This window comes from Mytilus edulis, chromosome 2 (assembly GCF_963676685.1).
Source record: "Mytilus edulis chromosome 2, xbMytEdul2.2, whole genome shotgun sequence".
Lineage (NCBI taxonomy): Eukaryota > Metazoa > Mollusca > Bivalvia > Mytilida > Mytilidae > Mytilus > Mytilus edulis.
Genome location: NC_092345.1, coordinates 13,062,145 through 13,134,233, shown reverse-complemented (window position 1 = coordinate 13,134,233; position 72,089 = coordinate 13,062,145). Strand labels below are relative to the sequence as shown.

At 32.0% G+C, this 72,089-nt stretch overlaps 4 protein-coding genes and 1 long non-coding RNA gene across 7 annotated transcripts; 4 read left to right on the top strand and 1 right to left on the bottom strand.

The window, feature by feature from the left end:
- Window positions 1-627: 627 nt before the first annotated feature.
- Window positions 628-3,676, top strand: LOC139511525 (uncharacterized). The gene is made up of 3 exons (XR_011662039.1): window positions 628-776; window positions 2,059-2,094; window positions 3,437-3,676. It is a non-coding gene; the product is annotated as an uncharacterized lncRNA (long non-coding RNA).
- A 2,555-nt stretch (window positions 3,677-6,231) lies between these two features.
- On the top strand, window positions 6,232-25,923 carry LOC139511502 (E3 ubiquitin-protein ligase RLIM-like). Of its 3 annotated transcripts, none has more exons than XM_071298291.1 (8): window positions 6,232-6,355; window positions 14,499-14,641; window positions 16,028-16,195; window positions 18,536-18,998; window positions 19,449-19,567; window positions 19,848-19,934; window positions 20,490-20,714; window positions 21,540-25,923. In XM_071298291.1, the coding sequence occupies exons 2-8, from the start codon at window positions 14,513-14,515 to the stop codon at window positions 21,591-21,593; spliced, it is 1,245 nt and encodes a 414-aa protein (XP_071154392.1). In that variant the 5' UTR covers window positions 6,232-6,355; window positions 14,499-14,512; the 3' UTR covers window positions 21,594-25,923. The 3 variants fall into 3 exon arrangements, with proteins under 3 accessions (XP_071154392.1, XP_071154391.1, XP_071154394.1); XM_071298290.1 differs by having other exon boundaries at window positions 6,232-6,362; XM_071298293.1 differs by lacking the exon at window positions 6,232-6,355 and adding an exon at window positions 9,692-9,712.
- LOC139511503 (uncharacterized) lies at window positions 6,706-9,666 on the top strand. Its single transcript, XM_071298294.1, has 2 exons — window positions 6,706-7,158; window positions 8,090-9,666. Exons 1-2 carry the CDS (start codon window positions 7,053-7,055, stop codon window positions 8,491-8,493), a joined length of 510 nt encoding a protein of 169 aa, XP_071154395.1. The 5' UTR covers window positions 6,706-7,052; the 3' UTR covers window positions 8,494-9,666.
- Window positions 25,924-37,849: 11,926 nt separating the features above from the next.
- Window positions 37,850-41,272, top strand: LOC139511501 (uncharacterized). The gene is made up of 3 exons (XM_071298289.1): window positions 37,850-37,984; window positions 39,209-39,298; window positions 39,715-41,272. Exons 1-3 carry the CDS (start codon window positions 37,958-37,960, stop codon window positions 40,978-40,980), a joined length of 1,383 nt encoding a protein of 460 aa, XP_071154390.1. The 5' UTR covers window positions 37,850-37,957; the 3' UTR covers window positions 40,981-41,272.
- A 5,736-nt stretch (window positions 41,273-47,008) lies between these two features.
- On the bottom strand, window positions 47,009-70,944 carry LOC139511522 (sulfhydryl oxidase 1-like). The gene is made up of 10 exons (XM_071298316.1): window positions 70,570-70,944; window positions 66,182-66,282; window positions 63,707-63,855; window positions 62,120-62,210; window positions 61,460-61,596; window positions 57,834-57,980; window positions 56,959-57,088; window positions 56,103-56,219; window positions 54,961-55,099; window positions 47,009-54,246 (listed from the first exon to the last, which is right to left on the bottom strand). Exons 1-10 carry the CDS (start codon window positions 70,793-70,795, stop codon window positions 53,537-53,539), a joined length of 1,947 nt encoding a protein of 648 aa, XP_071154417.1. The 5' UTR covers window positions 70,796-70,944; the 3' UTR covers window positions 47,009-53,536.
- Window positions 70,945-72,089: the final 1,145 nt, after the last annotated feature.

Below are 72,089 nucleotides of genomic sequence, written 5' to 3'. Positions count from 1 at the left end.
ACAATCATCATAAGAATATCAAGTTTTAAAAAATATGTCTCATGACCCTGCCTGTCAACCATGGCTGAGATGGCTTAAAATAGAACATAGGGGTAAAATGCATTTTTTGTCTTAAATCTCTGAAACTAAAGCAAAAGTATAATGGTTGCATTATTACATACATCGATTGTAAACAAAAATATCAGGTGAGCGACAAAGGCTCTTTAGAGCCTCTAGTTAATTATTTTCACTGATGGAAATCTCTCGATTTTGTTTTTACTTCGTCGCAATGTGTTTTGTTTTTTATTATTATTTCTGATAACGCAATTCATCATAATTTGTTTTCATACGAAGAACAGATCAAAGGTAAAGTAATAAGTTATGTTTTCTTCTGACAATTAAAATGTGTTTGTCCAAAAACATTAATTAAGGTGACTTAGTGACTTTACTTTGACCTCCAATTAATGGACCAATCTAAATGTGGGTCTAGCACTTACTGCTCAAACGTATATTGCCAGATTCCGTTATTAATCAAACAAGGTTATATCAATCAAAAATGTCAGACTGTGATGTTTTGTTACTGGTTGTATCTTAAATTCGACATTTAATAGATTTGTCCAAACCATGAGGTATTTATATAAAAGGAAACCATTTTGGTGGTAAACAGAATCGTCTTAACGTGACTGTAGCAGTACAAGCAGATTCGTCTTACAAGAAGCCCGACAGGCAGCGCAAGATGAACAAACAATTATTGCTTGGAGTATTGGTTGTTGCTGTACTGTTGCAGTGTGCACAAGGTAAGATACTGATAGTTATATAAGAAAAAAACATTTAGATATAAAAAAAAAAAAAAAAAAAAAAAAAAACCATAACAACCACTAAAATAAAAAATAAAAAAGCAAATCTCACAAACAACTGTGTTACAACATATATAGGCAGAATCACCTTGCTTCGTGGTCGAGATAATCTTAAGCGTATTCTAAATTCTCATCATCTATATATCCCGATATTTGAAATGTTTTTTTTTTTGTCAAAAAAAAATAAACATGTTTGACCTAAAAGGGTAATTTTACAATTTATTGTATGTACGAAACGCGCGTCTGGCGTACTTAACTATAATCCTGGTACCTTTGACAACTATTATTACCTTTTTATCTAATAGATATTTCATGCACTTTTTAATATCTTAGAAAAATAAAATATTCATGTACCAACATTTCTTTAAGTGAAAGACTTTGGCTCATTACAAACCAACAATCACTAAAATTGGTGCTATTTTATTGATGTTATATTTGTTATTCTCATAGGATTTTATCTAATGCTTAGTCCGTTTCTGTGTGTGTTACATTTTAATGTTGTGTCGTTGTTCTCCTCTTATATTTAATGCGTTTCCCTCAGTTTTAATTTGTTACCCCGATTTTGTTTTTTGTCCATGGATTTATGAGTTTTGAACAGCGGTATATTACTGTTGTTTTTATTTAGCAGTTTACGAGTGGGAAGCATGGTTCCCGTAATAATCTATTTATCACATATTTCTAGCTGGTAAAAAGGGAAGCATAAATATCAAATTATTTTTAATAATTTCAACAAAATAAAAAAAAAACATTTGAGGAAAACTTTTAAAAATATATCACAGTGAGTTAATGGTGGTGTTATTGATTGAAAGGTTACCGGGAGTGAAAGTCGGGGGCACGATATGTATTTTCGAGGGCTCATATGGATTTTCCAGGCCTGATATAGATATATTGGCACCGAAGGACAAATAACTTATCTTAACTTACGGTTATTATTGGCCATGCAAAAATGTACATAGCATAATACTACGCTATAGCCAAAAATTAATTTGTAACACCGTGTTTAAGAAATGATTATATTACTTGATTTATGTCTTATAAATATGTGAAGGTGAATTTCTTAATTTTCAATTCTTTTTTATTTTGAATTCATTGGATTAAAATAGTAGCATTACTATTCTTATTCTCATCTATCCAAAGATTGCTTTAACATTTTTTGATAGACTTGAACGTTATATATCACCCGTAACTTATTGTGTAATATAAATATGTCTCTCTTTTGTAGGCGTTCCACATGGAGAAAGACCGTTAATTGAAATTAGTAAGTTTTACTTTTTCGTTTGATAATCACAACAGCACAACATTAATATAATAAACTTTATGAATCGTTTGCCGAGACATGTTACGTTTTTTGTGTGTGTAATTTTAATTTCCAATACTTGCAAACATTCAAAAGAATCATAAAGCATTGATGTGCTAATGATAAGATTGGTTGACATGCGGCTTTCAGTAGAGTACTCGAATCTAAATGTAGAAGAATTTATCATTGCATTCTTATGTACTTCCGTATATAGTATTTTCGTCATACAACGTTAACCACCAACTTATTATATCTGCTTTGACAATTACGAACACAAACCGCTTTTCGAGTACTCGTCGAAGTTTGTTAGGCGTTTGTTTATTACTCTGGACAAAATAGGCGTATTATGTACCATTTCATTTTTATCTAAATGTCATATTCGAACATCGAACACAGGGATGACACTGTTTTAATATATATAGGAAGATGTGGTATAAGTGCCAATGAAACAGCTCTCCATCCAATTCATAATTTATAAACTTTATAAATAAGTAAACCATTATAGATAAACTCATCATAGATACCAGGACTAAATTTAGTATATACGCCAGACGCGCGTTTCGTCTACAAAAGACTCATCAGTGACGCTCGAATCCAAAAAAGTTAAAAAGGCCAAATAAAGTACGAAGTTGAAGAGCATTGAGGACCAAAATTCCTAAAAGTTTTGCCAAATACAGCTAAGGTAATCTATGCCTGAGGTAGCACGGTATTCAACACGGAGCCTTGGCTCACACAGAACAGCAAACTATATAAAGGGCCCAAAAAGTACTAGTGTAAACCCCTTCAAAGGGAAAACCAACGGTCTAATCCATATAAAAAACAAGAAACGAGAAACACTTATGACCCACATCAACAAACGACAAATACTGAACATCAGATCCAGACTTAAGACACTCAGGTGCATTGAATATACTAGATACGTTAATAAAAGGAATACCGCTGTTAATGTATCTAATTTTCAGAAAATTCCATTTATGGTCCTCAGCTTTACCGTTACAAGGGTACACAATATGGTGACGAAAGGTCAGGATGCAATTATTTAAACGCGTACATTGATAGAATTTGCATATTATATCATATACTCGGTACCTCATATGTGCATCTTCGACTTCTCTGAACAAGTGAAAGGAGTCCAACGCCCTCAGTTCTTAAATATCTTTGCTTTATATTATAATAGAATTGATGTTCATGCACCAAAGTAATTCATTACTTAGGAACCAAAACTAATGTCTTTTAAAGGAGTACGTTTAACAACATGCAAATCTAAATATATTTGTAAATGACCAGTGTTTTTCCATTGTAGATGGCAGACTCTTTGGATGTGCCGACACCTTAGGGAGAGGTGATGGCTATGGTAGTAGCAGCGACGACTCGAGTGATGACTTCAGTGATAGCTGGAGCAATGAATGTCTAGACGACTAACTATTTTTTTTATTCGTTCAGTGATAACTAGGGTAGTGAATGTCTAGACTAGCTGTTATTGTTATTCAAAGTGCATTATTCAAATAAAGGTCTAATACGTGAGTTAATCTCATGGAAAATATTCGCTGATTGTTTCTGACATTCGGAGATTTGGTATGATTTCCAATGAGACAATGATAGTTCAGTTAACCGAGTGGCAAGGTTAGGTTTCTTAAGTATCAGTAATTGGAATCTATGTTGCTTAATTGTCAGTATATAGCACAGTAACCATACACCAATAAAAATATAAGGCATTGCAAAGTTGAAAGAAAAATTCAGAGTATCAGAAGTTGGAAATATTTCAACTCAGATCAACAATTGTGTCTGTTGTTAATGTTCCTCATCTGATCAGATTGTTTATGTAGTTTTATAGAAAACCTTGTCCATGTGATTTCCATCATAGGGTTCCAATCAATTTATAAATTTAGTATTCTTTATAGAGGGTCTGTCATTATCATTTGATTGATTGATTGCATGATGTTTGCCTAACGTCAAGCTGCAATTTGACATGCTATGAAATGGTTTTTTTTTTAATATAGTATAGCTTCATAGAAAAAAATTTACCAGTTTGCCTAATGGCCATGTTTTGTCTTATTGGAACACAATTAATTTAATAACATGTTTAAAAGGCTTTATTATTCTTATCGCTTAGTCCTTACTTTTCATGTGTACCTAAAGTGGGACTTATGTGATACCATTGTCATTCTGTACAGAATAAGTTGCTCAGTCTTGTCTGTCCTTTTATTGTTCTTGTGTGTCTCTCTTCGACCTATGAAGTTTGGTTTGTCCCTGTAGTGTCTTTCCCATGTGTTCGATCGCCAGTGGAATAAGCAAAGTGTTTTTGTTGAGTATGACAAAGATCTATAAGGGAATAGTGCGGATTCTACGAAATTTAAGTTAAAGTCTATTAGTCAAATTAGATATTTGAAATTAGTAGTTTATTTTCATGAATATTCATGATAATTAGTTGTTACATCTATAGTGAGAGCGACAGACGAAATTCGATACAATTGCAACATAATATCATTATATACGTTATTTTATTTAAGAAATTAATCATAATAAAGCTGAACACAACTGAGTTATAGTGTTCTCAGATATAATAAGAAGTGGACCCATCTCTGAGAATAGAATGGAAAAATTTATTTTAAGTCTGATGTACATGGAACATGACAAACATATATAAGCTCTGTTGAGTTTTACGAAACATTTATAACAAAAATAATACATTTAGATTTACATGCAACTTTAAAACTTACACTGTTGCAACATAGAGATAGCATTATGTTAAATTTGTAATTAACAGACAATCTGTGCATACAATTTAAATAGTTAACTGACTAGGACATTATACATTGATGATAGTCTAGGTTTCATAAACACTGAATATTTCTATACTTAATAACACAACAAGAACAAATAAAAACTTCATATATGACGAGAGAGATACGAATTAAACCATGCACACGAAACGACGAAAGGACAGAAAACAATGGTACCCGTGACCAAAGTTCACATGTTCTCTATGAACGCACATAGACGGTCAGAAACAAACCGGATTAGATCCATTAATGTGGTATGGGTGTCTTCCTCCATCTTGGATTGTAAAAAACAGAGAATCAAAGGTCCAGATTTTCCATCAAGTTAGCAAAATTTGATGCAGGAATGCAGATGTTTAATGTACAATTTCATTTAAAAGTACCAATTTATAAGAATATAACTTCTAAATATTGATATTTTTGCAAATGTTAATCATTTTTGGTTGTTTTTATTTTTTTTTTAAATTGGCATTTTAAGGGAGTCAACTCTAAAAAAAGTGCATTTTCTGAAGGATTCTGTATGGAATTTTCCTATTTTGTATTTTAGCCGGAAAAAAACGTACGGTGACCCTATCTTTTCTTTTGATATTCTCAAAACAGTGTCTGAAAGCTATCTTTTCCTGAAGTATTTAACAATTCTATCATTTTGTTTAGTTTCTAATCACAAAATGGTGTTTTTTCCTGTATAATCCATACAAAATGTGTCATTTTGTCCCGTCCTAGCTGTAGCTTGAGAAAATGCGCGGTTACCTAGTTTTTATTGTATTTTTTAACATGTATCAATAGATACAACGTTTTGGCAAAGTATGAACCAATTCTATCATTTTTATTTTAGACTCCCATACCACCTTAAAAGCCTTTTGTACATATTTTTTTTATAGTCTTCCAATAAGACAAAACATGGGCATTATAGGCAAAATGGTCAGATTTCTCCGAAGCTATATATAGGCTATACATTTTTTCAAATTTCACAGTTAACCAAAAATATCGGATCATCCAATGAATAAATCAAAGTAAAAATTAAGACAGACCCACTATGAAGACATTTATTTGGACCAGGGTATTTCTATCATTGACTGAGGTCTACTCAGACTAGTTATTAAAATAGCCGGACTGTCTCTGTTTAAAACCACATGAACATTGTTTTCTATAAAACTACGTAATCGGCTGTAATTCACTGACTATTTGTATAAATATTTTTTTCTATAGTTCATAAATTTCTCAAAAAGTTAATTTGTTATTCTATCGATTTGGTACTTCTTCTTAAACTTAATATATTATCGCGGGAAAAGTTGTTATCTCCCTTGGAATAATCCGTTCGAGTTACTGTTCTTATTGAATGGCGGATGTCCAAAAAATGTTTACATTGACGACCTTGAAAGAAAGTGCTATGATATTTATTTGACTAATTGTTGGATATGTTGCATTCAGACCAAAACATTGTATAAAGTATATATTTTACAAAATACAATCATTCATTCATAACACCATTGTGTGTCGCCAATCAATATGGTTCACTTAATATTTTGCGCACCTGAATATATACAAAGGGTACACGACAACTCGTACTTTCGGCAAGTCGTACTCAACCAACTCGTACCTTATTTTTACCAACTCGTAACCATGTTTTATTTGATATTATTTATCAAGTTTATATGCATAGTTATTGTAACTTTCTTTCGTATATCATTATATAGCAAAATACAAATAAAAAAAAAAACATTCATTGTTAATAAAATTCAATCATAATTGTTTTAAATAAGGTTATAAAATGCTAATCGTTATAATCATTAGTATTCCTTAGAATTGATTGTTTGAAATTGTTTGCACGGCAATTTATTTGATATGCACATTAAAATAATTATGAGTACACAATGTGCTAATCAGTGGTCATTAGTGGATAACATACCTACAAAAATAGAATGGATTTGTTAAAAGTAGAATAAACAGAGAGAAGTAAATGAAAACAAAAAATCGGTATAAGTGCGGCACTATGAACATCAAAGGCCGTTGAGTTATACTTAAACAATCACCATCCTCACCGAAAAGAAAATGCATGGCTTAAACGTTGTAAAAACCAAGCTTAGAGAAAAAATATATAAACTATGGTGAAATGTATGATCATCTTCAATTGCAATCATGGTTCGTCCACGTTGTAATGTATGCAAGAAGACTGTTACGATTCGACAAGATGCTCTTCAATGTGACACATGCGACAACTGGCAGCATCGTCTATGTGAAACTGGTAAGTTGATTTATGTTTTACTTGTTTGTAGAAATTAAGCCCACTACCTTAAACATTCTTTAACCATCGTAATTGTGCTGTGTATTTGCAAATAAACAAGGGCCCTTTCCTAAATGTTATCATATCTTTTATCTTTTTAAAATGAAGTATAATTGTGATTTTATATATATCCTTTTATGTAGTCAAATTATATAACAGAAAAAAGTATTATGTTGTATTCCACATGTTCCATGCAGACTTTCGATATATAAAATTGTGTATCTCAATAATATTTCCCCCTAATCCTGTTATTTGGTCCATGTTTGGGGCCAATAAGAGTTTATATTTCAAAAAGCTGTATTTGTAGGACCCTTATTACTATTATTAATAGCAACAAAGCCTTGTAAAAATGTCTTACAATGTGTGTGTAAATATTAGTGATACTAGTGTTTTTTTAAATACGCCTCTCGTAATTCTTCTAAATATTGGCTTAATTTTTATTTTAACTTTTATAATAATTGAGGTCAATACGTATATAAATAATAGTAGTATTGTGATGAAATATACATTTTAAAATATAGTGCAAACGTACATGCAGAAAGATTAGATCAGGTGTGAAGTTGTTTTGATAACGGTTAATTAATGTCACGCTTCATGTGTGAATAAGGGCCGATTAACTGGTAATCGACATGCTTCAGGTGTGAAACAATGATCAATGATCAATTAATCACCGGCATGCGAACTGCAATAAATAATTTGTGTATTAAGGTTTATGTTTAAAGGCTGTGGATTTTCTATAAAAATCTTGATTTATTTGCCACAAAGTCCTCTTTTTCTATTCAATTCAATGGCACAGTAAGTAAGCATAGAATTGTTAGTAAAATTGAATTATGAAATAAAATTATGAAATAAAATTATAAAAAATTAAACCAATACATTTTATTTCTTACAGGCATTTCTAAAGAGTTGTATAATCAGCTAGTACAACAGGAAGAAGAGATAGACTTCTATTGCAAAGAATGTGGTTTGCCAGCAGAAGAATCCAGCATCCCTCAGCTACCAGACTTTAAAAGTACACGCTATTCTACTGATGGTGTCCATGAGGCCAGTTTTTCTCTAGAACAGTCTACTGTTAGCACCCATGAGGAAAGTCATTCTCCAAACCAGTCAACTTTGGATGTCCACCTACCCGACACGTCCGAGGTATATGACCAGTCAACTATCGTCCAACTCAACAACTCATCGTTCACCGTATCCGACGAAGAAGACACAACTATTCATCTCAACATCCTTGACCAGTCGTTCGACATCACACAACGTACCTTTGCTGAACCAGATATTATTACAGAAACGTAAGTATTCATAAATATTTTAACAATCAGAAGGCTTGGGTTTCATTAAAATCAGCTGAAGATGGTTTCAGAGTGTAAGTTGACACGTCAACAGCGATCTACTTCCAAGTTTCTACAAGCCAAGTATTTCCAGTTGTGGGACCAGTATAGAGACGGGGATTTAACCGCAAGTCAACTTGTCCGAATGTGTGGTTTGTTGAACAGACGTCTGCGGATTAAAAGACATTTCGTTTTCTGAATGAAAACCGCTCAGTGGTTAATTATGTGATTGAACAGTATTGAACATTTATTGAACATGTAAACTTTTTGAGATGAACAGTTATATGAAATGAATTTGATTCAGATAAATCAAATTATTTAATGTATTGTTATTCTTATCTGTTATTGATTATAGTATCTAATAAAAAATATATAAATCTTTTGCAATTTGCTTTATACATGCATGTGCTTTATGGTTTCAAAACTATTAGAAATGCATTCATTATATACATAAAATATACGAAATAAGACATATAAAAAAGAAGATCTCGTATGATTGCTTATGAGACAACTCTTCACTAGAGACCAAAATGACACAGAAATAAACAACTATAGGTAATCGTACAGCCTTCAACCATGAGCAAAACCCACCCATACCTCATAGTCAGCTATAATGACCAGTAAAACAATTCAAACAGAAAACGAACTGACTGCCATACTTATATAAAAAAAAAGAACAAAAAACAAAGTGTTATCACATCAACAAACAACGTGTTTATCGCAATATTCAGTAAAAAATCTCTTCAAATATTCTAAGGATCGAGCACACCTTGACACTTGAGGATTTTTTTTCAGATACAAATCCTATCAGTAGATAAATCAGTAGGTAAATAATAAAATATGAAGCATTATAATGTTAAAAATATTTTCTACTAACACGAAAAAACTAAGACATGTTCAACGCAATGTTCAGTAAAAAATATCCTTTTCATATTCTATGGATCTACCTCAGGGTGCACTGGGATACTTCAAGGAGTTAAAATATCCATATCTACGGATATAAACATAGAAAACTTATATTATAATGCTAAAAAAATATTGGGTACGACTTAGTAGAAGTACGAGTTGGTAGAAGTACGAGTTGCCGAAAGTACGAGTTGGCTGAGTACGAGTTGCCGAAAGTACGAGTTGACATGTATCCTATACAAATGTACAATGTATAGACGTATAGTATAAATCAGATGGTACGTTATCAGGAAACTGATCCGACCATAAGTCGATCACGCCAAAAGTCTGACTAATCGATCTAATAAAATAACAAATAGCTACAGTGCAGTCCAGAGCAGTATAACAGCCCACTAACAAGAAGGGGGAGGCATGACTTTTTTTGGGATGTTGGGATTGGGTACTTTTAAGCTTAGGATTTCGAACTTAATCCTTTCATGATCCAGGAAATCCTTTTTTCAAATTTTGGAATGTCGGGATTTAAATTTCTTGGGATTTCATGTTTTTTAGGCCGGGATTTCAGGATCAGGATCCCTCCCAACACCCCTCATTCAAGACTAACATGTACATGTATCTTTTAACTTTATTCTAATATGACGTGCTTCTTTCGCTTTATGAACAAACACATGCTCTAAATCCAATAAAGATTTGTTTGCACATGCGTATATTGACTTCTTCAGAATAATGAATTTTATCAAATTATCGTGCACTTAATATATTTCCTTGCCTTTAAAACACTTTCAAACTCTTAAATGGCGCACATTATGTTACTAATTCATTTATTATGACTGTTATATGTTGTATTCCTAAATTGACATATTTGACCTAGATACGACAACTGTTCATGCTTGCTGTTCAAACTCCACCCTCTGAAAAATCACAGTACCAGCCGCTTGCTTCTTTACAAACAAAAAAGGGAGGTTCATAGGAGAGCCTACACAAACGCTATTACACTTATACTTATCGGACATAGAAATTACCTTAATTATCCTATTCAGAATCGAATTAATTGATGCAAGCTATACTTTATTGTAGTTTTAACATGGGTAGGCATTATATTCGTGTTATTTTAGCTCTAACTATCGCTGGGGCAAAAAATAATCACGAATATAATGCCTACCCATGTTAAAGCTACAATAAAGTATAGCTTGCATCAGTTATTTCTTAATTAAACAATGAAAGAGGGGCGAAAGATACCAGAGCAACAGTCAAACTCCAAAATTGAAATAAACTGACAAAGCCATGGCTAAAAATGAAAGAGACAAACAGATGAAACTAATAAAACCAATATAAATAGATGAATTTAACAGGCTTCTCAATAAAAAATACAAAAAAAAAAGTTACTTAATTTTATTATACCAATTTATGGCACAATATATAAACAAGACAAACAAATATATTTCACAGCACTGGAATACTTCTTATCGCTATTTGTCCACCATTACTGAACATCACACATTCCCATAAAATTTTGACGTCAAAATATGAAATATCTGATGCCACTATGACAATAGAAAGGTGATTGTACAATGTATGACATCAATATTCAAGCAGAACAGATTCTTGAGTCAGCCAGGAATAGCGATAACTTGTATGAGGATTAAGAATCTACTGTACTGCAAAATGACAATCACACAGTCGCCTTAAAATTGTCAATAAGCAAATTAGCAACAAGCTGTTAATAATAATTAAATACAATAAGCTAAACAGATAGAACATACATTTGAGCTAGCCACATTTAGATAAAAATATAAAAATAACTAACACAGTTGTATGGGGCTGGTTGGAAGGAAGTCCTAATAATTATGACATCTGGCAAGGCTATTTTAATTTTTTTCTGCCTAATCCTACAAATTTTAAATGTGCTGCGAAACCGGAAACAAAGAAATATATATGAGCTTCCTATACCCAAGTAATAAGTTAGCCAATCAATATTAAGAACACTGGGAACAATTTCATTCAAGTACATGTAAGCCCCATGTGAGCTTATGCCATCACTTAGCGTCTGTCGTCGTCTGTCGTCTTAAAGTTTAAAAAATCTTCTCCTCTGAAACTATGGGGCCAAATACCTTCAAACATTAACCTAATGTTCCTGAGGGTATTTTGTTTATAAGTGGTATTGAAGTTTTGATCTATCAACAAACAAGGCCACAATGGCTAAAAATAGAACATATAGGGGTCAAATGCAGTTTTTGGCTAATATCTCAAAAACTAAAGCTTTTAGAGCAAATCTGACATTGGGTAAAGTTGTTTAAATGGTCAGGATCTATTAACCCAGAAATTTCAGTCTCAGAATCAAACAACCCATTGTTGGATTGCTGCCAATAAATTGGTTATTTTAAAGAAATTTTGCAGTTTTTTTGTTATTATCATGGGTAGATATAAACTGTAAACAGCAATAATATTCAGCAAAGTAAGATCTACAAAAAAGTTGATGAGACCAAAATTGTCAATTGACCCCTTAAGGAGCGATTGACCTTTAAAGACAATTTTACACCATTTGTTCATCAAGTTTGCTAACATTTAAAAATCTTCTCGTCTCAAACTATATATCTTTAAATTTATGTTCCTTAAGGAAATGTGAAATGTATCCGAAGTTTTGATCCATCAACAAACATGGCTGCCATGGCTAAAAATATAACATAGGGGTCAAATGCAGTTTTTGGCTTGTATCTGAATCTGAAAATCTGACAAAAATTCCTAAACATAGCAAGCGAACATCCTTAAATGACCTTTTTAAGCCACTCATTAATATATATTGAAAATCGAAAGTAATCATTGATGAAAGATTTAAGCAAAAAAATAACAGGTCAGCGATTCAGGCTCTTGAGAGCCTCTTGTTTCTATACGACTGCAAAAATTGAAAATTTTTTGGTCATGCATATATTGGTATCGCGTTGGCGTGGTCATCATCGTCCTCGTCGTCCGAAGACATTTCGCACTCTAACCTTTAGTAAAAGTTTTGGTCCCAATAGTTTAGGAATTAGGGGCCAAAAAGGGCCCAAATAAGCATTTTTCTTAGTTTTCGCACAATAACTTTAGTATAAGTTAATAGAAATTTATGAAATTTTAACACAAGGTTTATCACCACAAAAGGAAGGTTTGGGATTGATTTTAGGAGTTTTGGTCCCAACTAATTAGGGGCCAAAAGGGTCCAAAATTAAACTTTGTTTGATTTCATCAAAAAATGAATTATTGGGGTTCTTTGATATGCCAAAATCTAACCGTGTATTCAGATTCTTAATATTTGGTCCTGTTTTCAAATTGGTCGACATTAAGGTCCAAAGGGTCCAAAATTAAACTTATCTTGATTTTAACAAAAATTGAATTCTTGGGGTTCTTTGAAATGCTGAATCTAATCATGTACTTAGATTTTTGATTATGGGCCCAGTTTTCAAGTTGATCCAAATCGGGGGTCCAAAATTATTATATTAAGTATTGTGCAATAGAAAGAAAGTTTCAATTTCACAGTATTGCACAATAGCAAGAAATCTTCAATTGCACAGTCATGACAGTATTGTACAATAGCAAGAAATTTTCAATTGCACAGTATTGCGCAATAGCAAGAAATCTTCTATTGCAAAGTATTGTGCAATAGCCAGAAATCTTCAATTGCACAGTATTGCGCAATAGCAAGAAATATATAATTGCACAATATTGCGCAATAGCAAGGAATTTTCAATTGCACAGTTTTGTGCAATAGCAAGAAATTTTAATTGCACAGTATTGTCCTATTTTCAAATTGGTCTACATTAAGGTCCAAAGGGTCAAAAATTAAACTTTGTTTGATTTCAACAAAAATTAAACATATGGGGTTCTCCAATATGCTGAATCTAACCATGTATTGAGTTTTTTAATATTTGGACACACTTATTGAATTGGTCCACATTGAGGTTTAAAGGGTCTAAAATTGAACATTATTTGATTTCATCAAAAATTGAATTCTTGGGGTTCTATGATATGCTGAATCTAACCATGTGTTTACATTTTGGATATTGGACCATAATAGGTTAATGTCCAATTTTAGATTTTTAAGTTTTTAAGTTTAAATTCTTAGACCACATTAATTCTGTGTCAGAAACCTATGTTGTGTCAACTATTTAATCACAATCCAAATTCAGAGCTGTATCAAGCTTAAATGTTGTGTCCATACTTGCCTAAACTGTTCAGGGTTCAACCTCTGCGGTCGTATAAAGCTGCGCCCTGCAGAGCATCTGGTTAATGTTCTTCAAATGTCAGTTGATTTCGCATTCCTTGCATACCTTATTAAAGTAGCTGATTTTGTGAAAAGAAAAGATTAAGTACTTTAATCAGGATAATCAGAATTTGTGAAAAGTATCGATGGTAAATGATCATGACAGTTCAGGTATTAGAAAAAAAATACTTAATACTCTAATTAATGCCAAAGGCCATCTTTTTTACATTTATATATTATAAAATTCATAAACATTTATGAATGATACTGAATACCTTTATATCTTTATTTTTATTCCTTATAAACATTTTTATATTGGGGACAGAAAGACTTTAAACAAGGGCCTGATCAACTTAGGATGGATCGACTTCTGGCTTGATTGACGTGAAAACCAAGGTACACAGGGATCGTTAAGTGGATCAGACCAGGTTTTACTTGCAATTACTTGTTGCATTTGTGGATACATTTTAATTTTAGCACATGCTGAGACTTAAAGATAGATCTGAGCATAAATCTATATAGAAAACATGGAAATCATCAACCCAGAAATGGGGTGGTTCATTTTTGTCATAGAATAGTTTTATATCCATTTACAATACAGTGCTTAAGCTAGAAATTGAAAGGACAAGATGCCAGTGGAGGATAATTTTTTTGATTCCTCATTCATTAAATTCACTATATACATGTATAAGTTATATATGTTATATATGTACATACATGTACTCAATCATTTGTGGTGATTACATACATGTACATGGTGATTTTATTCCATAATGTTGTTTATGGTTAGATTGCTGTCTCAGTAATGTTTATCCTTATTCTACTTGAAGCTTCTTTTTAACCAATGGCAAGTGGAGGCTCTAACAACCGACCCTATAGTTTATCAAAAGATGAGGCTCTAGCTCGCATGTTACAAGAGGAAGAATATAATGCAGCAAACCATGAAGATGAACAGTTAGCCCGAAGATTACAGGTATTGATAACAAATTGAATAAATTAAAATTTGGAGTTTCGATCCACATTTCAAGAACAATAAACTTTTGTTTACTTTCCAATAGGTCCTCTGAAGTGAGATATCATAGCAATCACATGTGTTGTCCAAATCCCCATCTTTCACCCTTGCCATCCTACCTTGCAGAACCTAACTATTTTATTAGTTAATGTTTCTTGTCAAGAAAAAAAAGATTAGAACAGTTTGTATGCCACTCTTGGTTTCAAGATCATAAATTGAGTAAGGATGCCATTCTAGTTTTGTAGATTATGAATTGTCCTAACTGCCACTCAACTAAGTCCAAACATGACCAAGATTATGAATTGGTCTGGCTGCCACTCTGAGTACCAAGATTATGAATTGGTCTGGCTGCCACTCTGAGTACCAAGATTATGACTTGGTATGGTGCCACTCTGAGAACCAAGATTATGACTTTTTATGGTGCCACTCTAAGTACCAAGATTATGACTTGGTCTTGCTGCCATTCTGAGTACCAAGATTATGAATTGGTCTGGTTTCCACTCTGAGTACCAAGACTATGACTTGTTATGGTTGCCACTCTTGAGTACAAAGATTATGACTTATTATTATGATTATGATTATGAATTGTCCTAACTGCCACTCTGGTTAACACTATTTTGACTTGTCTGGCTGCCACTCAGCTGAGTCCAAACATGACCAAATTATGAATTGGTCTGGCTGCCACTTTGAGTACCAATATAATGACTTGGTCTGGCTGCCACTTTGAGTACCAATATAATGACTTGGTCTAGCTGCCACTCTGAGTACCAAGATTATGACTTGGTCTGCAGGCTGCCACTCTGAGTACCGATATTATGACTTGGTGTGGCTGCCACTTTGAGTACCAATATAATGACTTGGTCTGGCTGCCACTTTGAGTACCAATATAATGACTTGGTCTGGCTGCCACTTTGAGTACCAATGTAATGACTTGGTCTGGCTGCCACTTTTGAGTACCAATATAATGACTTGGTCTGGCTGCCACTTTGAGTACCAATATAATGACTTGGTCTGGCTGCCACTTTGAGTACCAATGTAATGACTTGGTCTGGCTGCCATTTTCAGTACCAAGATTATGACGTGTTTTTATTGTCTCTTTTTTTCACAAATGTATGACCTTTTCTGATTGTTATCTTAGAGTAAGAAATTGTTGTACATGCAGTTAATGAGTCATTTTGCATATACATGTATCAAAATAGAGAATAGACTTTCAGCACTGAGAACAATACACATTAATGTATTATGATTCAGTTTGATGGAATAAATCTTTTTCTTAAGGAACCAAACATGTTATTGTCCTTTTTCTTACATGGATAAAAAGGATTAATTGGGTTTTTTTTGTTTTAGGGAAACATGATGTTTGGTTCAGATGAAGACCCTCTTAGTGCCAGAGGAGGGAATGCAAGACCTCCTATGAGAGCCATGACTCCAATAACACAGTTATTTTCTACTTTGGTTAATGCCAGCTTACAACACAATCCCAGGCAAGCTAGAAGATCTCTTGGGTTACTTCAGGTAAGATAAAAAAAACTCCCATGCAAGCTAGCAATTTCTTGGATTACTTCAAGTAAGGTGACACAATCCCAGACAAGCTAGACACTCTCCTGAGTTACTTCAGTTAAGACGACACAATCCCAGGCAAGGTAGCAATTTCTTGGATTACTTCAGGTAAGGTGACACAATCCTAGGCAAGCTAGACAGTCTCTTGGGTTACTTCAGGTAAGTTGACACAATCCCAGGCAAGGCAGCAATTTCTTGGATTACTTCAGGTAAGGTGACACAATCCCAGGCAAGCTAGACAATCTCTTGGATTACTTAGGGTAAGGTGACACAATCCCAGGCAAGGTGGCAATTTCTTGAATTACTTCAGGTAAGGTGACACAATCCCAGGCAAACTAGACAATCTCTTGGGGTTACTTCAGGTAAGATGACACAATCCCAGGCAAGGTAGCAATTTCTTGGGTTACTTCAGGTAAGTTAAAACTAAATATATGCTTTTACAATCAAAAGATTCCACACTTTTTAACCGGATTTTTGTGACAAAAATGTTGGTTATTGATTTGGGGATGTACGGCAGGCGGGCGGGTTGGTGGGCGGTAATCAAATGTTGTCCGTGCATTAACTCATGAACCGTTCAACCAAAGCTTTTAAGATTTTAATATGTTGTTACTGACAACTAAATGAAGGTCAAGTTCAATAATGACTTGTACCGTTCAGGAGTTATACATTGTAGTTCTTGAAAGATTGAAAAATGGAGATTCCAGTTGTGTCTGTGCATTTACGCATGAACTGTTCTACCAAAGCTTCCCAAATTTTAATATGTTGTTACTGATGACAAAATGGAGGTCAAGTTCAATAATGACGATTTTGACTTTTACCGTTCAGGAGTTATGGTTCTTGAAATATTGAAAAATGGAGTTTCCAGTCGTGTCCGTGCATTTACGCATGAACTGTTCTACCAAAGCTTCCCAAATTTTAATATGTTGTTACTGATGACAAAATGGAGGTCAAGGTCAATAATGACGATTTTGACTTTTACCGTTCAGGAGTTATGGTTCTTGAAAGATCGTAAAATGGTGTTTCCACTCACGTTGTTGCATTTACTCATGAACCATTCAATCTAAGCTTTTCAAATTTTAATATGTTGTTACTGATGACAAAATGGAGGTCAAGTTCAATATTGACGATTTTGAATTTTACCGTTCAGGAGTTATGGTTCTTGAAAGATTGAAAAATGGAGTTTCCAGTCGTGTCCGTGCATTTACACATGAACTGTTCTACCAAAGCTTCCCAAATTTTAATATGTTGTTACTGATGACAAAATGGAGGTCAAGTTCAATATTGACGATTTTGAATTTTACTGTTCAGGAGTTATAGTTCTTGAAAGATTGAAAAATGGTGTTTCCAGTCGTGTCCGTGCATTTTCTCATGAACCATTCAACCAAAGCTTTTGAAATTTTTATATGTTGTTACTGATGACAAAATAGAGGTCAAGTTCAATAATGACGATTTTGACTTTTACCGTTTAGGAGTTATGGTTCTTGAAAGATCGTAAAATGGCGTTTCCACTCACGTTGTTGCATTTACTCATGAACCATTCAATCTAAGCTTTTCAAATTTTAATATGTTGATACTGATGACAAAATGGAGGTCAAATTTGATATTGACGATTTTCACTTTCACCATTCATCAGTAATGGTTCTTGTGATATTGCCAGGACACAAATAAATGTTAATAAATCCGGTTTGCTGTCATTGTGACAGCCTCTTGTTATATTGTCAATCCCAAACATACTCACTGAACAGAATGAGTTATCTCTCTTTGTCTGAAAATCATGTATATATCATCAATTTTGTAATTGACGCTGTAATTAGAGATTCATTTGTAAGAGTTTTTTACATAAGGAAGGACATAGATTTTCATTGATTTTCATTGACAAAGAAGAGCTAGTTGAAAAAGCAAATTTATCTGGGGATAATGTGTGTTTTATGTTATTCTGATCTTTTAATTACTTTTAATAATACATGTATCTTGATAATCTAAACACTTTTTAATATCAATATTTGACATTCATTTCAAAATGGTTATTAGCTACATATCACTGTCAACTAATTATGCTTTGAATGAACAGCTGCCAATTTGTCTGGTTTGGACCAGTTTATAATTGGCAAAAGGGGGACAACTTGAGTAATTCGTGTGAAATGGAGGAAGAATTAAATCTGTAAGTATTAAATATACTATAAACAATTTAAACAAAAATGAGGTTTTATTAAAAGGTCAAATTATAACATATTATATAAATTACTTTCTTGTTAAAACAAGATGAAAATCATCTGAATCTATATTCTTTTGTAGTTATCTTCAGATGAAGAAGACCATAATGATTCTGATAATTCAGATTCTACTGTAGAAGATGAACAGGGACTCAGTACATCAAGAACTGGTGTCTCATCCACTAATGTTGTTGGCAGAGGTGCACCAAGGGGAGGACTAAGAGGTGGACGGGGGCGTCTTGGATTTAGGCCTTCAGAGACTTTAGTTCATGTTAATACAGAAAACACAGTAACACCTTCAGACACTGCAAGATCAATGTTTTCCGTGGGCTCAGACAACCAATTATCAAGATCAACAACTTCAGTCAGAGGGAAGCCACCAAGGGGTACAGTAATCAGAGGAAATAGGAGGGGAACTACAACGAGAAGAGCTTCCAACACTGGAACAAATAATTCAGAAACTGGCGAGCCTCGTTCTAATGCTGCAACTAGTCAGACAAGAACAACAGGGCGGACTGCTCCACCAAGAAGTATGGAACCTTCAGGTTAATATTTCTTATAAATTGATAAATTTTCTGATAGAGAGTTACACTCCACTAAGAAGTAATGTTTCTCATTAAATGATACAATTTTTATGCCCCATTTAATTTATGGGCATTATGTTTTTCAGGTCAAAGTTTTTGGTCAAGGTAGTTTTTGATGGAGTTGAAGTCCAATCAACTTGAAACTTAATTAGTACACATGCTCCCTATGATTTTTCTAATTTTAATGCCAAATTAGAGTTTAGACTCCAATTTCACGGTCCACTGAACATAGAAAATGAAGTGCTAGTGTGTCATCTTTGTACTATGGACATATTCTAGTTAAAAATAGTTATATACAAGTAAATAAATTGTGACAAATTTTTATATTTTGCTGACTTGATGAACTTAATTATATTTTACTGAATTGATGAACTTATATTTTATCACATGATGAACTTTTTCTGACTTTAGTTCCCCCTCTTTCTTTGGCAATCAATCAGCCGGAGTTACCCGATGGTGAGGTAGAACCAGAGATATTAATATTAGACAGAGGAGGAACAGGAAGTGATGCTAGATTCTTACATATCATGGTATGTATTTGTAATGTCTAATACCGATTCATTATTCATGTGTGAAGATTAACCACGAACTTAAATGTATAATGAAGTATAAATTTCTAAATGTTGGTATGCAGACTTTGGTAAAACCAACAAAATCAAATATATATGAAAAAAACTTTTTTTCAAGTCCACAAAAATTGGTATTCACAACAATTGATTTCCACAAAAATAAATGAATCCAGTCTGTCACATATATTGCTTTAATATATATAGTATAACATAATTCTAGTTTATGTTTTAATTATTTCAGAGAGACCCAATGCTTCTGCTGTTATTTTTAATGGGTAGAACACCACACCTCCTTGTACCAGATGACATAGATCCTACGGATTATGAGGTTTGTTTTACACAAAGTTACATTTCTCTTGTATCATTCTTCTTTTAAATGATTAGATCACCACAACCAGATGACAATTATCCTACAGTTTAACTAAAAAGTCCAGTTTTTAAATGTTTAACCTGTTGAATAGAATGCTACAGAACACTAATCTCTTTTTAACCATCCTGTAACACAGCATGAACCTCATTTATGTACTTCAGTGTTTGTTTCCTATCTTTATATTGTCCTGAAGACGCAAATCTTAGTAGCAAAAAATGTTGACCACAATAAAAAATATCCTTGTCATAACCAGGATGCTATAGATTGGATTTATGAGGTTTTAGACAACCACAGTATCCTAATTACTATACCAACTTGTAACCCAAGAAGGTGTAACTCAATAACTTATTTAACAATATTATTTGTGAGGTTTAAGAAAACTGCAGCATTCTATAGTCTCCATTCTGTACCAACTTGTACCCAAAGGCTAATTCTTAACATTATATATTCCTTTCACAAATTTCTATTATTTTAATTATATATTTAATTTATGAGTTGCATCATATGTTTCAGGCATTATGGGAATTAGCAGAGAGAATTGGAGAAGTAAAAACTCGTGGACTAAGTGAGAAGGATCTGGAAGCCTTGTCAACAAAGAAGTTCAAAGGAATAAAGAAATTTAATCAAGAAGGGCCTCAGTGCCAAGTTTGTTTATCAGAGTATAAGAATGGAGATGCCTTAGTAAATCTTCCGTGTAAACATGAATATCATGATAAATGCATCAAAGAATGGCTAAAGGTTAGTAAGGTCAATTTTTCATAATTTTATTATTGTCATTGTTGAGCAATGGACAAACAAACAAGATAAATTATTGGGATCTGTATACAGCATATAAATAATGCAGTTAATATTTGAAGTGTGAGTTTTTTTTTATTATTTTCAAAACCTATTCTGTTGTAATTTTTTGATACTAAAACAGTGAGCAAAACCCATTCTGCATAGCAAGCTATAAATGACCCTAAAAATGACATATTTGAACCAATTAAAACAGGAAAACAAACAGCCAGCCTTATGTACAAAACAATAAGGAAAAAACAAATATGATGAACGGCACCAAACAGCAACCACTGAATTACATGCTCCTGACTTGGGATAGACACATATATTGAAATTCAGAATGTGGCCTGATTCAACAGGTTTGCCAGCACCCTCCCTCCTTTAACTTAGGAAAATGGTGTAACTGCATACAATAAGAATAATCCGTTGGAAGAGGCTAAACTTAAGAGATAGATTTAAAGTACAAAATCAACAAATGAATACACTAAATACACTATAAACATGATAATGTACAAATCATAGAGTAGTCACAGCTACTGAAGGGTAGTTGAAAACCAATAACAACTGATAAAATATCATGTTTCTTAAACAAAAATATCAATTCCTACACTTCCAATGGATTTCAGTATCTGCTGGAGAAAACAAGATCTTGTGCAATGCCAAAATAGGTATCAACAGAATGTAGTAAGTACCCCTTGAGGTACAAAATTCTCAATAAGTATAAAAAATTTGTTTTAACCCACCTCACCTTAGAATGTTTATTTAATATATTTATTTACATTGTAGAGAAATGCTTCCTGTCCTATCTGTCGTCATGAAATAAAATCTGAGAGTTCATGAATATATAAACACAGTCAATGGGAGATAATTATAAAGAAAAATTCAAAGAAAGAGTAATTATAAAGAACACTGTTGTTTCTACTGATTTCATATTGTCTTTATATTTTTCATATTGAAAAAAGTGAACAACTTAAGATTTTTTTGCCAGAATAGGAAGATTTGAAATTGAATATATCCCATTTTTCCAATTTTTATAGGTATTAGGAACCATGTGATTATGGAACCTAAACCTCATTTAGCAAGAAATTAAAGTGTTGCACAAAAATGTTGACTGAAGTTTAATTGATACACAGTCACGGTTGTGATATATATCTTCATCATCTTGTTGTAAAAAAAATAATTTATAGGTGCAAAATGTCATTTTAAAGTGACTTCAGCTACTCTGATGATTTTTATCAAATTTCAGTCTTTTGTTTCAAAAGATGTTTAGATACGAAGTGTGGATGGACGAATAGTGGAAAAGTTCAAAATTATGAACAAACAAATAAGATGATTATAATGCAATTTAACTCTACTTCAGTAAGGATATTATGAAAAATCTTTGATAAACTACATATTAAAATACCTTACAAGAAACAATGAATTGAATTATTTCTTTTGAAGGTCTAAGTCATTAAAACTAATGTTGGCATTCTTCCTTTAGGGAAATCCATTCACAAATAGTCCCCTTGATAGCCATAAAAATACCTTGTTATTGTTCCTATTTATCTGTCACACTAGAACACACCACATTACAGAAGATAATATTTAGGTCAGTAAGGGTTTTTTCATTTGTGCCAAATTTGTTCCAACATTTTAATGCCCATCATTCATCAAAAATCCAGTCCCATATACCACATCCAGTATTTCCTTTTTAGTGAAAAAAGATTTAGATTCAGATGTACAAAATGTTATCATGCAATTATATGAATTATTACCTTTAAAATCATTAACCCTTTTTATATAAAAAGATTTCCAAAGGTAGAGATATACCTGCCCATTCTAATAGACAACTGCCTATCCAGGGTTCATAGGCTGGCTAAATATTTTTGATTAACCAGGTACATTGTTGGTTTCAATCAAAGTTTGATGATTCTGTTTCTCAGAAGAAAGTTTTTACAGATAAGTTTAACTGTGTTAAATGTTAGTTAATTTATTATCACAGTTTCCTCAATGTTTTGTTATAATTTATGAGATACAGTTTCATAAATGAAGTTGCATTATCTAATCATGCATATATATATATATATATGATGCTTATCCACTTTTCTTATTACTGATCCCCAATAAGGAAGTATAGTTTATCATATTCTTTTTATTCATTATTAAGTCCAGGATTGAAATTTTAATGTATTTTGTGGACACAAGTAAATCACAAATTCAAATGTCACTAAATAGAAATTTTCTGTAGGCTCTGAATGCAGACTTTTGACAAAATAATGAAATCAAATATCTGAAGAAAGGCTAATTTTTCATCAGTCCACAAAATTGGTACCCAAGAAAATAAATAAAACTACAGTAGAAAGTTCTGATTTTTTGTTGCCTAATCACTTACATCAGTTTTCTGTATATTGTCTGTATATATCATTTCAAAGGTTTGTTGGCTATTAAGGTGGTACCCAACACTTTCACTAAAATTAATTTGGCTTGTTTAATATTCATAAAATTTTGACAAAGTATTTACTTTGACCTCTTGACAAAAATATAAAAATTTCAAAACATTTGAACCAACCATTTTATCAAAAAAATTACACTGGTTATATAGCAGTTTGACAAACACTAATTTTGATCATTGATAAGCTTAATATTCCCTTAACAACACAACGTAATTAAAACGTTTAGCTGATTTTACAGAGTTATCTCCCTGTAGTGTTAGGTACCACCTTAAGGAAAGTCTAGGCTAAATTGGTTTAGTCCAGTGAGAAGAGGTTCTTCACTGTACCAAATTTCAAGTATTATTTATAAAGATATAACAGAGCCTAGCTTGCATACATCATGTACATGTATCCTTGGAAAAGAATGTAAATAATAATATCAAAGTGCTGCATGTCTAAATAAAAAAAAAGGGTCAATGATCATAACTATCTGTTCTGACAGGACAATATTTTTATTTTTTTCAATCAATAATTTCAGGGCATTAAGCACTTAGATTAGTTTTTAAGGGGAACAACAACACATTATGTTATAATTATTCATATTCTTTATTTGTGTTGTTACATCAAATTCTGTTTGAAACCTGTATTTTGATATGCTAGATATACTTTTAATTCAGTTTTTTTTGTGGGACCCAGTTTTTGTGGATTGTGCAAAAATAATTTCTTGGAGCAATCTCATGGTTTCAATGACTTTATATACAAGCCTTTGGACAAATTATACTTTATTGAGCATTTACATTTATAGTTTATTTATATACACAAAATTAACAAAACTATCCCACAAATAATCTTTCAGAAATTATTGTGTGTTTTTATTAATGCGATTTTGTCATTTTAGACTTAAATGTGATTTTGAGAAAAATCCTGTTTAATTCATATAAAATATTTTAAAATGCAAGTTTAAATTATTGCGTTTACAACTCTGTCGTATTTTTCATAAAAATAAAAACCTCACAATAATTTCTGAATTTATAGTATATTGGTACTTCTGTATTTTTACTTTTCATCTCAGCAAATTATATATCAATCTTGTACATTTTCATTGAATTTTTACTATATGTGTGAGGATTTGGATACATAATAATTATATTTTTTTACTATTAATACATTTCTATTTCTTAAAAGAGCCTTATCACAAAGCATCAAACGTCAGTTTTTTTACTACTGTTATAGCCTCAAATGAGCCTGAATTTTGTATGACCAATCATCAAATCTCATTTTGTAGCTACAGTTAGCATAAAATGGAGTTTAATTCTTATTGTTAAAGTTATTTAAACAATTATTCTACTGTCATTCTTCATGAGTGGTACCCTATTCATATCCTCCTTTAACTAGTGTCACTTCACATACATCAGGGTTTCTAAGGTATTACATATTTGTTTGCATTGAGCACTAGACAGAACTAGATAAGATAAGGCTTTTCTCTGTATTTCAAATTATTTGATTAAGAATTATATTTCTATGTTTACTTGTTATGTATTGTTGTTTACATCTTTTTGTTTGTTTAAATGGGTATTTTTTAAATTTTTTACTCAGTATTGTTTATCTTTAACTACTCAAACTATGTCAAAGTATATATAAACAAACTAATTTATATACTTTTATTTGTTTATATTTGTTTCTAGTAAATGTTGAAAAAGCAAATAAAATGGAAAATAAGAATTCAAAATGCAATTTCTCCATGAATATGCATATAAAGGTCTTGAAAAAATACTTTGCCAGCATAAAATCAGTCTCCCCAGTAATAGGAAGGCTAGCCCGCCAAGCTAGTAAATTTTCATATGCCAGTCATCATGACTTTATAAGTCTTCCCGATTAAAGAATGACTCATATATCTTAAAGAACCACTTTGTAATTTAAGTTATTCTCCATGTTGAGTCCAAACGCTTTTTCTCATCTTATATGTATATAGAGATTGAAATACATCTAATTAGAAATCGGATTTAGTGACTTGGATGCTCATACAACTAACTTCTTTTTTGGAGATAAAAATATTTACAATCATGTAGTTAGTTACCTCATTTTTTAGAGTTAAAATATATTGTACTAAGCATAGGGAAAGAAACTTATTTAGATAAGTGTAGAAATAATCCGATTCAGTTACAGATACTTTTTCCATGCTTCCCTAACATTGATCTGACAATACTCCTTCTAATTTCTGGTATTTATAAAACTAGGCAATGACATGTCTACTTCTAAATTTTATTGTGTATTATCAAGACAAACCAAGAGGAATCTTAAAGGTTGTTAAAACAGAAAATAGAACTGACCATTATCAGATCCAAAATATAAGCAATGGAATGAGACAATATCTGTATTTCAGTCATATATAGCTGTAGAAATCATTTTTGTGATGATATTGATCTGTGATAACAAGTATATTTTATTTTACATGTATTATGAATCTTTTCTGAGAATTGTCATATTTAATGACTGTTTTTTCTTTATTTTTATTTTTATATCATTTTATAAGTTTCCAGTGTCTAAAATCATTCCTTATATCTAAAATAAAGCAAATTTTGCACTGTTTTAAAATAAGTTTAATATGTATTATTGATAACATGAACTATTACAGATTTAACCTTTTACTTGTAATCTGTCTGCACATTTATATGTATAACTGTTTTATATCTAGTAAGTTTTGCTAGTCAAAGTTAACTGGTATCACAAAAGTAATAAACTGTTTTGTTGTTTAATTTAGTTTTTGTATTTTTTGTTTGTCCAGACATTACAGATTCATTAATAATGAAACCCAAGGTTATCTTCTTTATAATGATTGATTTATTAAAAGAAGCTCCAAACAGTGTATCATTTTTATCCATTCATATGGGTCAATTCTATCATAAAAGTACAATCAGCAGGACTGATGGAATAGAGAAATCATTGAACACCTACAAAACTTTCTGTGTGTTATCAATGTCCACATATATTGACTTATAGATAGCTCTGTCATTGGAAATCAGGCGAAATCTTTTTTTTTTATTAAAAAGAAAAAGACTTTCCATATTTTTATCTTGAATGTGTCAAGCGAAGAAAGTAACTAGAAATTAGCATAAAGCAAAGGTTGTTTTGTCTGTATATAAGTATACTAAGTAACATACTTTTACAGTTTCTAGATTTTATGCCTCACCTTCTAGGCAACATGAGCTTTAAGTATAACTCATTACCGTCTGTCTATCCTACCATCCTTTCATCCATCCGTCCGTCCCATTATCGTCTGTCTATTCTACCATCCTTCCATCCATCCGTCCGTCCCATTACCGTCTGTCTATCCTACCATCCTTTCATCCATCCGTCCGTCCCATTACTGTCTGTCTATCCTACCATCCTTCCATCCGTCCCTCCGTCCCATTATTGTTTCAGCACTCTAACACAAGTTTTCCTCATCCAAATTTTATGAAACCCTTCCACAATGCTAAGAACCATAACCCAGATAGACGTAGAGGTTATATTTTGGCATTATGTCCTTAACCATTTCAGATTAATGCCTATTTAAAACTGGAAAAATTCATGGAGAAATTGCATTTTGAATTCTTATTTTCCATTTTATTTGCTTTTTCAACATTTTTCCCTATGAAACTCACGAACAATGGTAAGAACCAGAACATGCAGACATAGTTCCAATTTGGGCAGTGAGTCATTTACCATTCTCGAGTTATGCCCCTTTTGAAAGGAAAAATTGCAAAGCTTGTATACATGGGACATTCGTGTCCTTAAGCACACCCTCTTTTTTTTTATTAATAACTATTTCGATGATTTCTGAACTGTTAGCAGTTTGAAAATATCCAAAAATAGAAAATTAAATAATAAAAAAAACCACCTCAAAACAGTTGTTTTATCAATAAACTAAAAATTAAATATTAAATGAACATGCGTTTTGTAAGTTTAAACAAATTTTAAACTGTCAAATATTGTACATATTACATAATTATTGATGATTCAAAGTTTTGGTTTGACATCTGACTCATCTGATTTTCTGGTTTCTGTGATAACCGACCATTAATTGAAATACCTGACGTACAAAACACTTACAATAATCATTGTTTGAGTCTATTAGTTATGTATAGCTATGTATATGTAAGGGAATGACATGGCCTGTTATCACCAGTAGTCAGCACTTCTGTAATGACAAGGCCTGTTATCACCAGCCCAGTAGTCAGCATTCCTGTGTTATCACCAGCCCAGTAGTCAGCATTCCTGTGTTATCACCAGCCCAGTAGTCAGCACTTCTGTGTTGACTTCAGTTATCATTGATATGTTTATAATTATAAATTAAGTTGAACTGTTAACAAAATTTAGACTTTTTGAAATACTTAGACTTTTATACCTCAGGAATAGATTTCCTAAGCTGTATTTGGCAAAATTTTTAGGAATGTTTAATCCTCAATGCCCTTCAACTTCGTACTTTATTTGGCCTTTTTTACATTTTTAGATTCGAGCGTCACTGTTGAGTCTTTTGTAGATGAAACGCGTGTTTGGCGTTAATATAAAAATTCAATCCTGGTATCTATGATGAGTTTAGTTACAAACACTGGGTCGATGCAACTGCTGGTGGAACTTTAATCAAACGAGGGTATCATCAGCCCAGTAGTCAGCACTTCTGTGTTGACTTGAGTTATCATTGATATGTTCATAATTATAAATTAAGTTGAACTGTTAACAAAACTTTGAATTTTTGAAATCCTTTGATTTTTCTACCCCAGGAATAGATTACCTTAGCTGTATTTGGCAAAACTTTTAGGAATGTTTAGTCCTCAATTCCATTCAACTTCGTACTTTATATGACCCTTTTAACTTTGTTTGATTCTCAACTGGGCTATGCACATCTACTAGTATTGACAATCTCCAACATTGTTGACTAGAATTTAATTCATGAAAAAAATCTCTTTGTGGTTAATCTGGAAATATAAAATGGGAACTGGAAATGTGTCAACGCATCAGCTATTCGACCAAAGAGCTGAAAACAGCATAAGCCCATGCCAATGGGTCTTCAATGCAACGAGAGAATCCCGCATCCGGAGTTGGCCTCAACGGTCCTCTAAACAATATTGTATAATAGTTCAGCAAAATTTAGAGACCAAACTAAACTATTAACATTACAAATGAACCAACATTAACAAAAACTTGACAAAACTTACAAAGGCTCAAGATAACGGATATGGGACAGGCTCAATTTAAATGTTGCAGTGAGGTAAAACTTGCTTTGTAAGATTTCAAACATCCCCCTATGCATCTATCCAACGTGAAATTAACAACCACACATCAACACATACCCAGTTCAAAGAAAGTCAGAGTCCAATGTTCAAAAATTAGTAATCAATAGAAACTAAGCAAAATGACAATACACAATAAAGAAACACAAACAAAGGACTACTAGCAGTAACTGGTATATGCTAGCTCCAGACTTCAATTAGAAGTATGTCTTTGTCATATGAAAATCAACCACAATTCTTCCTGTAAGGAGTATATTTTATTTATTTTTTGTTTTTTTGTTTTAAATGCCCGTTTTAAGCACCGCTTTTGGGATGTTTTGTTGCGGCCAGGTTTTATTGGTAGAGGAAGCCGGAGTGCCCAGAGAAAACCAACGACCTTAGTCAATTAAGATTGGAGTAGATTGCAGGATCTGCTTACCCTTCCGGAGCACCTGAGATCACCCCTAGTTTTTGGTGGGGTTCGTGTTGTTTATTCTTTAGTTTTCTATGTTGTGTCATGTGTACTATTGTTTTTCTGTTCGTCTTTTTCATTTTTAGCCATGGCGTTGTCAGTTTGTTTTAGATTTATGAGTTTGACTCTCCCTTTTGTATCTTTCGTCCCTCTTTTGCACCCGCACGAGCGGGGTTAGGTCTCACAACCTTTATGTTGACTGGCTAGTTATTATAGTAGTTACTTCTTAGACCACTCGGTCACCGAGGCTCCTCAGCTGATTGTAGAAAATGTGTTTATTTCCGATGCAAAGTCCGTATGAATGAATAAATTTCATTTTTTTAAAGCAACCTTTAAAAGCTTGAAAATAGTATCATAATCATATCCTGTGTGATTATGTCTGTTAAAGGATTGACAATCTTTTGAGTTGAATTACGATTGCTTTGTACAGAACATAACATCAAAAGATTGAATTTGAAAAACCAAAACGAACAATATGTTGATTTATATTTGCGAATAATGTGCTTGTAGCGATGACAACATTTAGTTAAAGATTTGACAAGTTTGTGGTATCAAGGCAAAAAGGCTGGTGTAATAATGAGATTTCTGTCGACTCGTTAAAATCAAATATGTTGTTACATTTGGGCATACACATATTTTACATACACGAAGGCTTCAAATCTATGATGAGTTTCAGATCTATGGCAGATGACCCGAGAAAACAGTTATTTCGAAGGGCATTTATTTTAGACAATAAACTGAATAAAGTAAAAAACACAAAATTGCACCTGATCTATCTTAAAAAGGTTTTTAACAGTGAAGTGTACTATTATTATTATGAAATTATAAAGCATGTTGTTTTCAATGTTTTACTACTATTGAGACAAATAATATCAAAATTATAAAAAAAAGTCTAGCAGATCTTCACTCAAAATATTGACAGTTCTATGATAAGGGGGTCTAAAATTTAGTTAAGCAACTTCAGACATCCTAGTTTTTGAACTTTTTGAACTGGATCAAATCCATAAACATAAAGATTCGGTACCTTCATGTTTTTTAAACATGTTATTTCATCCCCTTCATGCAAAAACTATAAAAAAAAATTGATAAATTGGAAAATGTATTCAAATGTATTAAATGGACCATCACAAACACCATATACATCATACTAAATCTATGGCAGATTTTTGTTTTTCTCCGATTCTATTGCAGATGTCGAAATTTCGTATTGTCCGTGGAAAAGAGTAAACTATTTCTTATCAATTATATAACGCCACACAAAATAACCAATTTACAAACATATACACAGCATTGAGGACTAAAAATCCCTTAAAGTTTTGCTAATAGAGCTAAGGTAATCTATTCCTGAGGAGGAAAAGCCTTAGCATTTCAAATTTAAAGTTTTGTTGACAGTTTATTAATAATTATGAACATATCAATGATAACTCAAGTCAACACGGAAGTGCTGACTACTGGACTGATGAAAACATGCATATTCGTGGATATTTGATTTCGTGGTGTACTACAATTGCCTTTATATATATAATGTGAGGTTCGTGTGGTACCTTTAGTAAGACCTCGATCATAAATAATTTAAAAAAACAACAATCATGATCAGTAGGCGAGACATTTCAGTGAGTACACTTTTATTTGAAAACTTAGACTCAAATCTCAACAGACTACAAAGGTGCTTGGGAACAAGAAAAATATTGCCCTCACAAGTCCGTTATTTTTCGTTTTTGTTTTCTAACTTTACTATCCGTTCCACAGCGGTCACTGATAAATAACTTTGAATTGATAGTAAATAGCAAGTACAAGTTATTTCTAATATATTAATATACGTTCCAGGTTGCGTTCATATGAAGCCTGGTTTAATTCACCATTTTCTACCTCAGAAAATGCCCGCACCAAGTCAGGAATATGACAGTTGTTATCTATTCGTTTGATGTTTTTCAGCTTTTGATTTTACCATTTGATTACGGAACTTTCCATTTTGAATTTTCCTCGGAGTTCGGTATTTTTGTTATTTTACTTTCAATACCAAAAAAGGCGAAAATAATTGAAATTAATTGGAAACTAAAAATAATACGATTTTGGAAAAAAAGGGGAAGGCAAAAAAATTGTCCTGTGTCTTAGTTCTTATGGTACAAGCCTGACTGAGAACTTGCAATTGAATTCAGTCATAAAGGGCAAATGCTTATCTTTATAATATTGGTAAATAAAGACGATTGCAAATAATGCCACAACAAAGACAACGTGCAGTTACTTAAATCAGCTTTTGTACTAGACACAATGCCTTCTTTTACTGCGGTATTGCCCATTGTACATCGAAATAAAAACGTATTATCAATAAAAATCCTTGCGTAGGTTTCCTTTATCAATTAATATTTGCACAGATGTAATGCTCGAAAGTTTATCTGAACTTGAGATACAATATTTACTGGTTTCCCGAATATAAACATTTTACCGCTGATATTATTTTTACTTTATAAAACTTTCAAATTACTGATCACAAGTTACTGGATACATAATTTATGTCTTGTGTCGTAAACTTTTATGTTGCATGTCCAGGTAATAAACATTGGATGAAGTTACACGAATTACATCCTGTCAAGTCTGACCTGTGACTTGTTATATCAGAGCGGACGTGATTATTTGTGTTTAGATGTTTTACAAGACCTTATCGGAGGGATAGACTTCCGGAAATAATTTCAAAGCTAAATTTTGACAGTTTTTCTAAACTTTGACAGTTTTTATTTATTTTATACATTGGATTCAGCATATTTATTGAAATTCATCAAGTTTCCTACGATGTTTGTTGCCTTTGTGCTAAGAAATATCCATAAACACAAGAATAAAAAAAAAAACTCGTGAATTGTGTACTTTTATTAACAAAAGAAATAAACTGTGGAATTTTATTGACGTCTCCTATTTGTTCAGTACTATCGTTTTTAAGGCATTGTGATATATCGTTGTCCTTCGTTGTACTTCGGTGCATCTGCACACATAATAAAAGTACGCTCCCGTTCGATAAAGACGATTTTGCTTGAAGTTGTAATACCTCGAGATCCTATTTACGACGGTTCCAGAACGACAGATACAACATTGTACAATAGAATCTATGTTCCCAATTGCAATAAAACAAACAATTGTTTGAGCTCTCGTTGCATCAGCCATAATGATATCGATTTAACATCTTGCATTAACTTCAAATAAAGCTAATACTAAAAATGGACACTGCCGAACAAAATATGTATGTATTACTGAAAATATATTACACCAAGGTTTTCGATATCACAAACTAGCCAAAACAATCACCGCTACAAAGACATTATTCGAGAATATAAATCAACATGCAGACATCTTATACGTTCAGGTATTTCACATCCCATCTTTCATGTTAATATCCTATACAAAAAAGTTAAATCACAAAAATACTGAACTCCGAGGAAAATTCAAAACGGAAATCTCTGATCAAATTGCAAAATCAAAAGCTCAAACACATCAAACAATGGATAACAAATAATACACACACAAAACTATCGTACTTGAACTAAAAAAAAATATCAAACCTTAAAACATACTTTAACATAAGGAATATCATAACGATACTGTTGACAAGACAGTAAAGATCTCGGCATTTTTTTAGAACTAACTTAACATCGATTCACTCTTTTTAGTTTGTAAGGTAAATAAACATACTTATTCTAAAAATAATTGTTTTTATGATTTTTGTTATGTTCTTCTTGTTTAATTTAGGATAGCTTGATACTGAAGAGGAATTTTGGTTGATTTTCATATGATAAAATTGAAAATGGAAATGGGGAATGTGTCAAAGAGACAACAACCCGATCAAATAAAAAACAACAGCAGAGGGTCACCAACAGGTCTTCAATGTAGCGAGAAATTCCCGCACCCGGAGGCGTCCTTCAGCTGGCCCCTAAACAAATATATACTAGTCCAGTGATAATGAACGCCATACTAATTTCCAAATTGTACACAAGAAACTAAAATTAAAATAATACAAGACTAACAAAGGCCAGAGGCTCCTGACTTGGGACTGGCGCAAAAATGCGGCGGGGTTAAACATGTTTGTGAGATCTCAACCCCCCCCCCCCTATACCTCTAACCAATGTAGAAAAGTAAACGCATAACAATACGCACATTAAAATTCAGTTCAAGAGAAGTCCGAGTCTGATGTCAGAAGATGTAACCAAAGAAAATAAACAAAATGACAATAATACATAAATAATAACAGACTACTAGCAGTTAACTGACATGCCAGCTCCAGACTTCAATAAACTGACTGAAAGATTATGATTTCATCATATGAACATCAGGCACAATCCTTCCCGTTAGGGGTTTAGTATCATACCATCATAACATATATGAGAAGAACATAACCCGTGTCATGCCAACAACTGTTTTTAGAATAAATGTGTTTAGTTCCGATGCAAAGACCTTATCAGTGACTCAATATTAACGCCAAAATATGCAATCTTTAATGAATTGACAACAGTATCGTAATTATATCCCTTTTTAATAAGTCTATTCAAAGATGAATACATAATATTTCAATTCGTTTAATTGAAGTTGGGAGATGGCATTTCAGTATCTGCCAGGAGCTCTATGTTAATTAATGTTTATCGTTTTCATTTAGCATAGTTCCTTTTGTTACCTATCCTTCATTCGGCCGAACTCGGATTTCTTTTGAATTGAACTTTACTGTGCGTTTCGCTGTGTGTTTGTTTATTACACATTGAATAGAGATATTCGGGAAGGGTTGTCATCATTGGTATGTTTTTGAGTTAAGTGTTATAGTTTTCATATACAAATTGCTTATCAAATTATTAATGAAAAATAGAGTTCCATCTAACAATGAAAACATATATAAACAATTCCCTATTTAAAATTGTTTGGTAATCATTAATCATTCATTAATTTGCTTTAACTTGCACGCCGGGTAACACTAGCTGTTCAGAATATGCTTACCAATTCGAAACATCTGACTTCTTTTCCTAAAATTTGGTCGGTTTAGTGTTGACCAATTTTTGGTTTTCTGTATAGTGTTTTGTGCTGTCAGAACTTGACCCATGATTCAGTAACTATAACACTTTTCCTAGTCTGGACCAGTAGCTATAACACTTGTCCTAGTCTTGACCAGCAGCTATAACACTTGTCCTAGTCTGGATCAGTAGCTATAAGACTAGTCCTAGTCCATACCCTGGACTTTCAAACAAGTCTTAATTTTGACATAAGCCTGTTACACAAGTCATAGTCTGGATCAGGAGCTATAGCACTAGTCATAGTCCAGATCCTGGACTATTACACTAGTTCTAGTTTGGGCCTAAGTCTGCTAAACTAGTCCGTATCTGGATTAGGGTATTTTACACTTGTCCTAGACCAGATCTTGAACTATTACACTAGACCTATCAAGACATCATTCTAGTTCTAGTTTAGATATGGGTTAATTACATTAGTCCTAGTCTGAATAGGTGGCTATTACACTAGTCCTAGTTTGGATCAGGGTGTATTACACTAGTCATAGTCAAGACCAGGGATTACTACACTAGTCCTAGACTAAACCTTGGACTAATACACTAGACCTATCAAGACCTCGGACTATTACACTGGTTCTAGTTCGGATTTGGGTTAATTACACTAATCCTAGTCTGAATAAGGGGCTATTACACTAGTCCTAGTCTAGGTAAGAGGCTATTGCACTAGTCCTAGTCGAGACCTTGGACTATTACACTAGTTCTAGTTTGGACCTAAGAATTGCACAAGTCTTAGTTTGAACTTAAATATATTACACCAGTCTGGATCAGTGTGTATTGCACTTGTCCCATCGTCTATTACACTAGCCTTGTTCTTGATCACGGGCTGTAACACTAGTTCTTGACCATACATTTAATGCTTGAACTATTACACTAGTCCTTGTTCAGACCTTGGATAATAAAAGCAAGTCCTAATATAGGACATTTTTTTATTATACTAGTCCTAGTCTGGATCACGGCTATTACAATAGTCCTAGTCAGGTTCAGGGGGCTATAACACTAGTCCTAATCTGGACCTGGGGGCTATAACACTAGTCCTAAACCAGACATAGGACGATAACACCAGTCTTAGTCCAGTCTTTGAACTTTTACACGAGTCCTACTAGTATTTGGATTTGTGAAATTTTTAGAGTCATTCTCTGTAAGCATTAAAATCATGTGGAAATGACATGTCACAGAATTGGTTCAAAATTTGTAAAACTGTTCTAACAATTGAGATACATTAAGAGGCCGGCTTCAGCTGGCCCCTAAACAATCATGTATACTAGTTCAGCGTAATTGGACGTCACGCTAAAGTCTGAAACATACATGTGAACCAAAATTGTAAAAACAAATCAAGATGTTCCTGACTTGGGACAGGCTTCCTCATATTTAACAGACATGTAGCTGAAAATCTCGTATTATTTGTTGATTTATTTCTCATACTGTGTTAAATTGGATATATATGTCGTGTACAAGTTGCAATTTTGTACAGGTTATAACATGTACAAAAAAAATGTACAAGTTAAAACATGTACAAAAGTACCTCGTTCATGTTATAATATATCGGATATCGGATATGTTCCTTACGTCGTAACTACAACCCCCTTCCCTTTTATAAATGTGACCTACCGAATTAGACTATTTACCGGATTTGTAATCACATAAGCAACACGACGGGTGCCACATGTGGAGCAGGATCTGCTTACCATTCCGGAGCACTTGAGATCACCCCTAGTTTTTGGTGGGGTTCGTGTTGTTTATTCTTTAGTTTTCTATGCTGTGTCATGTGTACTATCGTTTTTCTGTTTGTTTTTCATTTTTAGCCATGGCGTTGTCAGTTTGTTTTAGATTTATGAGTTTGACTGTCCCTTTGGTATCTTTCGTCCCTCTTTTATAACATGTACAAAAGTACCTCGTACATGTTATAACATGTACAAAATATTGCTTAAAAATTGTTTTAACCTGTACAAAATTTGAAAATAATAATTAGGCAGAATATACATTGAAATTTATTGAGTAACGGTACTAAAATTTTACCATGAAAAATGTACTAATAGCAAAGGTTAAAGAGTGAACAAGTGAATAAGGCCAACTCCATTTTTAAAGTTCGCAGAAGACCTTTTAAATATACTTGGGAGACATTCATACCATTGTATAAAACCATGGTCAAAACTCATTTGGACTATGCTAGTTCAGTATGGTCTCCGTACACGAAAAACGATATTGATAAAATAGAAGGAGTCTAGAGAAGGGTAACAAAACAACTACCAGTTCTCAAAGACACGAGTTATCCAGAGAGACTAAACAAATTAGACCTACCTACACTATCATATAGGAGAATACGAGGGGATATGATTAAAAACGTCAAAACATTGTGTATGATACATGTACCATGATATATTATGCTGTTGGACGAGTAATATTTATATTTGATTTATAATTAAATTATTTAAACTTGTTGGTTTTATTATATGTATATGCGGACCTTTTCAAGAAAAAAATGTTATAAGTCTTGAAAAGGACGACATAAACATATAATAAAACTAGCAAGTTGACACACAGTTTAAAAACAAGTTGCCATACTGTAAATAGGTGAACAGTAGCACGATTGGACGGAGCGCGATTGGCCTTGAACTATTCTGGTACGAAGTGCACCGTTTTGGAGTATAACACATTGTTTTTTAATTATTTTTTTTCTACTTGTTGGTATTAAAAAGTAAAGCTTTCTATATCAGTAAATTGTTTCAGAAGCGATACCCTCACCAATTTGCTAGAAGTGACCTAAACTAAAGGAATTTTAGACTTGTTAATTTAGTTTTTCCTTTCTCTCAGCTTCGTTAGTACCCAATTCCGGTGGCGATGATACACAGTGGTCACGCTGAAACTTTCTTCATTAGCCATGTTAACATCACTTAAATTAATTCAAGTACCATTGTTTCTGTTTCTAACACAATGGTTTGTTCGTCTTGTCGGCTAAATCATGACCATTCAATTCAACATCAGTTTGAGTGTTTGTCAGTAATAATATCAGTCTCTAACATTGTTTTGTCAGTTTCAAATTGAGTGTCGGTATTAAGTTCGCAGATCTTTTTTAAAGCATTAAGCAATTATTAAAGCTAATTTTAAAACTGGTCATTAACTGTATCGAAAAGGTATCAAACTAATATAAGTTAACAATAAAAAAAAATGATAAAAATATTATCAAGGTTAATGTAATAATAGAAACATCTTTTTTATTTTCAAATTTTGTACAAGTTAAAACCATTTTTAAGCAATATTTTGTACAAGTTAAAACCATTTTTAAGCAATATTTTGTACATATTATAACATGTATGAGGTACTTTTGTAAATGTTATAACTTGTATTTTTGCATTGTACAAATTATAACATGTATAATTTTTTTGTACATTTTATAACCTGTACAAAATCGCAACTTGTACACGACATATACATCAAAGTAAAACACGGCGTCTAGTGACAAATGTTTCCACACAAAAGAAAATAGATGATTAAATCAATAAGGGGACTTTTGGTTGTTACCGATGTCGTTTTTACATATTACTGGGTTTTTAAAAGTTTGCAGTATGTGTTTCCGAGAACAAACTAACCACAATGTCTTGTTTCGAAAAATGAGATACTTAAATCCATCCAAGAGGGGCAACCATTGGATAAATTATAGATAAATGTAGAATGTTGTCAAGTTTAAACATATATGTAAAGAAATAAATACTGATTGGAAGCTTTTTTTTAATAAAATATAATGATGCAGTTACTCATTTCAGTATGTCCATTACTGTTTTCCAATTTCCAAAGATTTTTTTTATTGAAGTATCCTTAATGGCACCTCCGATGACGATGACTAGCAATAAATCCCAAAATTGAATCTACAAGATTTTATATATTAAGATAAAATAACAACACATTATCAAAGAATGACATGACCGTGAATGTTTATATTGTCAATCAAAAAGCATTTTTTATATGATGTAACTTATATTATAATTTATAGATGTAAGCTAATTCATGTTTGAAATCCATTCTTGTGAAGATGAAGGGACTGCATACACTGTTGGTGGTAAGGAAAGCTTGATATTAACACAATGATTGAAAATTATCACATATTCTAATTTCACTGATTGTACTTTTGTATAATACTTATCTATGTTTTGTTTCATTTGATGATTTGCTTGTGAGCAATATAAAATTTTATTTACAATCCTCAACAGTATCTTTACAAAGATGGCAAAATTGGAAGAAAAAGAAACAAATAAGCATTTGTTATTCAGAACATTACTCCAAGCTGTCGCGGTCTAAGACCACCACTCAATTGTCCTTTATTTATTGATTGATTGTTAGTTTTTAACGTCACGTTCACTTAGCAATATTGGCTATATCGTTGCAGTCAGTTTGTTATGGCTGGAAAGACAGATAGAACCATTGATATTCAAGTGTATATCTCAAAATATATCTCTGTCACTACATTCCCCCCTCATAACCTTTAATTGCCAACGAATCAGATTTTTGATTCAAGAACACATATCAATATGAGTAATTAAGGTTAGCATCGGTAAATATTTAGTTAACAGGACAGTTTAGTTGGTATTATAAGATTGTTACCTTATGCTTTATATAACTTAACATAAAATATACATTTAATCAACTTGGTTTTAAAAAGATTTTCCATCTCTTTTATTTAAAAGACAAAATGATACCAGTCACCAAAAAAACAAATCGCAACCAGAAGACGAACACATTAACGATTCTGTCTGAAGTAAATATCAGAATGTCGATTCATTTATAGTAAAATTATCATGGAGTAAAACAAGACCCGAGATAGACACACAAAGGATAAGCTTGGAACTCGATATCATTTTATAGAATACAGAAAAGGAAGTGACACGAAATTCATAGGACAAGAAGGGATATACGTACTTTGATAAAGATTGAACATAGTAACATTTGAAATACAGGCGGTAATATATAACAAACAATAAGTATTATGAAATAATAACAATAAACGAGCCATTGGTTTATATTTTATAACCATATGCTTGTTTCGAAAGTTTATTATACTCGTCGGTTGTGCTCGAAACAAAAGTTGAACATTTTGTGGTTAAAAAGGAAAGATTAACACCAAAAGAAACACATGAAATGGAATGTTAAGAAAAAGATTGTCGGATAAACTAATATATGTTGTCTCAAGGGATAAGTTCCATATGTTGATGTGTTTGATTTCATCGGGCTGAAAATAGTATAATTATACATATCCTGACATAAACATACCTTATTTAATTTTCAGCTTCTGTCTGTCTGGAAAGCTACCTTCTCACAACAAACGACAAGGTACAGAAATCCATGGGTAGAACTGGTTCGACAGATTGCATGTAGGGTAACTAGATTATTTATAATTTCGCAAAATAGAAACAAATCTTTTTTAAATTGTGTCCTTGATTGATTTTTGTACTTAACATCACTGTCAGCACTATTGTCTCTATCTGGTGGTCAGTATTATTGATGGATGAAGCCATAATACCATGAGAAAACCTTGATATATTATAAAATATATTTGCCACTGTATTCCTCCCAAACTGTTGAGTGCTAAATTCAAGAACATCTATTACTCTTAAGGTTAGGATCAGTTATGACAAACGTGAATTTTATGAATGTAGTGAGTGCAATATTCAAACAAAATATTACCGAAAAGGAATTGATACAAGACAGAAATCATGTTGATGAAAAAACGTATTTCATGGTCAGGAGTTCAAATTAAAAAATAATTTATTAACCTCGTGTATTCTGTTTCAGAGTGTGACCTGTAACTTTGAGGAGACATGTGATTTACAAGTAGTCTGTACCCCTTTTGGAGACTGCGGACAGAGGGCCACGTGTTTACAAATCCCCTTTCCAAGGAACAGAGTATGCCCCGATCCATTTACAAATGCAGGCCCTCCATATACTGTAGAATGTTTTGACGATGGAGGCTGTCGAGAACCTATGGTATGCTGTCATAGTTATGCAAAAAGTTACTGCCATATGCCGCCATTCTCTGGTTCAGGTGGAAATGCCAACCCACCAGCAACTCCAGTTGTTGTCCAAGCAGTTACAGAATCAGCTCTTATGAATAATGGCGCCAATGGAGCTTCTGGAAACACAAACAACGTTGCAGGGAATGATGGAAACACAAATGGGAATCCTGTTGGAAACAATGGAGCTGTCGATACAAGGACTGCAAATAGAGGAGGCAGAAGTGTTGTCGTAGCCAGATCCGACTTCTTTGACCCACAGGGTTTCCGACGACAACAGAGAGTCAGTTGGAGAGATTCCTTAGAACGCCGCAGAAGACAACAGTTGAACAGTCTCAGTGCATCAATAAGACTGAATGGTGACAGACGATCTGATAATGAAGTTGTGAGGCTTCCTGTGGAATCAGAGGACCGATCAAGATTGCCCATTAGACGGCCTGGAGAACCAGAGGACCGATCAATTACCAGCATCAGGCGCAATCTGAACGGAGGCAGACTTACTGTTGAAATATCTGGTCAACCTGGTAGTAGAGCACCGGTAGTAGATTTAAACGGTGTCAGAATAGCAGGAAATAATGGTAGACCTATTCAGGATGGTGCAAATGGAAACGACGCAAGAATGGATGAAAATGGTGGTGGGCGAAGAAATGGTCCTATGTCAGATGAGCCTCGACAGGATATTCTTAGAAATGATGGAAGACCTGGTGCTCCAGCTAATGGACCAGGCGCACCCGGAGGTTCCGGAAATGGCAATCCTAGTGTCGCACCAGATACAACTGGTAATGATGGTCGTCGAACTCAAAGTTCACAAGGCAGTCAATCTTCAAGAGGACAAACCGACAGAGACCGACCCAGATCACTTATCGGTACAGATGATTCTTTTGTTAGAGTTAATTTGCATGGTGGTCCGACTGAAGCAAGACCTTTCATTAGGAAAGTTGACCTTTTTAATGGTCATGGTTTTTATGGTGCCAGAAGGCGAATTCTTGGCGATATCCAACTTGATGGTCTACCCGGACTTCCTGGGCTTCCAAACCGATTTCCATAAAGGGATTCTCTTGTTTATCGTTTAAATGTATTCCATATCTGGTTAGGTTACTTTAAATGTTCTACATGAAAAATAATAAACATCGATAGGTCGTCTGTATCTTGAAATTAAAAATTATTCAATTTTGTATATTTAAGCATATGCGACCTGATTCATTGTGATAATACAATAATTTTGAAGATAAAAATTCTATACTCATAATATTAAAATTATTGTGCTACTATTGAATGTTCTATCTTATTAGAGCAACAAATTGAAAGAATTGTGAAAATAAATGATTTTTATTGGTAAAGACATATGTTGCTGACTTATATTTTCAAAATAACTGTAGTACAGATGTCGGGATGATCAAAACCTTTCCTTAAACAAATATATTAAGTCATCAGTACTTCTGAATGCTGAACATTGCATCTGTAAGTCATTAATGTCATACTGTTCACGAGTTGGTTGGCTAATGGTACCAATTTGAGAATCATCATTCACAATTCGTAAGGAGACCAGCAAAGTCATGGCGAACACACTTTAAACGACGAAGAGACATACAAAATTTTACAAAACATTATATAAAAACCACGTAACATATCGATAATCAGGAATAATTACAGGTAATTGTTCTCGAATCCTGCTCAACATATTACACTCTTTTCAACCCTTCATACATCATGAACCATCAGTCACTGGAAACAGTAGTTCCCATTCTATTCTTGTATTTATCTGTCACCGAAGACATTTGCAGTAATTTTCATTTGTAGTTTTTATGGCAAGGATAACATAACCACTAAAATAACAACACTACTTGACGGGGAAATAGTAAAAAAAAATTAAGAATAAAAAAAAAAAAAAAAAAATAGTGGATTGAATCTTGTTTTATGGCTAGCCAAACCTTTCGCTTATATGACAATGTTGAAAATTTCGCTAAAATGACAACATACCGTGACAGGAATACAGTACAAATAAGCGCACGAACACGAACATAAAGAACAGAGAAATGCATAAATGATAATATGATAGTACATCATACCATTTAAAAGTAAAATCACAAAAATACTGAACTTAGAGGAAAATATATTCGGAAAGTCCATAATCACAAAATCAAATAACAAAACGCATCAAAAACAAATGGACAAGAACTGTCATATTCCTGACTTGGTACAGGCACAGAATAATAACGTATAACAAATAAGAATTTTATCTGTGCGCCACACAAATGTATCAACGTCACAAAAAGTGACGTATGTTTGTATAGTTTATTTTATCAAAGGTAAATTTCTAAAATTCGAATTTGAAATATGGATTGAGTTTATAATTTAGCAATTTTATGTATTTTCTAACCATAAAAAGAATATAAAAATGGTGTAATTATTTGTATTTCCAACTATTTCGGTTCTTCTTCAAAATTAAAACTGTTTAGAAGTATCACAAATCTTATGCATACATTTGCTGATTAATTATTTTAACTTTTACATACCTATAGAAAATTAAAAAATAGAATCTAATTCACAAACGATAAGACATAACACAATTACACAATATCAAACTAGTAAAAAAGAAATGTCATAAATAAAGGCAACAGTAGTATACCGCTGTTCGAAATTCATAAATCGATTGAGAAAAAAACATATGGTTACAAATTAAAACTGAGGGAAACACATCAAATATAAGAGAACTACGACACAACAAAACACAACATTAAAATGTAACACACACAGAAACACAACATTAAAATGTAAAACACACAGAAACACAACATTAAAATGTAAAACACACAGAAACAATAATATAACAAACACATGAGTATTGGTTATGAAAATACAGAAACACGTCACATAACAATGTGAATTCAAACTCGACAAAACAGATAGAATAAATAGTCCAACTTTGTTCCTAAGTATGCCTATTTTAAGTTTACTAATCCCAAAGAAGAACCTCACTCTTTATAGACAATACCATTTTAACAGTGCATACATTCTGACGAACTGTATAAATAAAGGATACCACATATACATGTAAGTGTCAGTCCAACAATTCAGAGTCCCTATATATCTAATCAAATGTTTCCAATTTTTAAATCATCTTTAAATATTTAACCTAAGGTGTATCAACTTTCTATACGCCAATGTTTTACAACTTTTATGCAGGAACATGCCCAAGTACATTTGTACATATTCTCATGCACCAAAAGTTCATTTTGGTTTATTTATTTGATAGGTTTAAAAACAACATCATCAAAAGCACTATCCTCTGTCTGAGAAGGGCAACTGTTACAAATGCGATTGATTGAGTTTTATGCATGACGCCTAGATAGTTCAGTTTATCTCACATCTAGAAATTTACAATAAGAATCGGTTGAAGACTTTACGACAAATGAGATGATTTCAACTTCCTTATTGTGAGAAAAGAGATATCAGCTGTGGCATTGGTAACTTTTTATTTCTATATTTCGACATTCCAGCAGCGTATAATAGAACAATATATACAAGATTTAGTGTGTGTATTCAAGATTTCCTTCGTAGAAAGTTAATTGCTGCTAAAACTATTGAAATAGGGTTATCTTAATATGGGTAACTTGGTCCCTTTGAATGTTTTACGAATGTAAACCTACATGGTATATCAGAAATCGACTGTGTCAAAACTGTCTTCGAAATATACCACCAATATTTTTTCCAATCAATAAAATGGAAGCTATTGTCGGGAAAATACACTGTCAATTAAGCTTTTGAAAACCGAAAAAAATGTGTACATGACAACATCGCAATCCTTTCATGCAAGTTGTAATTGTAGACAAATGTATCTACTAGCTATTAGACGTTCTTTAATGTAACTTAGGCCTTTTCTCAACTAAAAACATTGTCTGATTAAGTGATTAATCATCGTGGTAGAATTAATGAAAGTTCAATAAAAACAATAACACAAATCTAATCAAAAGTTTTGTCTAGATTAGTAATTCTAAGGGTTGTAGACTAACTTCTTTAGAAAACACACACACACACATATATCTTTTGTTGTCTAAGTTATGCATTTTTGGATATAAGGGCTTTGTATCTAAATTCAACTGCATGTGAGTATATGTCAACTAGTGTTGGCATTTTTTTATGTATTTTAATTATTGGCAATTTCTATAAAAAAATAAAAAAAAAACGTAAGTGGGTGTTAGTTCACGGATTATGTGACTTTTTCAGTTAATTTCATTAGTAAAATTATTAATATTTACCCAATTTGATCACAGCTACAATGACAAAATTCGTAAAAATAAACACATGCGCATGTATCTTTGTCGTTCAGATATTTTACATCAAACCTGTTATGGTAATATTCTATTCAAATTAAAAAAATATTGTCTTTCACCCCAAGAGCCAATAAAACTTTTCATCAGGAGTATTCACACGGAATATAGGAACGATACAGTTGTCAAATAAGAAAAAAATTAATTGATTCACTTATAGGGTCTTTTTTTATAACCAGTTGTTTGCATTATACAGGTAAATTTCTTCTCGTATGATTTATGAGGGCTTGAATTTGCTGTTTACAAATTTTTGAATTTTTTGAAATACTAAGGCTTTTCTACCTCAGGCATAGCTATAGATTACCGTAGTGTATTTGGCAAAAAGTTTAGGAATTTTGGTCCTCAATGCTCTTCAACTTCGTATTTTATTTGGCCTTTTTAACTTTTTTGGATTCGAGCGTCACTGATATGTCTTTTGTAGACGAAACGCGCGTCTGCCGTATATACTAAATTTAGTCCTGGTATCTATGATGAGTTTATTTACAACCACTGGGTCGATGCCACTGCTGGTGGAGATTTATTTCCCCGAGGGTATCACAAGCCCAGTAGTCAGCACTTTTTGTGCTGACATGAATTATTCAAGTCAGCACAAAAAAGTGCTGACTACTGGGTTTGATTGAATTGTCATTGATATGGTTATATTTATAAATTTACTGTTTACAAATTTTTGAATTTTTTGAAATACTAAGGATTTTCTACCTCAGGCATAGATTACCTTAGCTGTATTTGGCAAAACTTTAAGGAATTTTGGTCCTCAATGCTCTTCAACTTCGTACTTTATTAAGCCTTTTAAACTTTTTTGGATTCGAGCGTCACTGGTGAGACTTTTGTGGACGAAACGCGCGTCTGGCGTATATACTAAATTTAGTCCTGGTATCTATGATGAGTTTATTGATACTAATCCTCTCTCAAAGTGATTTTATTTTATTGTCACATGATGAAGAGATAACCTATATATCAGCATGATTGAAGTCGGAGCTGGCATTTCCTTAAATGAGTATCTTCCTTTGTTAAAGAGAAGCAAAAGATACCAGAAGGACAATAAAACTTAAACGTCGAAAATGAACTGACAACGCCATGGCTAACCAAGAATGTGTCCCAAATACACGAATGCCCCATGCGCACTATCATTTTGTATGTTCAGTGGACCGTGAAAATGGAATAAAATCTCTAATTTGGCATTAAAATTAGAAAGATCTTATCATATATATATAGGGCACATGTTTACTAAGTTTCAATTTGATTGGACTTCAACTTCATCAAAAACTATGAAACCATTACAAATCGCCCATCTAATCGCCCCACTTTTTCACCAACTCGACCCACTTTTAAAAAAATCACCCAAAACAGGTTTACTTAATCGCCCCACTTAGTTTTCATTTAAGTGGGGCGAGTTGGCAGACAAGAAAATTAAATATTAATCTAGATATTACTGTTTTTCATTAAGTGGGGCGAGTTGGCAGACAAGAAAATTAAATAATAATCTAGATATAACCGTTTTTTCATTAAGTGGGGCGAGTTGGCAGGAGTAATATAACGGGATTTAACTCATTTCACAAGGGGGCGATTTTTTTTAAAGGTGGGTCGAGTTGGTGAAAAAGTGGGGCAATAAGGTGTGGGGAGATTTGCAAGTGGGGAGATTTGTCCTTCTTCCAAAAACTACCTCGAACAAAAACTTTAACCTGAAACGGGACAGACGAACGGACGGATAAACAGACACAAAGACCAGAAAACATAATGCCCATAAATGGGCCATAAAAAGAAAAAAATACCAAAAGACAAACTAAAGTACACAAAACTAAACATAGAAAACTTAAGACTGAGCAACACGAACTCGGCCAAAATTGGAGGTGATCTCAGGTGGTTAAAAAAGGTAAGCAGTTCCTGCTCCACATGTGGCACCCTTCGTGTCACGTGTTAGCTAGTACCAACCCAGTAATACGTCTTATTAGGTAGGTCACATTTAGAAAAGGGGTCACGGTTGTAGTTACGACACTAGGGACATATCCATTGTCATCTGTGAAAAAGATAATCCATTACAGTAAACCAACTCTCATAATGGCAACCGTAAATCTTACAATGGTAAAACTTACAAAGGGTAAAACTTAATGCCCCTTCTGCTACAGCGCGGGCATAAAAATCTTAATAGAAGGAATACTAAATCAGGATGAAGATTGTATATATTGTCATTCTAAGCATCTATTCATCATACTATACTGTATCAGATTTGCTCATTTTTGAGGTCGGTACAGTGACCTGTTATCTCAATATCTATATGTTTCATAAAATGTCAGCACTGCAATGTTTGCTGTTTTTTTCCTTTTTGATTTTGAAGTTACAATAAACAGATTTCTTTGTGACTAAAGGCAGCTTTCATTATTTATCAACCAGAATTAGCCTCTGTGAGTCTCGTACTTTTAAATTTTTTTTTAGTTCATTTATATGTTTTGGAGATTAGTATGAGGTCGATTTTCACTGAACTAGTACACATGATTATTGAGGGGAAAGCTGAGAACCACCTGTGGGTGTGTGATTTTCTTGATATGTTGAAGTCCCATTGGTGGCTTTCAGCTGTTTTCTGCTCTATGGTTGGGTTGTTGTCTCTTTGACACATTCTCCATTTCTTTTCTCAATCTTATTCTGTACCTTGCTTATGCTGTGTTTTCTTTTCTTTTGTTAGGTTTCCTGGTGAACCTTTAACTTAGTCTTCCACATGATGTAATATTCAATAAAACAATAAAAAAGTAACAGATCAACAATTATATTTCAATGATAACTTATTACTAACAGTTACAAAATAAAAAAGGTTTTTACACATGGATTTGTACTTAGTTTTTGTTTCTAGGTACGTAATTCTCTTGTCCTAAATTTTGACATTTTATGTTTGAAGACATATAAAATAGATGTGTATCTTCTCTGGCCAATTTCTAAAAAAAGTTAGTATATATCTGCTGCTTTTGTACCAATAAAAACATATTGGTGCAAAAAAATACAACTTGAGGGCAGTAAACCTGATGTTACAGGTTTACATCTGGCAGGTATAAATTGACAAAATATTTGTTTTTTTCAAAATAATAATGGTCCACAAGCTGAAGAAAATTAACATCTGTTATTCTTGATACCTTTTCTTATCAATTTGATACCTGCATGAATGCTGGTGTATGTAATAATGCTAAAAGATATATTAGTGAAACAAAGAGCATTTCACAACTCCAATCTGTTAAAAAAAAACATTGTGTAAAAGTTCTGTAACAGTGAAATAATTGTGTAAAATAAAAGAACAGTGAAATAATTGTGTAAAATAAAAGAACAGTGAAATAATTTAAAACATTTTCATAATATAAAAAGCTAAATTTGTTTCTATTAAGCCAGAGCTACTCCAGCCAAGATTTATTTCTATTTGCTTAAAATCCTGCAAAAAAATATGTCAAATAAAATGACATACTTTTTTTATATACATGTGTACATTAACAAATAAAGCTCTAAATACAGAGATATTTTGGATCTGCCTTTCTAAATCAGCAGATGATAAGACTAATTCACGTTTTTAATACAACAGCTATACTGCAATAATACTTTATGAATACATCTTCCTAAACAAATGTAATCAGAAAACTTTACATTTAACTTTTGTAGTACATAGAGCATGGCTGAGAGAAGGGGGCATCATAAAGATGCTTAAAAACTGATGTAATATTGGACATAGCTATTAATGCTTTTCTGTAAGTACTAGTTCTGAAATGTGTCTTATCAGATAAGTTCACATAATGTGTAGAAGATAGTGTTTGGGTAAAAATGGACCACCAAACCTTACTTCTTGAGGATATAAAAAATGTAACCTAAAGTCGATACAAAATGATTAATTAAACCATTTCTTATTTTGTAGAAATATGTTCTTCAAATATAAGGGCCTGGTGTATAAAGTAACACATAAGAGATTTCCAGGAACAAACTTTAGACAGAGTTGGACCCTTCAACCAAATTAAATACACACTTCAAGCCTCAGATTTTCAGGAATTTAAATTAACCCATAAATTGACTTATCATACTTTACTACATTGTTTTGTACCAATATTCAAAATGTTAGACTCATTGATTAACTCAAAAATCTCCAGATGAAGACTAACTAATAAGTTATTGAATGACAAACACCAGGTGATAGTGAAAGAGCTACTATGACTAAAAACCCTTTCCCAAAAATAAATAACAAGGAGGTGATATGTGCACAATGCATTTGATTATTGCTGATAAAATAATATAACAAAAAACATGTACTTAACATTCAATTAAAGATGTAAAGATTGTAGATGTAACATGTAAGCAACAGCAATCAGATGGATAATATCTATAAATAATGAATTTTGTGTAACTGCACAGTGTTTAATTTACTGCCATGTTTTTATAGTGTAAACTATAACATGCTATAAATCATTCTCAAGAATGATGATCAGTTCCTGATCACACCGTAAGCAATGCCTTTGTAATTCAACACATCAAACTGAAATTTCATATTTTCATTTTTTCAATGAAGTTTTCAAGTTTTTCAAATAATATTATGAAATCTATCTAAAACTCATGCAGTGAAATCTTTTTCTTTCTGTACTTCTTTACAAAAAGATTTTTTTCAAAAGAATTTATCAAGAACAACATGCTTTAAAAATATGTTTACCCTTCAAAATTAAAATTTATTCAGAAGCCATATATTTATGGATTTGATTTTGATTAATACATATTCCTTTAAAATATCCCTGACATGCATCTTTAAACAGATAACCATTTTATGTTGGGTTTTTTAACAAGAGAAAATTAAAGAAATACTTAGCACTACACATCTGATAGACTGCCATTATTTATTTTGATGTTAATCAAACTTATTGCTTGATGATAAAATACAATTAGAATTGATCTTTTAACCAATTAAGTAGTAACATAGTATACATAAAATTCAGTGGGAGTCAACCAGCAAATGTTTTAAAAATCTATTAAAAAAATATTAATACACAATCCCTGTCATATTCATAAATCCATTCTGCAGGCATTCTGACGGGTGAATTTTAACTAGTGCAAAAAATATATTCCTCAACAAAACTCCAAATAAATATTTTAAATATGACATAATTATAGAAGGCAGTCATCCAAATGAAGTTCTTCCACTAAACAAATATTTTGGTTATAAATTCTCAATAAAATATTTTTTCAGATTTTTTATCAAAGCTTCCTCTTTAAAAACTTCTTCTTTCCGAGGAATATTGCATACCTGAATGATACTAATGATCACTGACTTTTTATTATAATGCCAGACTGTCAGACAAATTGGTCAATAATGCTGCAGGTCAGACAATTTTTCCAATTTAGATCATATATTTGACATCATATTTTGTGCCAAAATGACCACAAAACATCATTTAGCATTTACTAAATACTGACTACAAAAAATTGAATTAAACAAGTTTTCAGGTTAACTGGTAATGTTTTCCCCTTAACACATATATTAATGGTCTGATTGTTTTTTTGGTCAGTAAGATGAAGCATTGCCATTTTGCTTACCAAATCTTTAGACAGTCCTTTCATGAAATTAGTCTGAAATGATCACTTTCAAAACCCAAATTACTGATCTTCTATAAAGAGTTATAATTCAACATAAATCCTTTCAATGTTAATTTCAATGTTGCACTTTCAATTTAAATTAAAAATAAAAAAAATGTATTCTCAATTACATGAACATTTCTGGTGAGCATTTTAGACAATTACAACAAATTTACACATGACAAACATATATATTCATACTAACATGGCATGGGCATACACAAATAGGTTCAATTACAACTCAAACAATTATACAAGGCATAGGTTTCTATTTGTAGTAGATTTTTTGGCAATGATTATTGTTAAGGTTTTAATTAATACATTTGTTAAAATTCCTATCATTGATGGAAAAATAACAAGCATCCTTGCGATGTTGTTTACTAATAAATAAGCTTTTCTGTATAAGTAATACATTAATATGTTGTGTTTGAGACTCTTTTAAAAGCCATTTTAGTTCTCTACATAAAACAACTTGTTTTACGGAAATAGATTTCTTGGTGAACTGGAGCAAATCTTTTTGATAAATTTTGTTTCTTTGCTGATCGTTATTACCATTGTGTTATTTTGGCAAAATTGACAAAAACAAGAATGGGTCCCCAGTACACGGATGCCCCATCCGCATTATCATTTTCTATGTTCAGTGGACCATGAAAATGGAGTAACTACTCTAATTTGGTATTAAATTTAGAAGGATCATATCATAGAGAACATGTGTACTTAGTTTCAAGTTGATCGACCAAAAACTTTAACCAGAAGCGGGACAGATGGTAGAACGAACGGACCGACGGCCGAACGGACGCATAGACCAGAAAACATAATGCCCATAAATGGGGCATAAAAATCATATTTACATGTATGGCATACACAATATTGGTTCAATGGAACACAGTATACACTAACATGGAAATTAAACCATGTAAACAGCATCATGCCATTGGTTGAATATCTTTGGATTAAGATGTATTCAACCAATCACAATGGTTTTAAATTATGCATTTCAAATTATTTCTCAGGCTGATTTATTTTCTAAAATATGAAATTGACAGATACCTTAAAAATATAGATTTGAAGATAATGGCATATAATTTGGACATTTTCTGAATGTTGGGACTCAAAACAGTCATTTTTTTTTCTCACTATGGCAAGTTAAAGCACTAAAAGAACTATATACATATCATTTTATCGAGTAGGTTTTTGGTTGATGTAAACACAGTACCTTATAAATATTCATAATCTTTACTTTCATTCAAACATTAAATTTCAGAAAAAAACATCTGAATTTCAAAATAATTTCATGTAGATTTTTATTGAACAAGTTGAATCAGCAATCCTGCTTGCCCCATTCATAAAAACAAATATACAGTATATTCATTTATCAATAAAAGAGGATTATTTTAACACAACAAAAAATAATACATGTACTTAAATTTATGATGTAAATTTACTAAAAACAGGATAAAAATTTACACTGAAATGTTTCATAATGATATCTTTTAATAAATTCCTTCATTTTATGAATATTTATTGACTACTGTCTGTATGCAAAGTCAGTCTATTTTTAAACATTAAAATTTGAATCTAAAATAGGCCTTAAATAAATTAAGACAAATTGTAAAAGATTCAATCTTCATTCAAAAGTCATCCATTCTTATAAAAATCAAACATTCAAATGGAAATGCTGAAGTTTTTGGAATGTTATACTGATTAAAGCCATGTAAAAAAACTTTTTTTTTCCAAGCAATTTTTAACTTACACTCCCCCCCCCAAAAAAAAATCAAAATATACAAATGTCCAGATGTGGTCCTTTAATTTTCAAAATGGGATACTGTTGATTCTATATTATTTATGGGGTATACATGCCAATTTTCATGGATTTCTTGTAAATAGATAAACTGCAAATATTAAGGCCATAGTTGTTTTTTTATTTGTTTTGCGTCCGCGTGCGGGAAGGTTTTCGGCCAATTTGTGTCAAAAACAAACAAACTTTTTTTTGTTCGTCAGTAGAAAATCTGTATTTTCCGGGTTTTTCCAGCCGTGTTTTTGTGTATTCTTATACTCAAATCTATTTTGCGCTTTAAATAACAAGTACGCTCCTTCATCAAAGCGTTTAAGCGATCTTGACTTCGATACATGTGACAGCAGAAATGGCCAGTATAAATGTGCCGGCGAGCGAGATCGTTTGTGTTTCACTTTTCAAAGATAAAAGGATCGTTCTGGCTCCATATGCCTTTCCGCTTGCCGGCACAGAAACTTTTTCTCAGATCCTAGAGAGCCTTTACGTAGCCAGCATAAGAGACACGTTAAATACAAGATTCAATGAACCTATCACCATAGGGGATAAAACTCTGATAAAATGTTATGTTTCATCTAGCTCTAACGGGGAAAAAATTGAAATGAATACATCTCTCAAGGCTATAGATGCTGTTAAAATGTTTGGTGCATATGTAAGCAATTTCACTGTAATGGTTCTTCCTTGGTACAGGTCTTACAGTAGGCGTTCCTTACTTGCTTGAAGCAAGAGTTACCTCCCATTTGCACAGTTATCTTATTTTATAATTGAAATAAATTTTTATACTTTTTTAAATGAAAAATAGTAGTTTTTGCAAATATTTTTAATAAATTTCTTTAAATGATATCTACTGTCTGATAAGATAGGATAAATTAGTATGTACATTTTTAATTCCACAAGATATTAAGATATAAAACATAATTTCATTAGTTTATTTTCTGAAAAAAAAGTATGCAGAACAAAATATTAATATATTGCCAAAAAGTTTACATAAAGTATTCCAATTATAGGAAGATAACTCTGCAAATGGGAGATAATTCATGCTTAAAGCATTATTGATTTGATACAGGAAATTATTGATTATACATAGGTTTTAATACAACATGACACATCTCAGATCAAAACATGTCTCTTCTCAAAGGCTTCAGTATAAATGGGAAATGTTTGAAATACCAAGGCCATTTCTCAGAATATAGTCATATCAAGTTTGTACATTGCTAAATTTCCTGTTTGTCATGTTTGCTCTTTCACTTAGATATGACAGTATTGATCTAAAGTCACTGTTAATCAGTCCAGAACTTAAGCAGACTCTTGTGTTATTTTCTTTGTGTGTGTTTTTTTTCCTTGCTGTCTGGTAGGTTTTCTCAGAATCAGTTGACGCAAAACAAAGAAAAAAACAGACACGGCCTAATGTCCAAAGAAGTACAAACTTTCAATAAGATTGTTAGCTAACATTGGAAAACCATAAAATTTCAAACACCTGCAAAATTAATTTTTTTAATCCATGAAAAACTGTTCCTCATGAAAAATAATGGAATCCACAGTCAAACATAATTTCTTCTTAGAGGTACCATTAAAATCAATAAATATATTGCACTTAATCCTGGAGTGACAGTGGATTCATTATTTTTCCAGAGGGAATACTTTTTTAGAATTTTTGGGGTAAAAGGTGAACTTCAAAATTATGTGTTTAACAGAGGACAAATTTACTATAGGGTTTGTACATAAAATTTAAAAAAACCAAATCATCTTCCATAAAATCAATTTTTTTTCCTTAAGGAAGCTGGCTTGTCATGTTTTGGATTTTTTGTCCGATTTTCGGAATTCTCTGGTTTTATCCGTTTGAATCCCTTGAAAAAATTTGCCTGGTGAATTTTTTTTTCTATTTGAACATAAGGTTAAGGATTAGAGCAGCCATTACATGGATTCATTTTCCTCCTTCTTACAAAATGATAATACAACACACCTATAATAGCAATACACAAGCCATAAAACATTACACACATGTTCATATCACCTCTACTTAAACCCGATGGATATTTCAGTTTCTCCTCCACCTGATATTTACTATTTGCTAATTTTTTAGAGACAGGTAAATGATTGCCAGACATCTTAATTTTGTCTTCCAGCTTCTGTCTTTTCATTTGTCGTATATCTTTGATTTTTTCTAAGTCTTTACTTCTCTGCATCCTTTCCCACCAATCTAAATCAACTCGAGATTTTTTTACATCACTCTCGGTGTTGAAAACGGAAGAATTTTTCACAATGTTTTCTTTATCGTACATTTTAACTATAAATTTTAAAACTTCATTTTTATCCCACTCTCGATTACTGTCATCTTTTTCAATCCCTTTTCTGCACTTGGGACAAACTCTTTCCGATGGAAACATAATCTTTGGATGTAACGGATCCTCTGATTGGTCACCATGGAGTCTTTTATTGGCTTTGTTATGAGCGTTCCACAGCCACAAGACTTGGTCGGAAGCTGAGGAAATCTGTCTTTTATCTGCCATTTTAAGAAAATTGTTGACACATTCTTTGCAGCCAAAGAAATATTTCATATAATCTGTAATTGCATTGATAACTTCTGCATAGAGAAATTTTGGACCTAAAAATTAAAATATAGCAGTTCATTATAATAAAAATAAAAGTTTGATAATGCTTATTTAAATGATTTGTGAAGGTTTTAAAAAGATAATGTATAGTTTTATTGTACATTGTTATAGGTTAACAATAAATAGATGTTAATTCTGTACAGTGTTAATAAAAAGTCAGAGGCCCCTGCAAGAATAGTTGTATAAATTCTTAAATTAATGGTTCACTTTGGGTTCTCAAATTAACTGACCTTCTTAGTGGAAGAGTAGGGCGAACATAATTGATATATATCATACAGGATTAAAATCAGAAGTATTGAAGATATTATCTTTCAATTACAATATATTATTGCTGTTTGAATACAGAGAAATGATCTTAAATATCTAGAATAGAGAAAATCCTCCCACCTCCCCAGACCCGAGACACTCTTAAGGTTGATGATGTGTTAAGTATAAAACCATGCATTATATAAGAGTTATGGATAATAAATAGCCAGTTTCCCCCTAAATCATTATATTTGGAGGTAAAAAAGTTTACCTACAACAGACAGACATTTTGAAAAGCTTAATTTTCGAAAAGAGGAAAATTTCTTCTGCATAATGTTAACTTCATACAGCTTATAAGAGAGCATCATGTTTGTAATTTCAACCATGTACCAAATCTAAATACAATTAAACTTATTTTAATTAGTGAAAAGAATTCAAATTTTATAACACAACTAACTTACTGTTTTTCCCAATGATGTAAGCATTGGCTGTCAGTGTATGAAACAATGTCCACATCGAACATGGGTAACCTCTGTATCTTGGTTCACTCCCTTTACAGCCAATCCAGCTGATCTTTTCTGGTAAATATGTATCTACAGACTACAAAATAAACAATCAGTAATTATCTCCCCTATGACTACAAATAAATAAAACAGTCAGTAGTTATCTCCCCTTACAGACTACAGGCCCGAGACCACAATTAATTCCTCTATCATTTCTTTATAACGTTTTGTCGCATTAAAAAGTTTTGCCTATTCTTTTTGTCTAATTTTTTGTGTGTGTAATGTACAGTACAAGTCCAAAAATTTATGCAATTTTCAGAAAAATTGCATCTTTACATCATACAAATTTGGCCAATACACATCCATACCCCTATAGGCAAGTCAAGAGATGTTCCGAAAAGTGTAAATATGACCTTTTTGCACCTGGCCTAATCACTCTTTCCTTATTAAAATCAGTTAAAATAAAACATCCAAAAGTTTATTTCAGCTCTCTTCTATCATTTCCACCCATGAAAAGCTAAGAAATGAATGAGAAAGGGAAAGAAAAAAATAAAGAAAAAATACACTATAATTAAAGGGAACTATATTCGTGAACAACGAAAAGCGGGGTCATTAATTGTGGTCTTGGGCCTACAAATTAATAAACAATCAGTAATAATCTCCCCTTACAGACTACAAATAAACAAAATGATCAGTAGTTTTCTCCCCTTACATCCAATCTTGCTGATTTTTCCTGGTAAATAGGTATCTACAGAGTACAAATAAATGAACAATCAGTAATTATCTCCTCTTACAGACTACAAATAAATAAAACAGTCAGTAGTTTTCTCCCCTTACAGCCTACACCACTGTTTTAGTTTGGTAAATATGTATCAAGAAATTGCATGAATATCGGGCAAAGTAAATCCCCTTCTTTTTTAAACTTGACTAAACATTCCATGTTTTCAGTAGGGATAACAAAAATTTGAAGTGTTGTCTCACAGAAGAGAACTATACAGTATAATCAGCATTATAAAGTTTCAATCCAATTTACAAGTTTTGAATTAAACACTTTTCAGCAGTGATCATATAGCAATGAATAAAATCAAACTTCTATTTACCTGTAAACTGTCTATATAATACACCCAGACTTCTCCTGTAAGTCCTGACGATACAGTATCAATCCATGTCTTTATTCTCAGTAAAAATTTCTTTAGATAATCTTCACCTGGGAAATACTATAAAAATACAACATATACAGTTTACTTACTGATACAGAAAAGTAAATAGATTACAAGTTAATTTGAAAGAAATTTAAATTCAAAGTAAATGAGGAATGTTTCCATGAGACTTAGATGCCCCCCTCTTGTAATATGTATGTTGTCAATAGATATTGGGTGTTTGAGTACTCTTACTGTTCAATAACAAACAGTTATGTTAATATCGATCTGTGATTGGTGGTAATAAGCATTGCCTATAAGTTTCATATCATTGGTTTATGCAAAGTTAAGTTACAATGTGGAAACGGAAAATTCACCATTTTTTCATTTATAAAGAGACATCACTCAAGAACCGAAAAAAAGTAATGTCACTCAAATTTATATTGATTTGTGTTTGGTAGTAATAAGCATTATGTATTAGTTTCAGTTCATTTGGCTGTGGCAATGTAAAGTTAGAGTGTAGAGACAACAAATTTCCTGAATTTTCAATTCATAAAGGGACATAACTCGTAATAAAAGTGACACCACCCAAATTACAATTTATTTGTGTTTGTTGACATTTCGTTCAGGTAAACTAAAGTTAGAGAACAGAAACCAATTTTAGGACATACAGCAACTTTAATGTCTGTGCTACTTGGCAGGGGCTTAAAAAGTTGTATACTGCAAAAGAACTACTTGTTTAGATATAGTTGGTATTTTATAATATCTTTTCCATTTATCTAACAAACTCAGATAATTTCTATACAATTAAGAATACCTTTGTAAGAACTCTAATGAAATCTTTAAGGGCCTGTAAAGCTTTTCCGTCAATAGATTTCTGTATAGCTATTTCTTGTCTGAAGCTGTAGGATAAAGCTGACTCTAAATCTGACATGTATACAACTGTCCTAAAATATAAATCACATATTTCTTCAACATTTTTTTATCTTAAAATTCACAACTGTTGAAAAAGGCAATTTGTGTCATACACAAATAAAGATGTCCGTAAAAATGATATAATTTTAAGTTCTTGATATTGTTTATTATTGCAGTATTCTATTTGAAAATTTACTGTAGAAAAGAAAAAGATATTGAGGTATATTTTACTATCACATTGATTTTTGATAATATATACCCGGTCTTTAAGATGTTGTCTCATTGACTTCCACCTAACAAGTCTTTTATTACAAAAACAAATTGTGCTTGCTGTTATATATGTGTGATGTAATCTAAAATAATCATTTCTAATTTTAATTGTGAGTGCTGTTAAAGAAACTTTAAATAATGTAATCTGAAATGGTCATTTCCTTTTTCAACACTGTCAAATGCCAGGATAAAGAGAATAATTGGAATTTGTCATTCCAGCTTATTTTCCAATCCAAATGGAGCTGGGGGATAAAACCCACACAAAGTGGCAATCAATAGTTAACAACTATTGTAAAATCATAAATTTTTGCAAGGTGGGAAAGTTTTCACAAAATTAAAGCTCACATTTCAAATTGCATTATCAATTACTTGTATGCATACAGCTGAAACTGCAATAATAAATCTTTTATTTTTGACTCCATTGTTCAAAAATCACAATCATAAATGTAGGCAAAATTAGAATAACCAGTATTGTGGAATGGTATTCATAAGTGAAAAAAGTCTTACCCATTAGTGATAGCCTTTGTGTGCATCTTATTCTTAACAGTTTGTTCTGCCATCTTAGGACTTTCTAGTTTCTCTTCATTATTATCCTGATCAGCACCTATAAGCTTTTTAATAATAGCTACAATGGTGTCACGGTCATCAACTCCTCTGTTAAAATAGAAAAATATCTTTATATCAAAACTGTAGATTCTCATTTATGTATCAGATCTTGCAACTGCCTCACATTATGGAGAATTACAAATTACAATGTTTAGTCTTAGCCTGGTCTATATCTACATATATGTACATACATGCTTTGATTGATCAGTTCTAGAACAGATATCCATGAATGCAAATTTTAAATAAATCAATCAATTTGAAAAGTTGTTTTGAAATTAACTTTAAGGTTTTCATTACCTTTCTTTTTATTTTAAAATTAGCTGTTAACAACTTAAAGATTAAAGTTAGCTGTATTTTCTAATGTTTACTTAAAATATTCAATGAATGAATGAATGAATGATTTTATTCTCATAAACTAGTACATAGCTACAGAGAAAAATAACAGTTCATATATAATACATATTTTGTTTCGCATTTGTGAAACTAAATAACAATATAATAGTATTACAGTTCCTTTTACCAGGAGGACAGACTTTCAACGATATGGCACTTCCCTATATAGTTTGGCATACCTGTCAACCTGTGACGATGAAAATGCAGGTCATGACCTGCATTGAAGAATCAAATCTCAGGTCATAACGCGTACGAACTTTTTCGAGCTGAATTTCAGTATTTATGGTACATTTTCTTATAATGTATATCAAAGATACCAAAACATCAATGCATGTTCACTTGGTTAAGTCATTTTAAATCTTATTTATTATTATTTCATTACACTTTTAAAGATTTTTATAAACTTGTATATCACAATCTTATGTCCTTGACTTTTTGTCATCATCTAAAATTAATTTTTCAAATGTAATTTTAAAATGAGACTACTAGCCTTTAAACATACCATGTAGAGGTATTACATGGATGAACATTCATCTCTTGATTGACAAGGAAATTAGACTATGATAAAATATAGTAATACAGTTAAAGGAAGTATAAATGTAAACAATAATTTTCAACTTTTTTTAAAAAATTGTATAAAGGTATAAAAATAATGAAAAGTTATTATTCAATATGTATTTGAATTTTATATTATTATGATTTAATCTTTTTCACCCATAAAACGTAAATATAAGGAATAATTTTTAATGGTGACAAATAAGGGGAAGTAACTCTTAGTTGAAATATCTTTGTAAAACAACAGGGCAATTTATTTACGACCTAAAGCTAAGGTAATTGGCAACAGTGTGTTTGACACCAAAGCTGTCAAGTGAAGCAATGCACTTAATGGGTCACTTAATTTGACAGTTTACATAGCTAGATGAACTGCATGTTCATGGAAGAATTACGAATTTGCCGGTATTTCAAAGGAATATTACTTATGAAAATCAATCTGAAGGCTAAGAAATACGGGTGAAATCGAGTCATTTTCGGAATTTCCGGGTTATTTCAATGACCCGGCGGGTGATCCGGGTGATCCCTCAGAATTGTGAAAATCTCGGGTCACACCCGCAGAATCCGGGTCAGTTGACAGGTATGGTTTGGTGGATTCAAGCTTTTGTTCTTTTTGGAAACAAAGATAATTGTGCATGTTTTTTTTCCTTCAATCTAAGTTTATTTTAGAAAACTTAAGCACAGTATAAATCAACAAATTATATGCATTTTGTTTTGGTATTGAAATTAACAGTACTCATTATGCTCATTAACCATTAAATCTTTTAAATAAAGGGCTGCGCTTTCGCGCATGATACGCCCGTTGCTGTTTTAACTTGTCTTTTATGCTTTAAATGAATTTATATGATCAACTAGAAATATATATACAAATCAAAAGGGATGTTACATTAATATATTCACCAAAGTTTCATAAAATCCCCCTTTTTTAAGTATAAAAATTCATTATTTAAGAAAATGTAAAATCTAAAATTAATAAAAATGGAAAAGGGAGCTTATGTCAATAGATATAAACAATTTTTCAAAGTTGCATAAAATTTTGTGAAAGTGTTAGTTATTGTCCCAAAATTGGAAAATCCCCCCTTTTTTAAGCATAAAAATTCATAACACAGAAATGTAAAATCTGAATTTATAAAAATTGAAAGGGAGCTTACATCAATAGATATAAACAATTCACCAAAGTTTCATGGACATTGGTGAAAACCTTTTTGAGTTATTGTCCGAAGTGTTGAAAATCCCCCCTTTTTATGAATAAAGCTCCATAAATCCAAAACTTAAAATCTAAAGGAGTAGGTCCGGTAAGGACTGATTTTGGCCTCAAATTTCAGGTTTATCTGACGAAAGATGTTGACCACTTTTTAATCACTTAAGTGTCTATTTAATTTAATTCAATTAATTAATGTGAAAGATTTTAACTAATTTAGTCATTAAAATCGCTCCCATTCAAGCTCAAATATGAAAAATCTACCAAATATGGTGAAAAATGTCACTTTTAAGATGGTTTTTGTCAAAAATGAAAGTGGCCACATCCGTGTTCATCCTCAACCTTTATATATGTTATGTATTATCATCAAATACAACTTACATTTAAATATTTTGGATGAACACGAATGCGGCCACTTTCGTTTTACACGGAAACCGTCTAAAATTTAACCAAAATGCTAGAATTGTGAAGATTTCAGTAATTTAGCATGACTAAATGGTGCTATTACTCGATATATGTACATAGTATTGTCAAACAGCCCATATTTATGTAGCAGAAGCATTCTTCTGTCCAATAAATAACTAAAAGTATACATTTTAACAATTTTGTAAAACTGCTATATTTTGGGGCCAAAAAGGGGTCTTACTGGACCTACTTCTTTATAAAAATTGAAAGGGAGCTTACATCAATAGATATAAACAATTCACTAAAGTTTCATGGACATTGGTGAAAGCCTTTTTGAGTTATTGTCCGAAGTGTTGAAAATCCCCCTTTTTTTTATAAATAAAGCCCCATAAATCCAAAACTTAAAATCTGAAATTTATAAAAATTGAAAGGGAGCTTACATCAATAGATATAAACAAGTCACCAAAGTTTCATGGACATTGGTGAAAGCTTTTTTGAGTTATTGTCCGAAGTGTTGAATATCCCCCCTTTTTTATGAATGAAGCCCCATAAATCCAAAACTTAAAATCTGAAATTAAAAAAAAACGAAAGGGAGCTTACGTCAATAGATTTAAACAATTCACTTAAGTTTCATGGAAATTGGTGAAAGTGTTTTTGAGTTATTGTCCAAAGTGTGGACGTGTGGACGGACGGACAGACGGACAACGGTATACCTTATACGTCCCGTCTAAAAGACGGGCGTATAAAAATTGGTGAATTAATGACTCTTACATTGTTACTTTTCCCGCACAGTTCCGATGTCACAATTAATTCTAATATGTTATTGTGTCACAGTAAGAGGCAAGTGTTTAATGACATCATTTAAACTGATTGAACTTTGGACTAAAACTGGGTCTATAGTCTATACACATTTTAGTTGAAGAATACTAATAGCATCATAACTGGGCTGTTGGCACTGTTATCATTATTGACTTACTTGGCTATATGTTCAAACCTTCCATCACCATGGAGTAAGAATAAGGAGGGTAAATGTGTCACTCCAAACTTTACTATGTTTTGATTGGTTACCGTCCTTATCAACAAATGTTGGTACTGGCATAAATCTAGTATCACCTGTAAAAAATTGTAATTTAAATAAATTGTATTCCCTTTCTTGGGTGAGCATAAGTCATGTTAGTAAGATTAGTACAGTTATTCTGGGTAAAACTAGTAAACATTGAACAGTCCTGATTAAACAGCAGAAACAGTATGCTTAAATGTGGTTTTTGACTATAAAATCTAACTGGCATGAAGTTGTCCAAATTAAAAGATAACAAATTTAATCCATTTTAAGCAACAACTCCTTTAAAAAATGTGTGCTACAACAAATGATATCATTGTTTTTTAAACATGACTCTTACTTTCTATTAAGAAATATTTCTTTTATTATAAGAAAATAAATAGAGAATGTGTCCATGGTACAGATACACCTGCATATAACTTTATGAAGGGACATAACTAGATGACTATAAAAGTGATGCCACCAAAATTGAAAATTGATCTGTGTTTTATGGTACATGTAATAAGCATTGTGTATAAGATTAAAAAAAAAGATAAAGTTGTATGCTTTGATACCTTAAAGCTTTAGAATTGTTACCTGTCTGCCAATATAAGACTCTTCATGTTCAAACAGTAGAATGACATGTTTATGTATATCTTTGGATTCTTCCCAAATCTGCTCTACAGCACTGAAAAATATTAAATTTATATCATGGGCTATTTCTTTCAAGTTTTCTCAGCCATTTCCATAAATAGAAAATAACAGATTATCCTTATTATAGAGAGATGTAAACTCAGGAGCCATACATGCCCTTAAAATGACATACATGTACTAAAATCTAATGCAACCTCTTTTGGAAAAACAATCAATGCTTTATTTTTAAATCATTTCTTAAACCTTCACATTTATCTGAGACAAACACTGTACAACACCACAACATGAAACAATAATAATATATATACACAAAACGATTATTGTTTACTGACTTGTTCAATTTTTTGTTCATATCATGGATATAAAGAACAAATTACAATAAGTAAGAAAATCATATAAAGCTGTATGCAGCCTTTTTTTTAAATCCTTTTAAAAGTTTTAAGATTACATACACTTAACTTATAAATAATATATGGTGATACAAAAATTGATTGTTATTTGCTTTACATCCAATCCCTAAATTTTAGATGCCTATTTCATTAAACTCATATTGTTTTACTTCTGTCTTATGATTAACGAGGAAAATAGATAACTGTGGTTATCGCTATTTTGTGCATTTTTCCTTTGATCTTTTTTTGTGATAATTTTCATATCATGCTACTCGCTTGAGATGGAAAATTATCGCTAGAAACTAAGCATGCACGTGGCGTTGCTAACGAAATTGACATGAAATTGACAACGTCGTCATAGGTAAAATAGCAATAAAAAGATTATCATTGTTCATCTCAACTCGATTGCCTTTCTCGCTTTCGCGTTTAGATGATCACGGATAATCTATAAATATTGGAATTCCATTGCATTCTACTGCAGTGTATTGGTATGTGTTTATCAATGTTTATTGTACTTGTATGAGGGTTTTAATGTGTTTATCAATGTTTATTGTACTTGTATGAGGGTTTTAAAACAGAGAAGAAAGGTATGGAATAGATTTGTATCTCAGGTAGTATGTTGGGATAAAACAAGGTTTAATGGCAGCAAACATCTTACTTGTTTAATAGTTTCTCTGTAAATCAGCTGAAATTGTGCAGAAAAAAACCCAATAATAAAGTGCACATGTATTCTTGAAACATAGAAAGAATGCAAAGAATATTTATGAACTACTGAAATTTATTTATTCCCATTTAAGTATCATTATTACCACCTACTTCATAGAAGTATCACAAGTGTTATAACTCATGGAGCAGGATTTGCCAACTCTTTAAGATCATGTGATATAATTGCCAGTTTTTAGTGTGGTTGTCTGGTTATTTTTACAAGTGTTATAACTCATGGAGCAAGATTTGCCAACTCTTTAAGATCATGTGATATATTTGCCTGTTTTTAGTGTGGTTGTCTAATTTTCTGGTTATCATTAGTGTATGTTTTTTTTTCATTGTCTTTTGTTTTTTGCCATGCCAGGTTGTTTCTTGAATTACAAATTTTCCATGACCCCTTGGTATCTTATGTCTTTTTTGTAGTTGATTCTCTTACCTGAGAGGCTGTAATGCTGGCCATGACTGAGGTTTACTGTCCCCTACAAACTGACCTATGTAGTTTATAACTCTTCGACCAATGGAATCAGTATCCTGATCATGGATTGCCTCTCCTCTGTAGGCTTCATCAGCATGTGGTGGAAAAAACTAAAACAATACAAATTGGATAGCATCAATATTTTGTCAATGGTTTTGCTTAAGAGAAGTTCTTTTAAATATCTCTGTGTTTCTTTTTCACAAAGAGAATCTAGACATTGCCATTTGTGACTGATGTCAAACTACAACAATGTTAATTGTAATAATGATAAAAAGAATGACAGCAGTTTTAAGGGCTTACACAGAAATCATAGGAAATAAAGCTGTTCCTCGTATATCCGGTACTGTAAATTAAGTTATGTTTGGGTTTATTTATTTTTGCTTTTGTTGAACAATTAAGACTTATAAATGCAAGACTTATCATAGTGTACGTGTACCTGCAGATGCTATCAAAATTTTTTAAATGCAACTTTCTAATTTTAAACACCTGTATATGCTAACACAATCTTAGTAATAATAAAATATTGCAAAATTACTTAATTTACAGTACCTGCATATATTTAACATTTAAAAAAAAAAGGTTGTATGGATTTCAGATTTTTTGTTATCTGTATCTTTTGTTTTTGTTTTGTATTGTTGAGTTGTACTGTTACAAATAAATATTCACTTCCACACATTCCCTCGTTCATCCTTATTGCAATAATAGTAACAACCCATTAATAAATAAGAAAGCCTAAATAATATCAAATTTATTTCAGAATTTATAACTTCCAAGAAAAGGATAAAATCACTGGTCAATTTCAAGAAATACATTCCAAAAAGTTTTAGCATGAAACAAAAGCCTATAACATTTGCAAGTGTTGGTCTATATATTGATATTTGTAGAATCAGAAAGTACACAATGGTATCATTGACATTCTTTGCCAATTCTGTATTGATTTCAATATAAGAGCTGATTTCAAGAACAGAAAATAAGATAAAATTATATAAAATCGTATCAATCTTTTTAAAAATTTATGTTGGCCTATTTCTCTGTCAGAGGTATGAAGTTTTCACAGTAACTGGTGAAAGTTATATACAAAACCCTGGAACAGACCAAAAATCAAGACCTTAAAATGTTCCTACAGAAAAACCTGGAGAAACATTCTAAATATTTCATAAAATTAAAATTGAGCTTTTTTCCATTGATTCAAATGTTTTTTAAACATGTTAAGTCTTATCAAAGCACTCTCTTATAATATAACACTATGTGACGGATGAATAGCAGCACTTGTATACTTTACTGTCTGTCTGTCCTGTCTGACTTATATATTTTGGCAATTGGAAGTCCTATATCATGTATATTGAAATCCTAAAATTTCTAAATTAAAAGCTATCATACTTTTACCAGTCCCAACAACCATGACAAACAGAATAAATTCCTGAAAAAAATTGATCCATCGAATACTACAGCTGAATCACAATGTGTGAAAACAGACTGACAACCGTTAATTTGAAGTTTCTTTGGATCAAGAACGGCAGATTGGATAAATTTCTATCCTGGTTTTTTTTCTATGGTTAATAATAATATGGTTAAAGGCTGTTGATTTTGAAAATGTTTTGTCTCATTCCATAGTTATGCAATATTAACCTTCAGTGTTCAGAATTATTTTTCAACTATGATTTAAACTGTAAATTTGGTAAAAGAATGCACAATTTCAATTTGATAGAAATTTATCCAATCTGGCATCAGAACATACTCAATCAGCTTTTTTTTAATATGTTTTCCACTGTTATTCACAGTATACAATATACTTTTATTTTTGGCCAGAATATTTGATTAGTAATTCATATTTCTAACTTTATGACAAGTACAACAACTGAACACAAAGGACAGATGTTGCAATTTTTTTTTATCACGTACCAAGTTTTAATTGATTTGCATACATTTCCATCAATTAAAATTTGGCACGTCAACAGGTAATAATGACAGGTGATTGATCATTGGATACTCCATGACCCTACACTAGTTCATTAAAAATAAAGATAAAAACTTACACTAGCAACAGTTCATACATGTACAACAGTTCATACATGTACAACAGTCATCCTACATGTATGGTACAAATCTTTCATTATTAGTATTTGATACATCATTGTACATGTTATGTATGTTAAAAAAAAATGTATGCTTTTCAGGTGCCTGACCCAAGACAGGAACCATGTTAGGGATTGTCCTATGTTATCTCTTCATATTTTCTTTTATAACAAGAAATTGGTGTTGATTGCAGATTATTTTTTTTTTAATTTGAAATATTATGTAGATGACTGTCTATTGGACAACATGAATACTTGGAAATTTTGTATGTCATAAGTTCTACAGGACGACATGAACACTTGGTTATCGTGTACATGTATGTCATAAGTCTTACAGGACAACATAAATACATGTACTTACAATTATTGCTGGGTAACCTTGTATGTCATAGTTTCTACATAGTGGTATGTTATTATTCTGTGAGCAATCAACTGCTCCAATTGAAATCACTTTCTGCCATCCTGAAATTAATATAAAGCAATTTTATAGGGTGCATAAAATTCTTGATGGAAGAAAAATTACCAATGTTAAGCTTTTAAAGGTTTAATTTTCATAATATTCAGGCTGTTATCACAACATAATATCCATGATAACTGGTTTGCATTACCATGAAACTGTTAATTAAATAAAGTCTTAAATATCAAACAAGCATTAAATAATTTTCTTCCTATTTCCTGTCAAAATGCAGGAAATTCACATCTTTTTGGTGCGACGTCCATGTCCCCTGTTTAAAGGGACATAGCAACTCTATTTCAAGGTATATATACCCTGCATGTTAGCACCTGTCCTACATTTTGTACATGAAAGTCAGGAACCTGTTGTTCATAATTATATAAGTGTTTCTTGTTTTTTGCTTTTTGTATATAGATACATGTAAGACCCTTGGTTTTCCTGTGTGAATGGTTTAACATGTACACTTGTCATTTTTGGGGCCTGTAATAGCTTCAGGTTGTTCAGTGTGAGCCAAGGTTTTGTGTTGAAAACAGTTATTTGACCTATTAAGGTTTACTTTCACAAATTGTGACATTGATTGAGAGTTGTCTCATTGGCACTCATACCACATCTTCTTTTATCTACATGTCCATGTATATAAGCAATGAGTGCCAATAACAAAATATGTTTACATTGTTACATATGATTGTATATATATGTGAAGTTGTTTGTACTTTATATGAGTTTTGACTATCATTCCCATTAGACATCAAGCAAATGTCAAGGGAAACGTATGAGAAAGTAGTACAACAAAACATGTTGTCCAACAGTTAACCTTATTTCTATAAAAAGATCATGGTTCATGCATAAATAAATAATGATTGACAATATTGTATTCTAATTACTGATCCATTATAATATTGTGAATTCAGAATAAAACATGAATTGACTATTGTGAGGTTTTTATTAATGCATATATAATAAAGATACATGTTATGTGGCTGGGTGATGATCCCAATACTAACATTTTTCTTTTTAGTTTCAGACATACAGTTTTTACTGAAATTGATATAATCAATCTCACATTCTTTTCCATCCTTCAAATATGATCAAATATTGCAATTATTTTGAATTTACAGTATGTATTTAATAATCATTGATAATGAATAAAAGAAAAAATATATCTTTAAAATATTTTTTTCAAATACATATACATCATTTTGAACATGTCATGTACATGTATGTATAAACATGATAAAAAGAATAGTTTGCCGCCCCTTAAAATTATTGTTACACCCATAAAACATATCCAGTTTTGTACATATACATTTGTACATGTTATAATAATTTCGTTTGGTATGCAGTAGTATGAATTTTTAGCCATTCAAAAATGTTAAATATCATGAACATACATGTACATGTATCATGTATGCATATTTGCATAATTATAGTTCTGTACTCTAAATTACAATGTACATGCACAAAGAAAAATGTGTTACTATATTATTTGCATATTAATCATGTTAATCGTTGTTTTAATTAAGCTGACTGCATCTTTTTTCAACAATAAAAATTATGATTATTGATTCATGATTTACATGTTTGTGAAATCCATTGTGCATGTACTTCTGTACTGTCAGTAAATTAAAAGGCAGCCAAACTCTACCAATCCAACATGAATCGTTTTTGTTTTATTTCATCATATATATATACATGTATTTCATTATTTTTAGACACAAAGAAATACATGCATCCTGGACTCACCATTTATAAAGTGATGAGTCCCAGGACTCACTATGAAAAATTCCTGGTGAAAACCCTGTTCAAGGTTTCCAGTGAGAAACTCAAACTGCATCATTAGTATGATTAGAGTCAGAGGTATTTGGAACGAAATAAATAAAGGTGAAAATTGTTTAGACCATTTTTCTTTGCATATTAATTGGCTTACATTGTCATGATGGTATTTGTTAGGTTTTTTTACTTATTGAGGGGTGCCACCCTTTGGCCACAAATCTTTTAACAATCTTTTAACTTATTCATACCAAATTCTTTCCTTCGAAATCAAAATTTTAACGGTCAATGACAGTTGACAGGCCTAGGAGGTCTCTGGTACATGTATTTGTATTGCGGCAACTACATTTTGTAATATATATATTCTCTTCCATTTGCATAGTCATGATAGTAGAATATATATATATATATATATATAGTGGAATACAATGTATTTATCTTTATTGATATTTGGTAACAAATTAATTCTTTTCAGGCAATTTATGTACATGTAGTATATATTGTAACTTAGACTACTATAACATGTACATTTTTGTACATGTGTTATTTTTATTATTAATCCATCAAAGACAAGTATTACAACAATCAGTGAGAATTTATATTACATTTTGTTGTATGCATTGAACAATCAATTCTTCAAAAAATGCCATCAACTTTTAAATACATGTACAAATGTACTTCCATATGTTTTCATAAATTTCAAGAATATATCATATAAATATCTGAATAAGTATATTAAACTTTAATGCCCTTTATATTAATATGTTTGTTTATAGTAGGAAGAACGAACCCAGGGCACATAAACTGTATTTGCAAACATTTAGCTCAGGGTGAACGAACCCAGGACAAAGATATAATTAGGGTAAATGGACCTAATACCTTTTAATTTATCTACTTTGTACTTCTGCTTCTGCCAGATAATGGTCACAATCAACAAACTGATTAAACTGCCATGGTTTGGTGCCCAAACAGAACCACCCCCTTTAAATCATCTTTGTCGTCAAAGCTTTAAAAGCCTCAACTGACAGTGCTAATACAACCCCGGGAGGGAAAGCGTTCCAATCTGGGATGGTTCTTCTGAAGAATGATTTTTTACAATAATCACTGGAGGTCAATAGTACATTTGCAGTTGGAAGCATTTGGCATTCATGTTTCTAGACAGTGGTAATAGAAAATCTTCCTTTAATATGGCCACTTTAATTTGTTGTTTTCTATTTTATAGAGCATAGTGAGTCTTGCTTCTTTCCTTCTACATGTATGTTCTAGAGTTGTCCATTTCAGGTGTTGGGGCATCAATGACAGTGATCATGATATGCTATAACACTGGGGTGGTTATGGTGTTTGTTTGATAACCTGCTCCTCTTCTTCTAACCATCTCAATTCTGTTAATTTGATTTCTGTTTTAAGGTATCATGAATTCCATACTGGACTGGTGTATCCACAATTGGTCGTACTACCATGTGACTAGCGTTTTGTATGCATTCCCCTTTACCATTGTTTATGACTGTGGTTGATTCTATATATTTGGATTTCTTTTTAATAAGGAATCCAATTGTTTTATTTACTTTTTTACAGTCTGCACGGTTAGCCACTAGTCTAGTCCGATGCCCCAGACTAGTAAAATTTCATTAGGACTAGTAAGTTTTTGCAAAAATTTGTTTGGACCAATATGAAAAATGTCAGGATATTGGTCTTCGGACTAGTATACGTTGAAAAAGTTTTTGGTGCAGACTGTTATTACAGATGTACATACATGTAAAAAATGTAGCACGCCTATTTCCATTGATAATCAATGGACACATTTACACTTGTATGCAAATTACGTAAAATCACACAGGTTTGCGTGAACTTTGACATCATAATTCAAAACATTTGAGGTCACATTTATAAAGTGATTGTTGCTTGACCTGAAAAGGTGATTGGAGTAGATCTCAGGTCATTCAGAGGCAAAATATAGCTAAACACCAAGAACGTAAATTTTGTTTATTGCAAGAGACAATTTATAATATACATTTACGCCTCCGGGTGCGGGAATGTCTCGCTACATTGAAGACCTGTTAGTGACCTTCTGCTGTTGTTTTTTCTATGGTCGGGTTGTTGTCTCTTTGACACATTCCCCATTTCCATTTTCAATTTTATTTAAACAATTGAATACACCTTATCGCTATTTGTCCACCATTACTGGATATCACACAGGTACCCGTAAAATTTTTGACATCATAAGACTAAATATCTGATGCCACATTGGAAAAGTGATTATTGTATGACGTCAAAGTTCAAGTGGCCTGGTCAGCTGGGAATAGACTAAAGCGATACGGTGTATTGTAAAAAATCATGTGACGACCACAATAGTTGGATATGATGGGCGAATGAACATTGGGTGGACAAACCCAGAAGCCCAGAAGAAAATTAATCAGGGCAAACAGACACGATACCCAAAATGGGTCCCTTTTTCTTAGTTAACAGGTTAATAATGGAAAAAAATTACGCTCAATATTAACATCAGTAGACAATGGTAATCAAACCTTTTGTATTAGTGGCAAATTCTTTCCACTTAGGAGCAAAATTTATACAATGGCCACACCAGCTGTTGTAAAATTCAATTATCCATGCGTTTTCTGAACCAAGCACTGCCGGGTAGAAAGAGTCGTTTGTTAAAATAACGACATCATCGCTGGATTTATAAAGTCCTTCATCTCCTAAACATATTGTACATTTTAAAGTGAGTAAAATCCAAAGGAAAACAAACATATTGTCGTCATTGCTTTTCAACGTTGTATGAAAAGGTTTGATTGATTGCAAATCATCTGCACGTCAGCTACAATAAATCTTCCGAATTTTCATTTTTTGACAACAAATTTCCGAATGGATTTAAAATATAGATCCAAGTACCGAAAGATAACTCTTAACCATAAACAACAAAGCGTACATACGTACCTGTACAATATCGTCCCACAAAGTTCTAAGGAAGGACAACTAACTCGGTCAATAAAAAAAAAGAATGTAGGACAGAAAGTCACAGGACAAAAAGTCACAGACAAAAAGTCACGGACAAAAAGTCACAGGACAAAAAGTCACAATTCATTTTTTCTGATTATTTTCCTTGAATAAAAACCGCTTATTTCTACAAAAATATTTTTGTATTTTTCTTGAACTATTGTATATAAACCAACTTTGTTCACAAAATTTATCAAAAAAATATTTTGTTTGGCATTTAAATGGCTTCATGGTTCCAAGAAATGTATCTTTTGCCTGATTAAAATGAAATAAATCTTGATTTTTCAAGTATAATGAAACATTTCTTAATATGAATATATGTATTAAAAAGTAAATATTTCAAAATATTTCTCTTATATATTCAAACAATTGTCAACAAATTATTTGTGACTTTTTGTCCTGTGACTTTTTGTCCTATCAAATTTGTGACTTTATGTCCTGTGACTTTTTGTCCTGTGACTTTCTGTCCGTTTACCTAAAAAAAAACGTCCTCTCAAACTTAAATATAATGATAGTTCAATAAGTTGTTGTGCATGTTGTGGTCCTTCACATGTTAGAGTGGATATGCCACTTATGAAGGATTCCAGGGTGTCAGACATACCTTAGGCTATCCTTCATAAGTGGCATATCCATTCAAGGACGTATAACTAACATACGTCCTTGTATCCATTCTAATGCAAATTTCAGTTAGAGATAGTGCCAGGATAAAATGAAAATTTGTAGAAAACTTTATTTGTTGCTATTTGACTAAATTTATGTTTTCCCCTACTACGTCTATCAGATATATTGTTAAATTGTCTTTTGGAACTTCAACTAACCCCCATATATATTAAAGCATATTGGTTAACTGTAGCCGTTTTTTCTTCTTATTTCTAAACTTTCCCATTCTAAAATTTTATTAAGTTGGAAACCGGTGCTGCAGGTGATCTGTCTTTATAATCGTCAAAGACAAATAAGACTGCCTTACGCTGTACCTGCTCAACCTGAGATATGTGTTGCTTTTTGTATGAATCCCAGACAGGAGGAGAGTATTCGACGACTTAGACGG

Coding starts and splice junctions, on each gene's coding strand:
- LOC139511501 (XM_071298289.1), top strand. CDS start 37,958: ATGAAGGGACTGCATACACTGTTGGTG. Junction 37,985..39,208: donor GACTGCATACACTGTTGGTG/GTAAGGAAAGCT, acceptor TTTAATTTTCAG/CTTCTGTCTGTCTGGAAAGC. Junction 39,299..39,714: donor TTCGACAGATTGCATGTAGG/GTAACTAGATTA, acceptor ATTCTGTTTCAG/AGTGTGACCTGTAACTTTGA.
- LOC139511503 (XM_071298294.1), top strand. CDS start 7,053: ATGGTTCGTCCACGTTGTAATGTATGCAAGAAGACTGTTACGATTCGA. Junction 7,159..8,089: donor GCATCGTCTATGTGAAACTG/GTAAGTTGATTT, acceptor TATTTCTTACAG/GCATTTCTAAAGAGTTGTAT.
- LOC139511502 (XM_071298291.1), top strand. CDS start 14,513: ATGGCAAGTGGAGGCTCTAACAACCGACCCTATAGTTTATCAAAAGAT. Junction 14,642..16,027: donor AGTTAGCCCGAAGATTACAG/GTATTGATAACA, acceptor TTTTTGTTTTAG/GGAAACATGATGTTTGGTTC. Junction 19,935..20,489: donor TAGATCCTACGGATTATGAG/GTTTGTTTTACA, acceptor CATATGTTTCAG/GCATTATGGGAATTAGCAGA.
- LOC139511522 (XM_071298316.1), bottom strand. CDS start 70,795: ATGTTTGTTTTCCTTTGGATTTTACTCACTTTAAAATGTACAATATGT. Junction 61,597..62,119: donor AGTCTTATATTGGCAGACAG/GTAACAATTCTA, acceptor AATTTTTTACAG/GTGATACTAGATTTATGCCA. Junction 56,220..56,958: donor TCATTAGAGTTCTTACAAAG/GTATTCTTAATT, acceptor GTATTTTTATAG/TATTTCCCAGGTGAAGATTA.